The sequence below is a fragment of the Barbus barbus genome, assembly GCF_936440315.1.
Source record: "Barbus barbus genome assembly, chromosome: 4".
Classification (NCBI taxonomy): Eukaryota; Metazoa; Chordata; class Actinopteri; order Cypriniformes; family Cyprinidae; genus Barbus; species Barbus barbus.
This window is the reverse complement of record NC_136732.1, coordinates 35874088-35935035: the sequence shown is the minus strand read 5'-3', so window position 1 is coordinate 35935035 and position 60948 is coordinate 35874088. Positions and strand designations below refer to the sequence as shown.

Below are 60948 nucleotides of genomic sequence, written 5' to 3'. Positions count from 1 at the left end.
CTTCACATACAACTATTAGTTTCACACCAGAACACGTTTGACCCTGGAGGGCACAGAAAAAAAGAAGTAAAGTTAAAGGTGTAATCTCTGTGACATAAATTTCATACCTTTTTTTCTTTTATGCTTATCAATGTGTTTGTTAGTAATTTTGTGGTCACTTTTATTTTTAAGAGTTTCTCTCTCTCTCAAAAAAAAAAAAAATACAAAGCTGTGACTGTACAAAAGCTAAAAAAGTACATATTTGTACATTATTTACCCCTAAAGATACATATTAAAACTTTAAAAGTACATATTAGTACCTAAAGTGTACATATAAGTAGTTTTGAAAGGGTACCACCCCAGTGTCAATTTTGTAGTTAATTTTTTTTAATGGTAGGCTATGTTATTTACATAACTATTCTATACGGTTTACACACAGAAACTGCCTCATTAAGCACATCTAGCAATTTAAAAATCATCAACAGTTCAGAACTTTGGTAATTCCAGTCTTTCACGCTGATTAACAGTTTTATTTTCATTATGATACAGTTGGCTCAAGGTCTGTGGTGACAAAAGCTACACACTACCGCCCTCTAATGACAGCTCCACAATGTTTTAGCAGTGTTCCTACCGCAAGCGTTATACACACACAGGGTTGGATTCCATTATTAATTCCACCATTTCAGATGTTTGATTGTGTCAGATTAATGAGAGTTTAAAATAACACAAGGAACATTTTTTGTACCCAAAATGTGTTTAAAAAAAAATATATAAATTGATCTAATTTGCACAAAACAGTGGCACTCAAGATATTTAAATTAAATTCCAAAGTGTCCAAATCAGTCACAAAATGTTTTAGAAATATATGAACTCTATTATAAAAAACATTTTTAGTAATTTATTGGTTTTGACAAACCCTGTATAAAACTCTATAGAAGTGAGCAACTTATAATTTATTTATACAAATACATTTGTAGATTAAGATGATCCCACATAGAGCCAAATCTGTTCGACAACAGAATGCATATACTTTCTAAATGTAATCATTAACATCGAATCAAAAAAGTCTGGAAATAATATACACATGCAAAAATAGCTATTTTGATTGTTATCTGATACCACCCAACCCCCTCCCAAAAAATAAAAATCTTACACACTTACATATATATATATATATACACACACACACACACACGTCTATATAAACTAGGGCTTATAGAAATTCATAAAATTAACATGTGAACTTCAAAAATACACTCCCACTGCAATTTTGAATGATTAAAATAGTAAATTGAGGAAAGAAATGAAATCAAAGAGAGGCACATGTAATCAGAATCAGATTTATATATATTTTCTCATTACAGTTGCAACTGATCGATACATTAATTATTTACATAATTCATTCTCATTTTGCTAACCAGGGAAAAGCATTAGTACATCACAAACTCATAGTCAGGGAGCCGTTTCCTGTTGCAGGGCGCTCTAGAAGAGAAACAGACTCAAGAGTCAAATTTTTCATTCAAAACAAACAATCAAGCAACCAAACAGTGTTGTCTTATCAAAATATGATGTTCTAGACCAGAATACATTCTCTTGCACTTGAGAGAAATCAACTGCTTCAAAATGCTAGCACATGCAAAACCTCACGACTGTGCTAGGGCCCATCGGAGAATGCAAAACTTTGTTAAAAGAGTTGTTTTGTGGTTCACTTAATATAAGACTATATGTAATCTGCTTGGTCATGAATAAAATGCATTAGAATTATACATGTATACAAAATACTAAAGGCTGTCAGTTTGTGTTTAGCATGCTGTGGAAAACTATATGCCTGCTATTTAAAGGGATGGATTGCAATAGATTTTTGTAAAATATTTAGGAGCATAGATAGTCATGAACCACGGTGTCAGGTAACGGTTGAGTATTATCCCATTCCTCTTCCCCCAATCTGTACTAGGCAGCTTCATCCTGTTGCATATGAGGACACCAGTGGCCACAGTATCCCCGGTAAACAGAAGGACATTTGTAGCAGTATCGAGGGACACTTTAAAAGCGGAGGCTGGAGTGGAATTGCTGTCTAAGCATTACGAGTAAAATAACCATGAAAAGTGAGCAAAAGTAAGTTTCGAGCTTGTTGAAAATTCGAGGTTATTCCCAGAACAATAACAGAACAGATGTCTCATTTGACACTCGACACCTTCACGATTAGAGACACCAAACGAAACTGTATTTCCAACAAGTCGACGACACTCAAAAGGCAACCGTTCCCATAAGCGCTCGACAGTTCAATAGCATTTTAAGAACATTAAAATAAAACTTCTCTATGAACAATTATATATACATTTTTTTTAAGTTGCAAAGTGTGGTACTCGATTCATTATGAATTTGTATCTCAATTTATGATTTCGTGAGTGAAATAAAATGTTTTAGAAAGAGGAACAAAAACTAAGTGCGAAATGTGTGGACTTGCAAGTAAACCGGTTTGTTTTAAGAGTCGTTTTATTATCATCATTAATTATTTGATTTAGTACGATGACTTGGTTTCTGTTAGCTTTACACTGGATGCAGGAAGGGACAGAGAAACTTGGGACTCAAAAAGCTGAGGCTGTGATGAACTGCTGAGAAGCCGGCGTATACATCTTTGTCACTTACAAATGTACACACGCACACATACATCTATACACCTCATTCCCCCTCCAGACTGAACCTCTTCTCCATTAGGGGGAAGAAAACAAAACAGAAAAACAAGAGGCAGCCACTGGCCAGCACACAAGTAGCAAGAGGAAAAATATTAACTAATCGGATGAGACTGAAACTCTGTCCTCGGTCAGTAGAATCGCCTGGATTTTCAGCACTCCTTACATCTGTGCTCGCTTGAGAGGAGTCCGGCGCTGCAGGTAAAGGGGAACGGTCTAACCTTGCTTGCTTTGCACCCCTATAGAGGGCACTCTAAGGCTGTGAGCTGCCCTGACTGTCCGGATCGGTGCCGGATGAGCTGGTGTCTGAGTCAGAGTCACCATCGTTGTCCTCTGGCGGGCACTTTTCCCGCAATCGCCTCTGGATGGCTCTGAGACGGGTCAACAGACCCTGGTAGTCAAAACGACCTCTCTTCTCCCCAAAAGGATCCTGCAAGAAATAGAACAAAATATATACATTCGACGGAGAACAAAAAGGGAGGAACAGGGCATTTAGGATATTTAACCAAACTAAGATGCCAAGTACCAAAACAGATAAAACAAAAAAATTAACAGAAAACTAACATAGAAAAAGAAAACTAAAATCACTAATTTGTTAATTATATATACACCCCCATTTAAAGATTGGGGTCCTTGGAAAGTAACAAATACTTTAATTCAGCAAGAATGCTGGAAATAAACGGATCAAAAGTGACAGTAAGGACATTTACAATGTTATGATAGATTTCTAGTTCCTTTTGAACTTTTTTATTCAAAGAATCCTGAAAAAAAGAATCTGTTTTCACAAAAATCAAGAGCACAACTGTTTTCGACATTAATAAAAAGAAATGCTTTTTGAGCAGCAAATCGTCATATTAGAATGATTTCCGAAGAATCATGTGACACTGAAGACTGGAGTAATGATGTGACCCTGGATCACAATTTCGAAATTGAGATTAACAAACTGAAAGCTGAATAATTAAGCTTTCCATTGGTGTATGGTTTGTTATGATCGGACAATATTTGGCCGAGATACAACTATTTGAAAACCTGGAATCTGAGGGTGCAGAAAAAATTTATTAAATATTGAGAAAATCACCTTTAAAGCTGTCCAAATGAAGTTCTTAGCAATGCATATTACTGTGATTTTTGGCATAAAAGAAAAATCAATAATTTTGACCCATACAATGTATTTTTGGCTATTGCTACAAATATACCCCAGCGACTTAAGACTGGTTTTGTGCTCCAGGGTCACATATACACACACACACACACACACACATATATATATATATATATATATATATATATATATATATATTTAATAGAAAACAGTTTAATTTGTAATAATAATAATATTACTGTATTTTTGTGCAGTCAGGATGAGCATAAGAAACTTCTTTTAGTTTCTTATGCTCATTTTAGCATAGGAGAATTCGTTAAACCCTTTCAGTAAAATGTAAACATGTTACAATCACTGATCAATGATAGATCATTTATACAGATCAGTGGTTACTAATAATAATCTCATAACACTATAGAAAAGTTAAGAACAAATCACACAAAGACAAGAAAATTCAATCACTATCTGAGCTCCACTTAACTATGTGCGACACGACTACAAAATGCCTGAAAAGTGATTTATAGCGTGACTTGAAGACAATAAGAACTCTGGAAATCCCACAGAAATGGCTGCTGGTGAATAGAAGCTGTGCGGAGTGATTCAGCCCAGCTCTTCACTCAGAGGTGCGGTTCTTTGTCCCCGCTGGTCTTCTGTAAATGCTGACGTGAATGACTCACCGCAGCGAACAGGAATGTTTGTCATGTCACAATGCTCGACGTTTGCATAAGGTTATACTTCTAATGTTATGACGACAACCAAAATGACAAATAATAATGCGCAATGTGAAATGTAGCAAAGAACATTTGCAAACACACCTGCATGTTCTGTCCTTGGAGATGCAGACGTTCTTTGCAGACCCCCTCATAGAAATCATAGTACTCCAGGAAGGATTTCTCCATCACGCTACTAGTATAGAAAAACAATGCTCTTATAAGGGTGTTCAATAAAGAAGAATAAGCAATTAACTTTTTTACAGAAACACTGACACCCAAAATTGAAGTTTTCATTCAGCCGAAAAACAAAATAGAAAATAAACGTCATTTAAAAAAAATCAAACTGATCAAATTAGTTTAATGATAAACACTCAAACTTGTTTTCATGACAGATTTATTCAAACATACATGAAGGTTAAATAAAACTCTAGTCAGTTTGGACATTGAATGTCTTTCTTGAGCTAAATGTAACATTGTAAGCAGTTTTACTGACACATTATTTGCCGTTGAAACACTCATCGAATGATTACTTGAGACAATTTACATTTCAGTTTCCTTCAACATATCATCTAATGTTCATTAAAGTTTATTTCGTGCTAGTGAAGCAGAAGAGAGGATCCGTTCATGTGCCGCTTAAACGGAGGTGTCTATACAGAGATCGGTTACATTACATTAAAAAGCGGCAAAATCAGTTCTCTTTTTGCATTTCATGATAACATTAAAAGCTATTAATTCAAAATGAGAAATCAATATTCTTAATCCAGCACCAGAATCCACACATTTGTGAGCACACTGACACCGTCAAAAGAGTGAAAACAATGATTGGTTGCTAAATTTGTGCACCACTAATAGTAATACTTAGAGAGGTTTGGTATGGACTACAAGCGCTTTAAAAATAACCCTGATTATGCAAAATTTTCGAGGGATAATCACTCACCACAAGGCATCGGGACACGGCACTTTGCCCTCTAGCATATCACACACTGCAACTCGCATGGTCTCATGGCGGATACACTCGTTATAGTTTTTGCTGTCACCTGGATGTCTTTCCTAGCAAACAGACGACAGTGCAAAATAAACGACAGCAAATCACAGATTACAGGAGGACCACATCAAGGCTTTAGAGACTAAGAATGCATTGTGGGAGCTGGAGTACCTGCTCAAAGCCTGGCTCATTGTGGTAAGGGTTCTCTGTCATTAGGGACTGTATGGAAATGAGAACAGAGGAGATGCTCTGGGCGGGACTCCACGCTGGACCAGTCCAAGTGCTGTGGAAAGAAACAGCGATCAAAATCAGGATCACAACAAGGATGATAAAGCTAGCTACAACTGTGTTAACTATATTATTATCATTCATTAACAGAAAACAAAAAAAAACTACATTATTGATCATGTCTCGTTATCATTATGGATGTGGTGCAGACTTACCTATTCTCAATTAGACTTAATATTAAAATATATTGTCCTTGGTATAAACAAGCCTCAATTTTGGAACTAAACGTGGCCAAGTAAAATATATGTGGGAATCCAATCACAAAAAGAAATCATTCTTACCCAAGGATGCTGAGGCAAACTTTGCCGTTGCGGTAGAAGTTGGGGTTGAAACGAACAGTGTTGTGTCCGGTGGTGATTAGTTTAACACGTGGAGGGTGGATGGGGTAGTCAGGAGGACAGCGGAACAGGAAGAGGAAGAAGCCACCTTCATATGGTGTGTCGAAGGGGCCAGTGATGAGGGCGTGAATCTGTGGAGACACGAGAAGGGAGACGGTTTATTCCAAACCACTACAGGGAGAATAACCAGAGACATACAGGTGCTGGTCATAAAATTAGAATATCATGAAAAAGTTGATTTCAGTAATACCATTCAAAAAGTGAAACTTGTATATTAGATTCATTCATTACACACAGACTGATATATTTCAAAATGTTTATTTCCTTTAATTTTGATGATTATAACTGACAACAAATGAAAGTCCCAAATTCAGTATCTCAGAAAATTAGAATATCAATTAAGACCAATGCAAAAAAAAAAAAAAAAGATTTTTAGAAATGTTGGCCAACTGAAAAGTATGAACATGAAAAGTATGAGCATGTACAGCACTCAATATTTAGTTGGGGCTCCTTTGGCCTGGATTACTGCAGCAATGCGGCGTGGCATGGAGTCGATCAGTCTGTGGCACTGCTCAGGTGTTATGAGAGCCCATGTTGCTCTGATAGTGGCCTTCAGCTCTTCTGAATTGTTGGGTCTGGCATATTGCATCTTCCTCTTCACAATACCCCATAGGTTTTCTATGGGGTTAAGGTCAGGCGAGTTTGCTGGCCAATCAAGAACAGGGATACCATGGTCCTTAAACCAGGTACTGGTAGCTTTGGCAGTGTGTGCAGGTGCCAAGTCCTGTTGGAAAATGAAATCTGCGTCTCCATAAAGTTGGTCAGCAGCAGGAAGCATGAAGTGCTCTAAAAGTTCCTGGTTGACCTTGGACCTCAGAAAACACAATGGACCAACACCAGCAGATGACATGGCACCCCAAACCATCAATGACTGTGGAAACTTTACACTGGACCTCAAGCAACGTGGATTACGTGCCTCTCCTCTCTTCCTCCAGACTCTGGGACCTTGATTTCCAAAGGAAATGCAAAATTTACTTTCATCAGAGAACATAACTTTGGACCACTCAGCAGCAGTCCAGTCAAGACGCTTCTGACGCTGTCTCTTGTTCAAGAGTGGCTTGACACAAGGAATGCGACAGCTGAAACCCATGTCTTGCATACGTCTGTGCGTGGTGTTTCTTGAAGCACTGACTCCAGCTGCAGTCCACTCTTTGTGAATCTCCCCCACATTTTTGAATGGGTTTTGTTTCATAATCCTCTCCAGGGTGCGGTTATCCCTATTGCTTGTACACTTTTTTTCCACCACATCTTGTCCTTCCCTTCGCCTCTCTATTAATGTGCTTGGACACAGAGCTCTGTGAACAGCCAGCCTCTTTAGCAATGACCTTTTGTGTCTTGCCCTCCTTGTGCAAGGTGTCAATGGTCGTCTTTTGGACAACTGTCAAGTCAGCAGTCTTCCCCATGATTGTGTAGCCTACAGAACTAGACTGAGAGACCATTTAAAGGCTTTTGCAGGTGTTTTGAGTTAATTAGCTGATTAGAGTGTGTCACCAGGTGTCTTCAATATTGAACATTTTCACAATATTCTAATTTTCTGAGATACTGATATTGCTTCTCAATATTATTAACTCATTGTTATCTTTAGGTCACGTCCCAAAACCATTCAAGCTGGCGGTTATTAAGCCTCTTATTAAGAAACCACAACTAGATTCTAATGACCTGGCAAATTACAGACCCATTTCAAATCTTCCGTTTATGTCTAAAATTTTAGAAAAAGTTGTGTCTGCTCAATTGTGCTCCTTCTTGCAAAAAAATGATCTCTATGAAGAATTTCAGTCAGGTTTCAGGCCTCACCATAGTACAGAAACTGCACTTGTTAAAATTACAAATGACTGACTTCTTGCTTCAGACCAAGGCTGCATCTCATTGCTATTATTACTTGATCTTAGTGCTGCGTTCGACACTATAGACCATGATATACTCATAGATCGATTACAAAACTATACTGGTATTCAAGGGCAGGCTTTAAGATGGTTTAGATCCTACCTGTCCGATCGCTACCACTTTGTTCATTTAAAAGGAGAGTCATCACAATTATCACCAGTAAAGTATGGAGTACCACAAGGATCTGTCCTAGGTCCTCTGCTATTTTCAATATACATGTTGCCTCTTGGTACTATTATTAGAAAATACGGGATTAGTTTTCATTGTTATGCTGATGATACTCAACTATATATCTCAACAAGACCAGATGAAACTTCTAAACTAAGCTAATAGATTGTGTAAAAAATTTAAAAGATTGGATGACCAATAATTTCCTCCTATTAAATTCAGATAAGACAGAGATATTACTTATTGGACCAAAAAACAGTACACAGAATCTCTTGGATTACAATTTGCAACTAGATGGATGCACTGTCACATCCTCTAAAGTCAAAAATCTGAGTGTTATATTAGACAGCACCTTGTCCTTTGAAAATCATATTTCCCATGTTACAAAAACAGCATTCTTCCATCTTAGAAACATTGCCAAGCTTCGAAACATGCTACCTGTTTCTGATGCAGAAAAGCTAGTTCATGCATTCATGACCTCTAGACTGGACTATTGTAATGCACTGCTAGGTGGTTGTCCTGCATCTTCAATAAACAAGCTACAGATAGTCCAAAATGCAGCGGCTAGAGTTCTTACCAGGTCAAGAAAATATTCAAATTCAAATTTTATTTGTCACATACATATACATACGTAGTACGACATGTAGTGAAATGTATTGTACGACTGTCCAACAAATTGTCCAACAAAATTAAGAAAAACCAAGTTTACAAAAATACAAATAGAAAAAGTACAGTAAACATATATACAGAAATAAACTAGCAATAAAATAAAATAACAAATAGATATGAGAATAAAAATAGATATGAGGAATAAAAATAGAATATGATTCTATAAAAAGTAAAGTGTATGTCAGTGATAAAGTGTCCGTGTGCTGTGCAGTGCAGTAAAGTGTATAAGTGAGTAAAAGGAATACTAAAGACAAAGACAAATGGTATGTAAGTCCCATTCATTTATAAGTCCCACTCATTAATATAATATGATCATATTACCCCAATTTTACAGTCTCTGCACTGGCTACCCATTCAGTTCCGTATCATTTACAAAGTATTATTACTTGCCTATAAGGCCCTAAATGGTTTAGCTCCCGCGTACCTAACTTGTCTTCTACCACGCTATAATCCAACCCGCTCCCTAAGGTTGCAAAACTCTGGACTTTTGGTAGTACCTAGGATAGCAAAGTCCACTAAAGGAGGTAGAGATTTTTCACATTTGGCTCCCAAACTCTGGAATAGCCTTCCTGATAACGTTCGGGGTTCAGACACACTCTATTTAAATCTAGATTAAAGACACATCTCTGTAGCCAAGCATTCACATAATGCATCTTATAATCTTGTACTGCAGTTATATCTGATCAAATGTACGTTTATTATTATTCTTTAGCTTGGGTTGAACAAATCATTTTTGCTTAGATGGAACAGCAGCTACGCTAATTATGTCTCTATTTGTTTCTCTGTTTCTGATTAACATCCCGTGGTAACTAGGAATTACAGAAGCTTCAGTCTGGATCCAACCCTTAAATGATCTGAGATGGCCGAACACCTGAGAAAGGACTTCGGAGGATGCCAATGCTCAGACAACATACAGAATTACCAAATTTTGCCATAAGTCAAATATATTAAGGTTCTGCAATATATAAATATATTGTGGAAACTTAAATTCCTGTAGAGCTGCTTTGCAACGATTTGTATCGTAAAAAGCGCTATACAAATAAACTTGAATTGAATTGAAAAGTTGGGACTTTCATTAGTTGTCAGTTATAATCATCAAAATTAAAGGAAATAAACATTTGAAATATATCAGTCTGTGTGTAATGAATGAATCTAATATACAAGTTTCACTTTTTGAATGGTATTACTGAAATATATTCATGATATTCTAATTTTATGACCAGCACCTGTACATTCACTACAGCAATTTCCACGACATTTTCCCAATACTTTCAGCATTTGTTCATTTAGGTTAAAGTGCCCCTATTATGGGTAATGAAAGGTTCATATTTTGGTTTTGGGAGTCCCCAGCAACAGGTTGACATGCATGCAAGGTCAAAAAACACTTTCATTTTCTTATAATATGCATTTATTTTTACCTTATTTGCTCAACGACTCCCAAACGATTCATTTTTCCAAACCTCTCCTTTGCGTGACGCTAATCTGCGGTGATTGGTCGATTTCATTTAAAGCAGTGTTTGTGAGCTTCTAACGCTCCAAATGAGGCATCAAGTGGCAAAGAGTGAATTTGCATTTTCATTCAGACCAACGCAAAAATCACGTTTTCCCAGGCCTGCGCGTGCAACAAGTGGGTGGGCAGTATGCTAATGTTTCATGTTGACGTTGACATGAAACGGCTTGGGATTAGTTTTAAAAACAACTCGTTTCAATGATTCAGACTCAACTCTTTCTTTTGAGAGACAATAACTTTGTACACGGTGCACTTTCAGATTTAAAACTTTGCAGGATGTTTTCATTCACTTAGAGCTGTGTTACACACTGCATGAAAGGTACTTTTCAAAAATCCATAATAGGGGCTCTTTAATGCAAATTTTTATACCATTATTTACCATAGTTCATTGTTAATTTATGCTTGTACATAAATTGTTAAAACATTTAAAAAACAAAAAAAACATTACACTGCAGTGGTTCCCAAACCTGTCCTGGAGGACCCACTGCCCTGCACATTTTGTATGTCTCCCTAATCAGACACACCCAATTTAGATCTTGCAGTCTCTACTAACGAGCTGATGAGTGGAATCAGGTGTGTTAGATAAGGGTGCAGGACAGGGGGGCCTCCGGGACAGGTCTGCAGAGTTTAGCTCCAACCCTAAGTAAACCCAGCTGACATTAGCTAATCATGCCCTTTAGGCTTATTTGAAAATTACAGGTACATCTCAAAAAATTTGAATATCGTGAAAAAGGTCAATATTTTTTGTCACTCATTTCAGAAAGTGAAACCCATATATTATATAGATTCATTACACAGAGTGAAATATTTCAAGCATTTATTTCTTGAAATTTTGATGATTATGGGTTACAGGTAATGAAAACCCAAAATTCAGTGTCTCAGAAAAATTTAACATTACATAAGATCAATAAAAAAAAGGATATTTTAAACCGAAATGTCAGGCTTCTGAAAAGTATGTTCATTTCCATACACTCAATACTTGGTTGGGGCTCCTTTTGCATGAATTACTGCATCAATGCGGCGTGGCATGGAGACAATCAGCCTGTGGCACTGCTCAGGTATAATGGAAGCTCAGGTTGCTTTGATAGCGGTCTTCAGGTCATCTGCATTGTTGGGTCTGGTGTCTCTCATCTTCCTCTTGACAATACCCCTATGGGGTTCAGGTCAGGTGAGTTTGCTGGCCAATCAAGCACAGTAACACCATGGTCATTGAACCAGCTTTTGGTACCTTTGGCAGTGTGGGCAGCTGCCAAGTCCTGCTGGAAAATGAAATCAGCATCTCCATAAAGCTTGTCAGCAGAAGGAAGCACGAAGTGCTCTAAATTTCCTGATAGATGGCTGCGTTGACTGTGGACTTCAGAAAACACAGTGGACCAACACCAGCAGATGACATGGCAGCCCAAATCATCTCTGACTGTGGAAACTTCTCACTGGACTTCAAGCAACATGGATTCTGTGCCTCTCCACTCTTCCTCCAGACTCTGGGACCTTGATTTCCAAATGAAACGCAACATTTACTTTCATCTGAAAAGAGGACTTTGGACCACTGAACAACAGTCCAGTTCTTTTTCTCCACAACCCAGGTAAGACACTTCTGACGTTGTTTCTGTTTCAGAAGTGGCTTGGTAGCCCTTTTCCTGAAGACGTCTGAGCGTGGTGACTCTTGATGCACTGACTCCAGCTTCAGTCCACTCCTTGTGAAGCTCTCCCAAGTGTATTCTCAAGCTTGCGGTCATCCCTGTTGCTTGTGCACCTTTTCCAACCCAAATTCTTCCTTCCAGTCAATTTTGCATTTAATATGCTTTGATACAGCACTCTGTGAACAGCCACACCTTTCAGTAATGACCCTCTGTGACTTACCCTCTTTGTGGAGGGCGTCAATGTTCGTCTTCTGGACCATTGCCAAGTCAGCAGTCTTCCCCATTATTGTGGTTTCAAAGAACGAGAGATATAATTTATACTGTAGGGATGGTCATTAATTGAAACTCAAATGTAAATATTCTAATATTTTGAGATACTGGATTTTTTACTTTCATGAACTGTAAGCTCTAATCATCAAAATAAAAAAATTTAAAAAACTTGAAATGTTTTACTTTACATGCAATGAATCTAAAATATATGAAAGTTTCACTTTTTGAAATAAGTTACATGGAAAAAAAAAAAAGAACTTTTTCACGATATTCAAATTTTTTTAGATGCACCTGTACCAGGGCTGGGCGATATGGCAAAAATGTAATCTCGATAATTTATTTCCATATTGAACGATAACGATATATATTTCGATATAAGTTGTTAATGCTCCCAGCTTTAAAAGAGTATCCCAGCAATGACTAAAGCCACAAAAATTTGAGGATTCATTACATTACATTTTAAAGTATAGTTTATTAACAAAAACAGATTACACATTTGGCCTTAAAAATTAAAACAATTTACTAAAATAAATTAAAAATAAAAGTTGTCACAAAAGATGGTAAATGAGAGTAAATGTCCAAAATGTAAACATAAAACTATTGTAAACATCATTTGAAACACAATTACAGTTTGTTTGTTGTTCCCAGAAAGATTAATCTGTCCACAGTGCAGCTTTAAGAGGTAGATTAAATGTGCAAAACGTAAAATAAAAATATTCAACTTCTAGCAAGTACACACAATTTGTAAAACTTTTACAGGTTTTTTGCCAAAAAGACTAGTCTGTCCACTGTGTCTGGCTTTAAAGCTGCCCTGTTGCAGGACACAATATTACCACCTGTGCTAAAAGCACGCTCTGAGGGTGAGCTAGTGGCAGGAATACACGGGTAACGTTTTGCCAGGATGCTCACTCTGGGGTATGTTGCTGAATTGATCTTCCACCATGCCAGGGGGTTGGTCTCGCTGTCTGCATCAGGAGCTTGCAGGTAGCCGTTTAGTTCAGCTTCAATAGCCTGCTGTTCTGTGAGATCAGACGTTGCAGCAGACTTAGTGTAGGACTTCTTGAAAAAGCTGCCCAATGTCGTCTTCTGCAATTTGGCTGGTGTAGCATCAGCACCATCACCTTTGCCTCCTCCCAGTGCAGTGGATGGGAATGCAGGAGTAGCTTGCGATGTGCTCTGACATTCATCCAGCATCTGAGCCACGGCTCTGGATTTTACAGCCTCAGCCTTGTCATCTTTGATGTATTGTGTCTTAAAACGAGGATCAACAAGGCATGCTATGCTCAGAAGGTCATCAGTGGCAGCATTGTCATATTTCTCATTCAGATAGCTGATGACAGAAGCCTTGATAGTCTTGGTGAGCTCTGAGTCATCAGCTACAGGTTTCAAGAGCTCCTCACTGAAAAGATGCAGTACAGGTTTCAGGTACGACACACTCACATATTCTTCACCAGAAAGGGCATCAGTGAAATCAGCAAGTGGGTTTAGAGCCTTGCAAACAGACTCCAGAACGTCAATGTCCTGCCATAAAGGAGCCAAGTGCCTTGTTTTTTTTTTATCAGCTGATAAAACTTTTGCAATGGCCTTCTCCTGCTCTAGCACTCGTGCTATCATTGCATGGCGTGACCCCCACCTAGTGGGTGATTCCGTGATCAATTTGTGCTTTGGCAGCTTGAGCTCCTCTTGAGTGGCCGCTAGTTCTCGTTTCTTTTTCCATGAGAAAGAAAAAGCACTGACCACTTTTTTGCACACACCCATGGCTCTCTGGATTCTCTGATCTCTCATACTCCCCTCTGATGATGAAGAAAACAGTGTAGGCATATGTTTAGAATCTTTACAAGGCAAAGATGATTATAAAAATTACTTGTTTGTGATGATAAAAAGTATTTTGTGATGATAAATTACAATGTTATCAATAATGAGAAACTACATTTAGACTACTTACACTAGGGCTGTCTTTTTATCCCACGATTCTGAGTTAAAGGCTAGTTCACACTGTCCCAATAAACTGACATAATGGCTTAAGCATGTCATCACAACTTCAATGCCGACAGAAACGTATCTGAATCAAAATTGAATGAATTATGAGAAATTATCACGTTATTATTGTGGAATAGATGCATTACTCACATTTTAAAACATTAATGACATTTAACATGCTTAATATGCATTTTTATCAAATAGGGCTAGACGATCATTTATTTATCCCTGCCTATACAGCGCACAACCACACGCGAGTTGGTGTTTGTTAGGGCAGTGTGAATACGACAGCATTTTCTAAATTATGCAGTCAAACGTGATAGCCTTAAATGCTGTGAAATCTATTAGGATGTGTTATAAATCCTCATATGCTGTTTTTAGCACTGAAAACTTGACCTTTTCTTAGATGCTTAACTTACCAATGGATGCAGCCGGTGACCAAAACACTGTAGGCGAGTCCAGTTTTTAAGTGAGACAGCCTTGACAATGTTTGCGCCGTTGTGATGCACACATGACGATCCTCGCTAAGGCCCCAAGATGCGAGTGCATCCTCCAGACCCGCAGAAAGTATTTCCGCAGTATGGTCGTCCGGAAAATATGCAGTCTGCAAGTATCTTGATTGCAGACCCCACTCCTTGTCGATGTAATGAATGGTGAGGCTCATATATGGCTCGGATGTGCGGCTGGACCATAGGTCGGTGGTAGTGGCAAAGTATTTTCCAGCTTTCCGCGGCACTCTTCATATAGCTGAGGCAGTGCAGTTTTGGAAAAGTATTTTCTGCCAGGGAGTTCGTACCTGGAGTCAAGCACTTTAACTAATTTCCTAAACCCGTCTCTTTCCACTGTGCTTAGGGGCATCATATCTTTCGCTATAAAGTAAGAAACAGCCCTGGTTATATCCTTGCTCCTAATGGCCACGAAGGACGACATGATCGATTTCTGCTTTGGTACAGCCCCGATGCTAGCCCTGCTTGTTGACGGAGTAGCATCAGCCCGCATTCTCATGCTTTCAGTGTGATCGTTTGGGTGATACTTTTTTAGGTGATGGAATAGGTTGGTTGTGTTGCCAGTCTTGGTTTTCACAAACCAACGACATATTTTACAGATCGTTTTAGTCTGCTCCTCGTCACTTTTCAGATAGCCAAACCACTTCCAAATGACGGAATTCGTGCTACCTTTTTTGTCAACAATTTCATCATCTTTGGATAATAACTCGAGGTTAGTTTCACTTTCGTCGCTGGTTCCACTAATTTTTAAATGTCCAGACCTCATCATCGTTATCGACATAAATTTTATCGCGATTCGATATGATATCGTTTATCGGCCCAGCCCTAACCTGTACAGGGTTTGTGTTGGAGCTAAAATCTGCAGGGCTGTGGCCCTCCAGGAACTGAGTTTGACACCCCTGGTTTATAAGTTTGGGGTCAGTTCAATATTTGAATGTTTTTAAAAGAAGTCTCTTATGCTTACTAAGGTTGCATTTATTTGATCAAACATTCAGTAAAAACAGTAATATTATACGATTTTACAGTGCAAAAATAACTTTTCTAATTAAAAATACTGTGAAATTATTCATGTGATGGCAAAACTGAATTTTCATCAGCCATTACCCCAGTTTTCAGTGTCACATGATCCTTCAGAAATCATTGTAAATGCCAACTTAGTGTTCAAGAACTGCAGCTTTTTTCAGAATCTCTTTGATGAACTGAAAATTCAAAAGAACCGCATGCAAATTTTTTTTTTGTAACAATTGAAGTCTTCACTGTCACTTTTGGTCAATTTAACGCATCCAAGCTGAATAAAAGTATTAATTTCTTTCAAAAAATAAAAATCATACTGACCCTGAACTTAAGTAGTGCATATATTGTAATTAACATTAATCAAGAATGATACTGTAAAAGTATTGTCCATGAAACCTAATAATTCATCTGTGCACATGCAATTAATGCCTTCATTGTTTAGTAAGAATATAACAATAGAAGGAAGGATCGAAGGAACAGAGAACAGAAATATCACCATAATTGTGAGGGAGAAGTATGCTGATGCTTACCTTGGTCATGTCATGAGGATCAGGAACCACAAACATACCTGGAGGAGGTTCTTTATAAATGGACATAATGTCTCTAAATGAAGAGAAGAAGAGAAGAGAATGATTACAAACACAGAGACTTCACTAATATGAAGAAACATTGGTCGGATAATGCACCATTTTTGTCAAAACACAAGGAGGAAGCAGAAGTCACAAAAATTCCCAACCAGATCATTGAATGCCTGGATTAAGAGAGAAAATACACAAACATAACTGACTCATTGTCACCGAGTGCTTTCGTCTTGTGTCCACATCTCCATTATTAGTCCTCCAGGGACATCTCTCTCTTTATGCCCAGGCCAAAGTCACTGCCAAGTGATAATTCCCCAGAGTGGCAACATTGTGTCTTGTAAATACAGTCGCCTATGATAGATTAATCTGCTTGCAACATTTGGCTGGAAAATGTTTCGGCATGCCAGGATAGTAGCGAATGACTGTTTGTTGGTTTGAGCAATATTTTACAGATATTCAATAATCTTTTTTTTTTCTACTTAAAAAGTTCCCTGTTCTACTGATAAATGCCATTATTTGGTGGTTTTCTAAAGAAAGGTACCAACCAAACTACAAAATTACATTATAAAAAAATAATATATAAATATTCATTAGATTTACATTACGTTTAGTTATTTAGCAGACACTTTTATCCAAAGGGACTTACAGTCGCTGGGATATATTTGTAGCAATAGCCAAAAATACTTTGTATGGTTCAAAATTATCTATTTGTTTTTATGCCAAAAATCATTAGGATATTAAGTAAAGATCATGTTCCATTGAGATATTTTGTAAATGTCCTACCGTAAATATATCAAAACTTATTTTTTGATAAGTAATATGCATTGATAAGAACTGGACAACTTTAAAGGCGATTTTTTTTTGCACCTCACCTCATTCCAGACTTTCAAATAGCTGCAGCCAAATATCAAATATACACATCGTTGTTTTTTTTATTAATGTTTTATGTAAATGGTGAATTATTTATTCAGCTTTCAGATGATGTATAAATCTCAATTACAAAAAAAGACCCTTATAACTGGTTTTGTGGTCCAGTGTCACATATATAATGTGCCGAGAATCAAAATCGAGCAGTTTGAGCAGTGAAATATTAAATCGGATAGTTTGTGTTTACTCAGCTTTCTGACACACACGCCTTACGTTTGGACCGGAAAGTAAACAAACAATGCAAATATTATCATTAACGTTACCCAAAACAAACACAGCGCTATATGTGAGCCCGACATTAACCTTTTTATCCGGAGAATGCACTGCTGAGACGCCTTCTCGTTGTCCCAGTCGGTGCTCAGAGTGGGATCCCAGGAGGTGGCGTGAATTTGGGACAGGAGGCCCGCTCCGGCCTGGACCCCTGACACGATACCGGTCGGCAGGGACGGAGGAACGGCCACCACGGGGACCGAGGGCTCGACCAGGCCGGTGTCTGCGGGAGACGGCGAGGCTGATGAGTGGCCCGGTACCGAATTACCCAAACTCGCGGACAGCTGCGCCGTCCCCACAGAGCCGTTGGCCTCCTCCCCAACGCTATCCGCCATCGTCGAGGAACTGACCGAGGGAGCCGCTGTCAGATCAATCCGTTTCCAATGCAGTTTCTGTTTCTCCTCGCTCGGAGGTAAGTGGAGGAGGGCAGGAAGAGAGAAATGACTCCTACATATTCTCCTCTTTCCCCGCTTGCGACCTCAACTATAACAACCTAACGGCGAAAACAGCGCTGATTTTAACCTAGTATCCGAAGCTGAGCTCGGAGACGCGTTTATAAGTTAATTTCTCCTCGTGTGGCCTGGCCTGTTTATCAGCGTTGTTTCGTTTCTCCTCACTTCCTCCTCGTTTAGAAGGAAACAGTGCCATCTAGCGGTGCACTCCTGGAGGAGATTCAAACGATTCTTTCGGCATTTATCTGCTTAACAAACCTCTAAATAATGTGTTTTTAAACTACACGTCAAATTGCCACATGAAAACATTCAAGTACAGTAACCATTATTGGTTTATTTGGAGTCAAACGGTAAAGTGAGGTTCAGTGGGGCGTATTAATTCGTGTTTTGATTCATTAAAAGGAATCGGATCATATTGGTCGCTGTATTTACTCACCAAAATGAATCGGTTCATAAGAGTCATTTGTTAGAGAATCGGACTACATTAGTCGCGCTCGATTTGATTTGTTTAGCCATTTAGCAGACGCTTTTATGCATATAAGGGCAACAAAAGCAATCAAAACCAACAGAAGAGCAATAAAATGCAAGTCTCGGTTACGCAGCAAGGTTTATTTATATATACGTATGATTGACTAAAATGAATCAGTTCATAAGAGTCATTACATTTGGGATGCTTTTTTGGTTTTACTTAAGAGGACCGGTGTCGGACTACACTGGTCGCTGATGCACATTTAAGAACCGTCAATGCAAATGAATCTTTAAGCCTGGGTATTTTTAATCAAGTCCGTCCTAACACGAACAAAAGAGAGTTTGCCCATGATAGTTTGGAAAGCTCCTCTTATGACAGACAGGATAACCTCAATACTGAGTGCCCACAAAATATTTAACAGGTAACCATGGCTTCCGGCCACATTTCTACATTTGCTCCTCTAGAAACAAAATATGGGATTTCCTAACAAAGAAGCTTTGACAATGAGTTACTACTGTTTTACAGTAGTACAATAAATTATAGCATAGCAGTGACTATGGACACTACTTAAAATGAGCTTATTACACAACAAGTGATTCTCAGTAAATCAGAAAACTAACAACCTAAGACTGGTTTAAGCTGTTTGGTGGAACTGGGATGAGAGGGAAAAAGTGTAACCTGTGTTATATAGCAGGAAGCATCATTGTGTAAACTTTAGTTTTGTTTTTAATTGAGTTGCAACCTTTAAGCATTGCTATATATTTTAAATTAATCTGGAGGTATTAAGGGGATACTTTACCGAAAAAAGAAAATTGACATTGTCACAAGTTACGTTCAATTACTTTTTTGGATAAACATTCCCCAAATCCCAATATTAGTTTTAAAAACAGCAGGCTAGACTACCTTTCCTCAAAAAGCATGCATCCTGAAAGCGGAAAAACAAGAGCAACAGCAGACAGATTTCAACCATTTATTCAGATGGTCTTATGTGAAGTGAGTTCTTACATAAAACTTTCAGCGAGAAAAACGGTACAGGGGAACATAAAAAGGGAGAGTTTCTTGTTTTGTTGGAATGGCGGTGCCACGGCCTAAGGTGCATGTCCGTTCCAATCTCCAGATCAGAAGAGAAGACATCCAAATTACATGGCAAACAGGATGAGGAACGCCACCATCAGACAGAACAGACCCATGGCCTCAGACAAAGCGAAGCCCAAAATGGCATAGGAAAAGAGCTGCTGTTTCAGGGAGGGATTCCTGTAAACGAAAAAAAAAAAAAAAAAAAGCACCTTAAGCACAAGCTACATGTATAACAGATAAACCAAGTTTAAGAGGCTAATTACCTGGCATAGCCAATAATGAGGCTGCCGAAGACTGTCCCGATTCCTGCTCCTGATCCGGCCACACCCACCGTGGCAGCACCAGCACCAATGAACTTGGCCGCTGTGTCGATATCTCTGGATACAGCGCTGGTCTGGAACCCCCGGGTTACATTAAGAAGGCTCGCTTCACTGACTGGCAACAGAGCAGCCTGAGACGGAGGGCAACAAATTTAAGTATGTGCAAGAGAAGCTGCAAGTCACATGGAAGGCACTTTATTGTTTTTACCCGTTCAGTTCTTGCTTCAGGTCTGTTGAACACCACTGAAACAGGCCGGGCCAAAACCCTGGATCCTCCACGGACCTGAGGGTAGAAAAAAATAAATTAAGAATGAGAACTACATGAATGTCAATATGATATGCATTGATTTTCAATGAACAAACCTGAACAGAAAGCATGTTTCAGATTCAAATATTTTGTGTGTGTGAGTGCAAGGATCACATTGATATTAATGTTATCAACTTTAACAACCTTAAACCAATGCACTTGCAGAGAAGAAGAAAAGAATGTGTGGGCATTTCTTTACTGCTCTAGCTCCTTTCCTAATCTAGCTTCTAAAACTTAACAAGCCTTTAAATGCATGATTATAAATGTGGTTATAACTAATATTAATGCAGACAATCACTTCCATGGAAGTAGCTCATAACTCAATGTTCCTCTAAAAAGACATGGCATTAAGGTCATTTTCTGAGACGGTCAATGGAGTGTGACTGTATTTGAGACTGAATACATACCACAGCAGGTGAGGTGACAAACTTAGCACATGCGTACATGTTTGAAGCCTGTGGAGAAGAAAGATGTTAGACGGGAGAAAGAAAAGCACTAGTGTCATACGCAGCATGGCATGAAATTTAGTGTTCATTTACCCCTGGTTTCACAGACCAGGCTTAAGCCTAGTCCTAGACTAAAATGTAAGTCTGAGCTGTTTCAACTGAAATAAACTTGCACTGACTGATTTTAAAACACGTCAGTGCCTTTGTTTTGTCTCAAGATGCACAACAGTAATGTTTTTTTTCTAAGGCACGTTTATAAAAATTGCTTAAATGTCTTAATTGAACTATGATCTAATCCTGGCTTAGTCCAAGACCTGTCTGTGAAACCAGGCCTTAATGTTCTATACACAGTGATATTTATTTATGGAAAGTAACAGACAGGAGAGGTTTGTGCCCTAAAGACTTCGTTACAACTCAGCAACTGAAGAGACCTCCAATTTAAGACTAAGCCATTCAGAGAAAGCAGATGAGATTAAATAGGAGCTCCTTAATTTCGTCCGCATCCAAACCAAAAGACCCTTTATATGCATACAGACCATCTGTTTAGATCTGCATGGATGTGCGAACATCCATCCAAAGGATGCAAGACAGCTTCAGCCCAAGAGCACGTCTCCTGTAGGTGAGTGGTCAAACATGGCAGCATAGAGGTCATGGGCTGGGTGTTTGACGACGGTAATACAAGTTCTTACCCACAATAAAATGCACAGATTGGAGGGACAGTTTAAGCCATCAAATCTGAGGTTATTAGACCGAGCCTGTTAAATAGTCCACATTGTGACACCAGCAGCAAATAAACTCTGTATTCAATATATAGATTACTTAATTTCGCCTCTCATGCAACTTCTCTTAATTACATGTTGGCTATTCATAGTTACCTAGATTACCTATTTTGACTTCTTTCAGGTCACTGTATGGTTAACCTTTTGAACACCTAAGAATAAGCCCCATGGTAGTTTCAAAATATATTAAGTACGAAAGGACATTAATAATCCTTCCTAAAATGACTAATTTTAAACTTCAGGTGTGGGACTTGCCTGGAAACTGCTCAGGAGGACAGGCTGGAGAGTGAAGGTCACCAATAGCTTTGACTGGCACTTTATTGAAACTTAAACGCATATAGACGGTTTTACAACATGAAACAGACATTTAGAGCTGCGCTTCATTGTAGTATAAAAATGCATGCAATTGCATGGTTTGGGCGCAGCGCTAGGTTACAGGATCTTGAGGCCCAGCGCGAGACAAGTGTCACGAGCAATGGGTGAATAAATCCTCCGTGCATTTAAAAAGCAAAATAAATCTAGAAGCTAAGGAGCATTTGTGTTATTCACCGGATGCTCGACGTGTCAGGGTCCTAAAATGTAATCTCAAACGGATTAATTCATTCATTCCCATGAAATGACTTTGACAAGCGGCTAGCGGAGCTTTAGCAACGCGCTTCTCTGATTGGCGCTGTAGTTATCTGAACCGGATCAACATCTTCCGCACGCTTTCACAGCTTTAAAAAAGCAAAGGTGCCCGTTATGTATCTTTAGACGAATGCAGAGAAAACCTCACTCACCTATTAGATACTGCACACAAGGCTCGGGGTAACAGGGACAAGCTTGCAGCTAGAGGCAACGAGTACGCCGTGAAAACTATCACCTTGTCCTTTATAAGCTTCGGAACTACGTCCTCGTTTGTGATTGGGCAGAGGGTCACGTTCGCCTCCGCTGATTGGCTACAAGGTATGTCAATACACACAACATACCCAATCATGTGCGTTGTCAAGAAGGCGTCCTCTCGTTGATTGGTTTAAATGATTTAAGGAAGAACGCCGGGAAAGTCATGAATCGCATCCCGTGTCGCCTGTTTCTATTGGCTGCTCTGGGTGGAAATCCCGCCTTGTAGATTTATTTTATAAATTGCAGTTTTTAGAAGAAAGAGCATACAAGGGTAATAAATTACATCAAAACAAATACAATAATAAACGAAAACAAAAAACAAACAAACAAAAAAACAACAACAAGCACATCACATGTCCATAAACAAGTACAAATTATTCAAAGAGTATATTTAAGGCTTTAAAATAATTAAAAATAAGCTTTATTTCTTATTTATTTCAACGTGTACAGTCAGGCAGTGACCAATTATTATTTTAAAATGAGTAAAAAAAAAAATTTCACTTTCCATTTACATTTGTGAATAATATTTTTTCCATAGCCTATATAACGAGGAAATTCAACAGTATACTCATAAAAATATAAAACATCATTTTCTTTGAGTTGCAATTCAATATTCGTACTTTGTTTAACAAAAAATAAAATAAAAATAAAAATCACAAAATACAATCATAAAATAAATGGAGAATACTCTCATTTTCCTCTACAGAAAACGCACTTCAAGTCAATGTCTTTTCAAAATGTTGCAATTACCTGTTTTAAAGGATAAATACGATGAGCAATCTTAAAAGATGCCTCTCTAATTTTATTTGTTGTACAAAAACGTATGGAGATCTAAAAGGTCTCTTTAAATGACGCAGTATGGATGTGCGCATGCTCAGTAGCGCCAGGCCTATCCCTGCTAGCCTTAACCGAGGACGGGGTGACGCAAAACTCTGTTCCACACTCCGGAGCAGAAGCAGGTGGTAATGCACCCAGCCGCCGATAAAAACCAAATAGTCGAAGAAGAAGAACTGAATTGCAATAGCTGCTGGAAATCTCTAGAGGGCGAGCTGTGCATTCTTCTCAGGGAAACTGAGAGTATATCAGGGGAGAGCGGGGATAACTTGGGGGGATTTTTACTTATGTAAAAGTACAGAAGTGCTTGCTTTAAAAGTACTTAAGTACCAAAAGTAAATTTCCTTTTTTTAAGTCAATGCACTGTTTTTTTTATTGTTGTACCTAATACTTGCAATACCTCTGAAGCAACTTACAATACATTACACCTACTGAATAGACTAACTAGCTTGTAGTATCTTTGGAATAAAGAGCTTTTAGAATGTAAAAACACCTATGGGGGGGAAAAAAACAAAACAAACAAATATATATATAGTAATTAACACCCCGACCCACCCCCACAAAAGCAGTGTGTGCACACATCTATGTGTAGCCATTCATCCACATTTGAACAGAGTGGACAGTGAAATCCTGTAAATAAAGGCCCGGTTTCACAGACAGGGTTTAGCCTAAACCAGGATTAGACCATTGTTCAATTAAGACATTTATGCACTTTTATAAGTGTGCCTTAGAAAAAACATTACTGGTGTGCATCTTGAGACAAAACAAAGGCACTGATATATTTTAAGATCAGTCAGAGCAAGTTTCTTTCATTTGAAAGAGCTCAGATTTAGATTTTAGTCTGGGATTAGGTTTAAGACTTATCTGTGAAACCTGGGGAAAGAGTGATAAGGAAGAAAAAAAATCATACCTGCTTTAAAACGGAGCAACACAACTGTAGCTCTATAACTTTACAACAGCAACACTGCTTTAACAAAAAAGCAAAACAGCAAGACTTTTGACATCAAAACAAACATTTCAAAAATGCTGTATAACTGCTGTGGTACTTTAATGTCACACACAGAACAGTCTGTGCAGTGCTGCTTCAAGTCCGACAACTATTCCCCCGGTTTCACAGACTAGGCTTAAGTTAGTCCCAGACTGTTTGAGCTGTCTCAACTGAAAATATCTCTTAAAATAGGTCAGTGTCATTGTTCTGTGTCAAGATGCACACCTGAAATGTTTTCTTCCAAGGCATTTTTGTAAAAGTTGCTTAAATATCTTAATTTAACTAAGGCCTAGTCCTGGCTTAAGCTAAACCCCGTTTGTGAAACCGGGCCATTGTGTGGCTTATAGGTAACATTTTCACGTGCACAATTTAGCAAAATCAGACAATATTCTGTTTTATATACCACATTATTAACTTTTTATTATTTAATTGTTGTTAATAAATATCGCATTTGCAACTGGTCAGTGTTCACAAAAATCCTGGGAAATCACTCTACGTAACCCTACAAGAGTGATTACTGATAAACTGTCGGAAAAAAAAGAAAGTTACGTTTTGGACAAGGAAAAAAAATCACCCACTGACTTTCAAAGCTGCTAACGACTTTCTACTTCGAGGACCTTGATAGAAATGTAGTGAGAAGTACAATATTTGTCTTTCAAATGTAGTGAAAGTCATAAGCTTCCAGAGAAAATAATACTCAAGTAAAGTCCAGATACTCAAAAAGTGTATTTAAGTACAATACTCAAGTAAATGTACTTAGTTACTGTCCGCCTCTGGAACTAATGTAATCTAGGCAATATAAAAAAACATCTGCAAACTCTATGCACAATCCTTTAGGAAAGATTTAAGATTACACAAACAAAGCAAGAAAGACAAACAAGTATATATGGAAAATGCTTATTTTACAACAAAATAATAATATGTCATATAATAATTTAATATGAATTGTTAGTTAATTAGAGTGGCTAATATTTATTTAGTCATTTAGCAGACGCTTTTATCCAAAGCGACTTACAAATGAGGACATAAGAAGCAATCAAAACCAACAAAAGAGCAACAACGTGCAAGTGCTATTACAAGTCTTGGCTAGCCTAACGCAGTACAGATAATTATTATTATTTATTTATTTATTTTTTTTAATAAAAAGACATAGATAAAATAAAATTAGAATAGAGGGTGCTAGAGTTAGAGGGTCAAGTAAAGATGGAACAGATGAGTTTTTAGCCGTTTCTTGAAGATGGGTAAGGATTCGGCTGCTCGGATTGAGTTGGGCAGGTCATTCCACCAGATGGGAACAGTTCATGAAAAAGTCTGTGAAAGTGTTTTTGTGCGTCTTTGGGATGGTATAATAATGCGTCGTTCACTTGAAGAACGCAAGCTTCTAGAGGGCACATAAGTCTGAAGTAATGAATTTAGGTAAAGGGGTGCAGAGCAAGTGGTGGTTCTGCAGGCAAACATTAATGCCTTGAATTTAATGCGAGCAGCTATTGGTAGCCAGTGCAAATTGATGAACAGAGGCGTGACGTGATAATATATGCTCTGTGTTTTCATCATTTTCAGCAGAGCACGCACTGGCCTACAGGAGAAGGTTTTATATTCATACAGGTAGGAACAATGCAGATTCGTTTGTAATATTGCTATCAGCTGCTTAAATATGTTCCAATAACGTTTTGCTAACGTTCACATCAAGTTATGAAAACGTTATTATTTCAGAATGTTCTCTGTCTGAACATTCAAAAAAGCGTCCAGTTTAAAAAAAAATGTTTTTAGGTTTTCTTGGTTATGCAGACATTAAGAACACATTTCATTTGATAGTTTTGCAAACATTATGGAAATGTTATTTTTGATTGTTCTCTGAACAATCTGAAACGAGTAGCCTAGTTACATGAAAAAAATATTAACGAGCATCCAACTGAAACATTTCAGGGAATTTTTTTTTTTTCCAAAAATGATGTCTAAATAAAGCTGTTGTTTTTTTTGCTAATGTTTTGAGAACATGATTAAAGATCAGATAACACCGAATGAACTTACTTCAAAGGTCACAACTTTGAGGGAACCTTGCCAGAACATTAGCCGAAGTTTTGAGAACTTGTTAGCTGGGGATGGATGTATTGTAAATAACATTAACTTCTAACAACTGTGAAACATTTAAAAATAAAATAAATATTTGCATTTTAGCGATATTCACTCAAAATCTACTTAATAACTTGGAGAGGCTCCAATTAATTAAACAATAGGCTACATTTTATGTGTAATTTTATATATGTTCTGTTACATGAATGTATTCTATAACAGTTCGCTGAGAAAGATTCAAATATAAGCTGGTTATGCCCTCTAAATGTGCCGTTTGTGTCTTATTCCATTCATGTGATGTGCAGTATATCTGACAGCTTCTTTTAGTGGTTGAGACTTGCATACCTTTGTCTGCTGTGAACTTCACCTTTCTCTATATAAGTTTCCTTTATACTCACCTGTGTGTCTATATCATTTTAACTGCCTGTCTGAACAAGACCTTTTATGGATTATGGGCATGATAAATCTAATCGAAATCTTCCCTCTTTATACCCCTAAACCCCAAGTTGGAAAAGAAAATAAAAAATATTCTCCTAACTCTTTTCATCTGGTGCCTGTATCTATGTATGAAATCACAGTACGAAGCTCCAAAGACTGAATTGTGAATTTTTGGAAACCTGCTTTCAGAAACATGTTTATGCATTTGAGCTGATTTATGTTGATGGATGAATGACTGACTGATGAGAATGAATATGTGTTTTATTAGCCTATTTAATATATAAATCATTAATGCATAGGCTGTTCATGCATATTTTGTGCATATAAAAAGCAAATTTTTGTTTTACTGCTGTCATTCATTTCAGTTGGCAGGTTATACCAATTTTTTCCAGATTCTCTTTATATACGCCTGTTTGTTCTTTAAAATATTAATAACTGGAATAGCCCTGGATAATACTATCTCACAATGTAGCCCTTGTGTCACTGATTAAACAGAAAATGAAGCAGAACACATCCTTCAAGTAAATGTGTTTCACTGCACAATAATTCATCTAAAGCTTCCACAGATTTTTAGCATACTTTGAAGAAATTAGATACAGTCTGCAATTCATCAAAGGTGTACAGCATGAGATAAAATGAAAGATTGAAAGAATTGAAACCCCTTTAATGTTGTAAATGAGTAATTCATTTTTCCTGTTGAAATAAACTGGAAATTGAATTTGAAGCAATAAATATATTTTGTATTTTCTGTATATTCCAGAATCAGACCCTTTCTAAGAGTTTAGACGCTCTCTCTCAGCAGGAGGTAGATTTGATAAGTTTTACAGATGACAGGGGCAATAAATTACGGGTCTTTACAAGCTAAAACTGGCGAGGTTTTCCACAAAGAGCCGCAACTGAAGCACAGACGTGGAGTTACGTTCAAGATCTGCCACTGGGCACATTCAGAGTGATATCCGTAGTAATCGTAATTACACACTTCACATATGTCAAGTGCTTTATCAACAAACATAGCAATGACTTCACCTATAGACACATTTCAGAAATGGAAAAAAAGTCCTATAATATTATATTATATTATATTTGATTATATTTAAGTTTATATATTGCATTAAGCTTTTTCCTAAATAAAAAGAATTGGCTAAAAATAATTGTTATTGCACAAAAATAATTTATTGAAGTATTGTCTGAAATAAAATAATCATGAAGAATCTCTAATCTCTGACCAGTTTTTAAAAATCATAATGAAACATTAAATACAAAATATAACATTGTGCAAGCATTTTTAAAAATAAAAAACTTAATTTTACTTTTCATCTCTAATTTGAAAAACAACAACAACAACAACTTTTACATACTTTTGCATCCTCTTGCAGATCACTATGTCTGGAAGTTTGAAAATATTTGTAATGCTTTTATTTTTTGATATAATTATGATTTTTTTCCTTATTTCTGCCAGTAAGGGGCGCCACTGTAATACCCTATTATTTCTGAGTAAATTTGCAATAGGCTTAAAAAAGGAAAGCACCATGGAGGCCTAAACATCTCCAAGTGATATTTCTATTTTTTAGTACCGGAAGGTACTAAATCCCTGTTTTTTATCACTCTGGATAAAAACATTAATCAAGGTTTCGGTGCTTATTTGATAAGATTAATGATAGCAGTAATGCAAAAAATTAATGATCGTGTACACCGCATGTCAATGAGTTTGCATATGACTACATTTTTGTGCATCTGTTTATAAATGACTGACAGCTGACACTAACAGGACATTCCGGTGAACCAAAAGGTGTGCCAGCTTGGGGTGTCAGATTCCCTTCAGCCCACCCTGACAGTAATTCATATGGAGCTGCGGAGTTTAAGAGGCTCTTGCGGACCACTTTTGTTGAAAAGGAACTGGAGCAGCATGAAATACTTATCATACGAAGAGTATTCCTATTTTATGGCATACTTATTTTTTATCATAATTATAAAAATGTTCGTATGCATCATCTTGAACAAGATGGATATCAAGACTGAATCACATATGATAAATGACTTATTTGAATATAAAACATAAACAGGACCATTCAAATGCAGAATGGCTAATATAAGAAGAAGAACCTTTTTGGTTTCCCAAACAATCTTTCAGTAAACAAATGGGCTGCGCATACACACACACACACACTTTTACACAGAAATTGAGGGTGAAAATAGGTTTATAGGCTGACTGTAGATATGTATTCATACACAATCTTAAGTTTTTTTAAAAATACAAGCATACACACATACATGCACACAAAAGACACCAATGCAAAGAAACACACACCTACAGTTCATTTTAATTGCATTGTTTAATTAAATATTCATTCAACTGTCTATTTAATGAAATACATTTACGGTGTTGCTATGGCACACTAAAGACAATAGTGTCACTTTACTGTTAAAAATAAAATGATTCAAGCTGAAATTACCTGTTGTTCTCTTTTTATATTAACACATTTTAACATTTTGAATGTTGTGCCGTGGCTCAAGAAGTTACCTGCTGATACTCTAACTCTCATAATTTCAAAACTTTTATACTTTTTCACATTTAAAAAAATGTAAATATATTTAAGAGACCCATGATAATTTCTAAGAATATCATTAGATCTCATGCATAGCTTATGGCATTGTAAGTCATTTACCAAAACGTGGCCCATTTTAGCTGACTTCACCCTACTATGTATATAACTTTAAGTATATAGATTTAATTTTATGTGATACAATTTTTTTTTTTTTTTTACCTATTTCACCATATGTTAGTTTTCCTTTTAGAGAAACTTTCTTAAAATTTAGGCTATATAACTACATGAGAAGTGAAACTGAATGAATTTTTGTTCGATTAATTATTGTTTTAATTTATCTTTAAAATAACTGTATGTTGTTTTACCTGTCAGACTTTTTTTTAAAGTCAAGCGAAAAAAATGGCCAAAACAGGTTTTACACTTACAGTCAAGATTTAAACTATGAAAACAAGTCTTAAGGCTTTTTGAAAACTTAGGTTTTTAATTTTCTAAAATCCTTAAAATAAGATAAATATACTAAATGCAAAAATGCTTGGGATAAAGACCCACTCTGTGAATATGAACATGTGCATTTGCTATAACTCACATCTCAGTTAAGAAATTTATTACATGAGGGGGCATCAGTAGTTACAGTTGAACACTTGGGCAGTGAGAAATTTGCACTCTAAGGTCAAAGGTCAAATTTTTCATGATATCACACTTGGTAAGCACAAGGCACAGATGAATTGTGGTCGTCATAGAAACAAGATGTTGTTGGCACAATGGAGTGGGTGGTGCTACAGGTGTGTGGTTAATGTACACAGTATGTCACACCCATGAAAAACAGTTTTGTTTTGTTTTTACTGAAAAGTAAAAGCAGTGTTATACCTGCCTGAGACACCTCGTATATTGAAATCATTATTTTTGTGAATTATAATTAACTGTGACAGTTATTGGACTTTTCACACGTTTCAATTTTGTGCTAATCTATGACCAGCACTAGTTAGTACTTTTACACTCAATCGTTTGTCACATAAATTGCAAAACTGGTCACAAATCTGCTGCAAATGCTACTTCACACCACGCTCTACGTTCTGCCTCTTACACGATCCTCTCCGTATCCTCTGACTGATGGCAGTGTAAAATCAATAAGCTCTTAACAGGCCAGCTAGGCTTATTTCCAAGCCTCAACCTTGACAAACGAGGCAGTGTGCTAATTGATACGCACAGCCCTCACAATGTTCTCTGCGTACCACTATGTGTGAACCATCCTTTAACACGGATGGTGAGCATGTAGGGTTGATCACTACATCTGCTGCATTGAGCCAGCTCTTAACACATCAAATCATGTCCACGAATCATCTTCATGGGACAAACTGTCGATACTGAAGATAGTATATGGGAGGCAGATCATTATGACAGAGTAGATAGTCATGGAGAGATGCTTGGGGTAATTTTAGCACAAGTCTCAGCTAGTCACGTGAATCTTATACTGTAAAACGTGCATGTCACGTGACAAAGGAATTGTGACTGAGAGGATTGTGCTAAGGTTTTATAAAAAAAAATCACCATTCATTCAAACACCAGTCATTTTTGTTCCTTGACTTAATTTATATATATATATATCAATTCAATTCTTTTTTAAACTTCCATTTGCCAGTTTAACAGCTCTAATTTTTTTAGATTTTTTAAATTTTTTTCTATAATGCCTGATGAGGTTAAAGAACACCTGACAAGAGATCAGAGACCATTCCTTCATCCAGAATCTCTCCAGATCCTTTAGATTCCCAGCTCCATGTTGGTGCTTCTTCTCTTCAGTTCACCTCACTCATTTTCTACAGGGTTCAGGTCAGAGGACTGGAATGGCCAGCAGAAGCTTGGTTTTGTGCTCAGTGACCCATTTTTGTGTTGTTTTTGAAGTTTGTGTTTGGATTATTGTCCGGTTGGAAGATCCAAACATGGCCCATTATAAGATTTCTAACAGAGTCAGTCACTTGTTGATTTTTTATCTGTTGGTATTTGATAGAATCCATGATGCCATGTGTCTAAACAAGATGTCCAGGACCTCCAGCAGAAATATAGGCCCACAACATCAAAAATACAGCAGTATATTTCATTGTACACATGGGGTACTTTTTATCCCTGTGTTCACCAAACCCATCTTGAGTGTTTGCTGCTAAAAAGCTCATTTTTTAGTTTCATCTGACCATAGAAGCCAGTCCCATTTGAAGTTCCAGTCGTGTCTGACAACTGAATATGCTGGAGTTTGTTTTTGGATGAGTGAGGAGAATTTTTCTTGAAACCCTCCCAAACAACATGTGCTGATGTAGGTGCTGTTTGACAATTATTTTTTGAGGTTTTCTGACCCTGAAACTCTACTATTTTCTGCAATTCTCCAGCTGTGGTCCTTGGAGAGTCTTTATCCACTCAAACTCTCCTTCTCACCGTGCATTAGGACGATATAGACTCTTCCAGGCAGTTTTGTAACATTTTCTGTTGATTGGAAATTCTTAATTATTGCCCTGATGGTGGAAATGGGGATTTTCACTGCTCTAGCTCTTTTCTTAAAGCCATTTCACTAATCTGCACATCAGAAATATATTCTTTGGTTTTTCTCATTGTGATGGATGATTAAGGGAATTTGGGCTTTGTTTTCCCTCCTATTTATATTTCTGTGAAATAGGAAGCCATGGCCGTATAATTTCATGTTCATAATCACCCCTGGAGTGCTCAAAATTGTGAATATGAATGGGAATATACTTCAGAGATATTTTAAGAATTTCTAGGGGTGCCAATAATTGTGTCCAACGTGTATTTGAGAAAAACATTGATTTCATAATGATATTTCCCCCATAATTTTAAATTGTCATTATCCAATGAAAGGTTAGATTTTTGTGCATTTTTTAAATAAAAGATCAAAAGGATTAACAATGCAGATTAATTGTTACAGCCTTCTTTGATCATATTTACCAAGTGTGCCGATATTTTTGGCTATGACTGTATATGCATGTATGTGTGTGTGCGCGCGTGTGTGTATGTATATATATATATATATATATATATATATATATATATATATATATATATACACACACACACACACAGTGCCTTGCGAAAGTATTCATACCCCTTCATTTTTTTCACATTTTGTTATGTTGCAGCCTTATGTTAAACTGCTTTAAATAACTTTTTCCCCCACATCAATCTACACTCCATACATCATATTGACAAAGCAAAAACAGAATTGTCACAACTTCGTAAATTTATTAAAAATAAAAAACTGAAATAAGTATATTGCATAAGTATTCATACACTTAACTAAATATTTAGCTGAAGTATCTTTACAGCCTCAAGTCTTTTTTGTTTGATGGGACAAGCTTTTCTCATTTGGCAATTATCTGCTATTCTTCTCCTCACCTCTTCACGTCTCAAGCTATTTCAGTTTGGATGGGGGCAGATGCACATTTTCTGGTTTCTCCAGAAATATTTGTTTGGCTTCAAGCCCAGGCTGTGGCTGGGCCACTCAAGGACATTCACAGCGTTGTCTATAAGCCACTCTTGCTGTGTGCTCAGGGTCATTGTCCTGTTGTAAGGTGAAGCTTCTGCCCAGTCTGAGGTTCTGATTGCTCTGGACTGGGTTTTCATTAAGGCTGCACTTCTGCCTCACAACGGTGAGCTGGACAACCAAAGCAGCAACCGCTGCATGGCTGGATATCACCTCAATGGCCACAACACCATCTACCACCATGATAATAATGTCACTCATCATTGCAACAACATGGAGGTGTCACCAGAAAATGGCCTCCATTTTCAAGCATCTGGACAACATCAGCAGCACAATAACAACAGTCAGCAAACTCCAAACAGTAACCTCTTTGGCGTCCACCACAGTCAGGAGATGAACAGCAGCTCCCAGGGTCAGAACTGTCCGTGGAAAAAACGCAAGGAGATTCTGCTGGTATGATCTTTGATAATTAAACTACTCTATAGGTGATTACCCAGTAAAGAGAACTTGGAAGTGATGATGATTCCTTTTTTTTCCAGGCTTGTCCAATGAACATGCATCCTTACTCAGACCCCAACAAAACACCACAGGAAATCTGGGAAGACTTCTCTCTTAGCTTCACCCCAGCGGTCAGAGAGGTGGTGGAGTTTGCCAAAGGACATCTCTCAGGACATTCACAGCGTTGTCTATAAGCCACTCTTGCTGTGTGCTCAGGGTCATTGTCCTGTTGTAAGGTGAAGCTTCTGCCCAGTCTGAGGTTCTGATTGCTCTGGACTGGGTTTTCATTAAGGCTATCTCAATATTTTTTGTGCATTGAGCTTTTCTTCTATTCTGATGAATCCTTCAGTCCCTGCTGCTGAGAAACAGCCCCATAGCATGAGGCTGCTACCAGCGCACTTTACTTTTGGGATGGTACTCTGCAAGTGATGAGCAGAGCTGGTTTCCTTCAAACATGATGCTTAGAACTGAGGTTCAGACCAGATAATCTTGTTTCTCAGAGTCTGAGAGTCTTTTAGGTGCTTTTTTGTAAATTCCAAGTGTGTTTTCTTTTGTCTTCACTGAGGAGAGGATTGAGTTTGGCCACACCGCCATAAAGCCCAGATTGGTGGAGTGTCGCAGTGATGTTTGTCCTTCTGTAGATTTTTCCTATCTTCACATATGATCATGGAGCTCAACTAGAGTGACCATCAGTTTCTTCGTCACCACTCTAACCAAAGCCCTTCTCCATCAACTGCTCAGTTTTGCCAGGAGGCCAGCTCTAAGAAGAATCCTGGTTGTTTCAAACTTCTTCCATTAAGGGTAACAGAGACTTCATGCTTCTGTGACCCATCAATGAAGCAGAATTTTTTTCTGAACTCTTCCCCAGATGTGTGGCTTGACACAAACCAGTTTCTGAGCTCTACAGACTGTTCTTTTGACCCCAGGGCTTGGTTTTTGCTCTGATATGCATTATCAGCTGTTGGACCTTTTATTAAGACGTGTGTGCCTTTCCAAATCATACCCATTCAATTGAATTTGCAACAGGTTACCTTCACTAGTAACACTAATAACTAGTAACACCTACAAGCAATATGAATGTTTCTGAGCTAAATTCCAACTGTCCCAGATAAGGGTATGAGTACTTATGCAATGGAATCATTTAGTTTTTTTATTTTTAATAAATTTGCAAAGATGTTAAAAACCTTTTTTTTTTTTTTTTTTGCTTTAATTATAGTGTATGGAATGCAGATTAATGTGGAAAAGTGTATGGAATGTAGATTAATGTGGAAAAAAGTAATTTAAAGCAGTTTAACATAAGGCAGCAACACAAAACGGGGAAAAAATTAAGGGGTATGAATACTTTCGCAAGGCACTATATATATATATATATATATATAGCACACACATATATGTATGTGTGTGCTGTCTGTTTATATTTATTATGTATAAACACACACATGCATGTATATATTTCAGAAAAATATGTTATATAATACTGTATGTATTCAAAAATGTATGTAAAAAATGAGAGCAAATTTCACTTGAATCATTTTACATACTGGTTGTGCGAAATTCAGAGTTTGTCAACTTTTAGTTCATGGGTGTGACCACAGGAAGTTGAATTGGAATTCTTGAATTGGAATCTTCAATCGTTAACATCTATAATTCTGTCGTTAGTTAAAAATTACAATTACATGAATTTATTCATTTCTGCTACCTTACACAGTCAAATTTAAATAGCAATTCTGCATCTTGTTTGCTACCTTAATTCTAATTCACATTTTAAAAATCTGTTCAAACATTTTAATTGGAATTTAAAAGGCGTTCTCAGTTCAGAATGGCACACTGATAAAGAGTCAGCATCTCAGGTGTCTGCACTTTGTGATACCAAAAAGTGCTTAAATTTTCCCAGTTTGTGAATGAAGAGGGCTTTATATGCCTAGAAAAAGAATGAAAGTGTAGTACTTCCACACAGATGTGGGATACATTACCTCTTATTTGTTGAACTTGCTGCAAGAGAAGCGTACACACAGATTTGTTTTTCTATATTTATGATGACAGTTGTTCTGTTGTTATATCTCTCTTATAGATAACAGTACAGACATTGACTAGCTCTGAGTGTGTGTGTGTCTGTGTTTTTTTTTTGGCTTTAGAGAAAAAAACACCCTTTTGAGCCCACAGACCAGCTGCTCATTTCTGGCCAGAGAGGGAGAGAAAAAAAGAGACAGATGGGGGAGGGAAACACTTGGTTACAGCTTCTTGTAAATAAGACTCATCCCGTCCTTTTGATGTTACACATACACACACGGACATCTGAACATTAGATACACTCACTAGCATGAACGAATATCTAATGCAGGACTCATGTGACACAGGTTTGTTGGGCGTCCAGCAGCTTCAAACCACCCAACTGCTGCGTTCAGAAAATATTTAGCCACTCCATAACAGCACAATAACAATAATAAACAAAAACCACATAATCAATAGAACAAATGCCTTGATTCTCTCCACAACCATCCCCCACAAACCTTTTCTCACAGACATCAGCTTCATCCCTGTCAGCGCAGTGAGCAAGTGCTTTCCCGAGGAACTGCTGCTGTTTTTTTAATGGGTTGAGAGGGATGTGAAGAGCCCGAGCAGTCATTCAAAGTATTATTACACTCCTGGGCTGCGTGCTGCCTGCTTGGCCCCCTTGCAGAGGTCGTGGAAGATGGATGGCTCGCTGGAGCAGCAATTAATAATGTTTTTACAAGAGCAATGGAGGTGTGCGTGAGCCACGGACGGATTGGGCAGAGTATTGAAATCTGCAGGTGAATTGATTGGCCCTTCGGAGTTCCTGTAGAAATCATTTGGATTAATTGAAAGCACTGGGAAGGAGGAGGGAAGGTGCGGGCCGCGTATTGATTTATAGGTCTCACTCAGAAGAAGAAGAAGATGAGAAAATGGCCACCTTGCTCCTGGAGACAAGATGAGGTGGTTTCAAGCTGGCTGTCGTTCAACATTCATTGGTCTATTGTTAGCATGGGAACTCATTTATCGCCACTGGATGGAGATACAAGTATTTCATCAAGTATTGCTATCAGTGTATGGTCCACTTAAATAAGGTGGGGCCAGTGTTGACCAGATGTACCATCATCTGGTCAACACTGCAGCTCCGGGTGTGTGGTCACGGTGTGTGTGTGTGTTCACTGCTGTGTGTGTGCACGTTGGATGGGTTAAATGCAGAGCACGAATTCCGAGTATGGGTCACCATTCTTGGCAGTATGTCACTTCACTCATAACAGAGCTTTTTTTGAACAATTTTTAGTTAGTTACTCAATACTGCCCCCTGTGGTAGTCTCAAATGTTGGCCACCACACTGTTATCATTACTTTTATAATTTATTCATCTATTGCCCTAACTTGCATTAATATTGCATTTTATAAGACAGATTGAAAAAAGATATGAAATAGTTTAAAATATTCATAATAAATAAAGAGGCATGCTTTGTACACACACACACACACACACACACACACACACACACACACACACAGTATAGTGGCAACAAAATATTACATACAAATAGAATTAATTAAAAATAGAACTAACGATCTAGAACTAGTAAAACTGATTCATCAACATGATTCGAACAAGATTAAGCGTTGTGTAAAATTAGTTTTTGTTCTGTTTTGTTAATAAAAATACATTAATTTAAGTTTTTTTTTTTAAATCTGGAAATAACGGTTATAACAGACGAATAAAGGTTTTAAACTGCTGATAACATTTACTTTTACTCTGTACAGTAAACATGAGTGAATCTTTATTGCCATCTCTAGCAGACAATGCGATGAGGCACGTTAAAGAATAAACTACACTGGCACCAGCTTTGGTTAATAAATGCATCTAATGTTTGCTCACTAAGCTGAATGCAAGACAGGATCTGCCTATTCATCCTGTTCTTTTGGAGATAAGAAAGTTCAATTTGCCATATAGGTCCTGAAGATCAACAAACATCAAACAGATCAATTTTTATAGATGTAGATGTTTTATGTTTTTTAAGGCTTTGTATTTTCCATTCACCTCTTGATCCAGGGGGCAGCATTGCTTCCTAAATAAACCAACAACAAACCCTCTTTTTAGAACTAGTTTATCACAGTTTATAACAATATAAAATTATGTGTGACTGGTTTTTATAATAAGGATCATACAAGTGTGAAATTTTGTGTGTTTTATTATATTTATTGTTATTATTGTTATGAGTTTATTTGTATAGAGACAGTACAAACATAATCATAAAACTCTAAAAAAGACATGCAAATATGCATTCCATGTCCCCAGAAAGGCTAGAAAAGAAAAGAAAAATTATAACAAACGCTGACATTCAAATGTTTTTCTAAAAAATGTAATATTTATATTTAGGAAAGATGGAGTGAACTGATCAAAAACTACAATACAGACATCCATAATGTTACAAGATTTCAATTTCAAATAAATCCTGAAGACGAGTATTACGGTGTACACAAAAATATTAAACAGCACAACCGTTTTCAACTGCGATAATAAAGAGAAATCAGAATATTAGAATGATTTCTCAAGGATCATGTGACACTAAAGACTGGAGTAATGATGATGAAGATTCAGCTTTGTCATCACAGGAATAAATTATATTTGATATATATTTAAATAGAAAAGAGTTGTGTTAAAAGGTAATAAAATGTCGCAATATTATTGTTTTTAATGTATTTTTTAATGCATTCGTTTTCTACGCACTTATTATTATTTTTTTAACCAAAGGGTGCATCTAATAAATGGGCTGTGAGGATCTTAAACCCCATTACTTCACTAAAATCTCAGAAGATTAAGGGAAAAGATGTTAAATTAAGGAGCTTAAAAGGTCTGCTCGAAAGTGATCATGGTTTGTTCTGATGACTAAGCTTGTGTGCATAAACCTCACATTTCAAGAACTCAAAATATTTGTCTTTTCTGTGATAACTCACTAGAATGCATGCCTTGTGTTTTTCTAATTTTTGGAAAAACACACACACACAAGTTTGTTTTTTTGAAAAGTGGGGACATCCCATAGCCGTAATGGTTTTTATACTGTATAAACTGTATTGATTATTGCCCTACACCTAAACTTAGCCCTCACAGGAAACTGTGCATTTCTACTTCCCCCCAAAAAACTCACTCTGTATGATTTATAAGCGTTTTGAAAAGTGGGGACATGGGGTAATGTCCTCATAAATCACCTTCTTCTTGTAATACCTATGTCATACCTGTGTCATTATACAAATTTATGTCCTCATATGCCACAAAAATGCACACACACACATACACACTGTATATCGGTCTGTGGGCTTAAATCACTGTCTATCCCTGCTTTTCTCAAGCCAAGGGACAGTGAGTGAGTGAACGAAGGAGGTAGTGAGCAGAGGGTGGTGGGATGTAATGCCCAGAGGCAGGCACTGGTTATGGCCAGCTGCCTGTCTGTAAAGAAAGCGTGTGACGCTGAAGCAGGCCGGAGCAGTGCTCTCCGGTTACAGTACCTGTCTATAAAAACCACTCCCGTGTCCAGCATCCCTCTCCTTCCAGACCCCCCAGGGTTCCCTCCGAATAGTACTAGCGATGAAAGCCATGTCTTGGGTTGCAGCCTCTACAAACCTGGCCTGTTTATGAGCTCTTGTTTGATGTCTGCGCCTGGTTAAGGGGTGCTCGCACCCAAATACGGGTGAGTTGCGCCTGGGTGGTGCATGGAAATTTGCACAGAGGTGCTTTAACTCACGGGAGGGCCTTTAAACATATCACTCAGAATTACAATAGCACTGTTTTTCAAAATTTTGATGCTCAAGGTTTGGCCAGTGCACTGTAAAAAAAAAATTATGTTGAGCCAACTTAAAATTTTAAGGCAACCAGCTTCAGAAGATTTTTGAGTTTTATCAGCTTGTTGTTTTAAGTTTATACAACAAAAAGTTGAGAATCTCCTACAAAAATAAGTTGAGAGAACTCAAAAATCTGCTGAAGCTGGTTGCCTTAAAAATTGTCAGTTGGCTCAACTTTTTTTTTTTTTTTTTTTTTTTTTACAGTGTGGCTCAATTATTTGGATTAGAAACCAGTTCTGCGGAGATAATCTCCCTTTCAGAATGTCGTCATACCGCACAGCCTTCAATTACAACATGAACAGTTGTTAAACAGAAGCTCCGAGCTAATCTGTGCAATGCAATCTCAGATGCATGTTTGTCTCCTAAGGGTTAAGATCATTTCTTTGCACCCAGCGCACCAGCTCAAGCCCTGTTAAAATATCTCACATTCCCCATGACATTCAAGAGGCTGCTGAAGGACTCTGAGTCAGTGGAGTTAAAGATCGGGCTCTTGTGTAGTTCCAGTGAAGGCAGTTTATTGCAGATTTCTTTACTGCACGCTGGTGCACACCTTTTTTTACAACGCGGAGAGAAGGCTTAACGGTTGGGCAATGAGTAATAAGTGGCATGTGAATGATGCAGGTCGGTCTGAATGAGCTCCCTCTGATGCTGTTTACAAGAGCTGAGCCTTTTTTAAGACTCTTCCCCAACCGCAAAAAGTCTGATCGCCCTCTTGCTTAATTACTATCAGGGTGTATGATTTTACAATTCAATTCAATCCTGGCTCTTTTATTTTGACAGCTTCAGGAAAGCATAGCCGGGTTATTTATTTATTTACTTAGTTAGTTGGTCTTCTGAATTTTTTCATTTTGTATGTGAGGACAACTAGAAAAACAATATATGCATATTTATTGTCTTTGTATTATTTTTTAGTCTTTCAGTCTTTTTATTCAATGTTCAAATGAGGAAAATCACAAACAATTTTTTTATAGTTCAACAATGTTTCAATTTTCAAGCACAAGCAAAAGCAGAAGTGAAATACAGATCTTTTTATAGAGATGAAAACATTTAAAGGGATTTTTCACTCCAAAAGAGAAAATTGTGTTATCATATACTCAACCTGTTTGACGTCTTCTGCTGAACACAAAAGAAGATTTTTTTGAAGAACATTGTGAAGCAAACAGTTTGAGTCACAACTGACAACCATGGGACAAAAAAAAGTTCTTCTAAAAGTCTTTATCATCAAAATTACATCATTGTGGGACATCTTATCAGGCATTTGCTACCCATCAGGATGTTCTGCCACAGTGGATAATAGCTTGTGAGGCAGGACTAACCCATAACCTTGCCCCAAACTAAATTATTAAAATAATGTGTGCATAACGTGGGGAGGACATGAGGGGTCAGCACACCCTGGATCACCAAGAAAAGTCTTAATGGTCTTTTTGTAATTATATTTAAATTTTGTAATTATACTATAGTTTATGATGATGATTATATATGATTATGTAGCCTGTTAATGATCTCAGTCATACAAACATGCTTTCTAGGCAGTATCTGATTCCCTGTGTGCTGTTGACCAGTAGGTGGCATGAGAGACAGTGCACATACTGGACAGGCCTTCTGGGTTTGCTGTATTTTTAACCACCATTATAAACCAGAGAATTCAGCTATAACCATAATTAAGAGTTTCGGGCAGCAAGGTATATCTCTGAAAAATAATTACACTGATTATTTAATATTCAGCATGATTTTAAAGACATTCATGTCACAGTTGAGCTTAAATTTTTGTATAGAACTAAAATTAAATAGTATTATAGTACCTATTGCCAAAAGCTCGAAGAAGAACATCAAAATATGTCTGCAGGGATAAATACGCAAAAGCTTCTTCAGAGCAGCACTGCTAAATAAACCAAATCACAAAAAAAGCTAGAAAAAATTATATTTGGACCATTTGAAAAACTAAATCTAAAATGCACATACTTTTTTTTTTTTTATATTCTTAATCTAGAAAAATAGGACCATGAGATACAAACAAGACAAAACAATCCTTAGCACATACATGCCCATTGACCACAATCTAGCCATAGAAAAAGGCAGACACAGGCAAAATCGGCTTCAGAATCAGAATCAGAATGAGCTTTATTGGCCAAGTATGTTTACACATACGAGGAATTTGTTGTAGTGACAGAAGCTCCACAGTGCAACAGAAAGACAGCAACAGGACAGGACACAGGTAATAATACAAATATCCAAATAGGCAATGTACAAAGCAGCAAAAACACAATATATAATATAAACAACTATGTGTGTACAGGTCTGATATGTGCAAATTTGAAATTAAACAATTAGATAAATAAAAAAGTAAGCAAGTGTGGTGAATAAATAATAGAGTTGTGCGTTTTATTGTCAAGTGTTCATGAGATGGATTGCCTGAAGGAAGAAACTGTTCCTGTGTCTGGTCGTTCTGGTGCTCAGAGCTCTGTAGCGTCGACCAGACGGTTACAGTTCAAAGAGGGAGTGTGCTGGATGTGAGGGGTCCAGAGTGATTTTACCAGCCCTTTTGTTCACTCTGGATAAGTACAGTTCTTGGAGAGTTGGGGAGGGTTGTACCAATGATTCGCTCAGCAGTCCGGACTACCCTCCGTAGTCTTCTGAGGTCAGATTTGGTAGCTGAGCTGAACCAGACAGTTATTGAAGTGCAGAGGATGGATTCAATGATGGCAGAGTAGAAGTTTCAGCAGCTCCTGTGGCAGGTTGAACTTCCTCAGCTGGCGAAGGAAGTACAACCTCTGCTGGGCCTATTTGACAATAGAGTCAATGTGAATATCCCACTTCAGGTCCTGAGAGATGGTGTGACTGCAGTCACAGTGCTGTTCATGATGGTGAGTGGGGGGAGTGCTGGGGGGTTTCTCCTGAAGTCCACGATCATCTCCACAGTTTTGAGCGTGTTCAGCTCCAGGTTGTTGAGACTGCACCATACAGGCAGCTGCTTAACCTCCTGTCTGTAAGCAGACTCGTCACCGTCCTGGATGAGGCCAATCAGTGTGGTGTCGTCTGCGAACTTCAGGAGCTTGACAGAGGGGTCTTTAGATGTGCAGTCGTTGGTGTAGAGGGAGAAGAGCAGTGGGGAGAGAACACAGCCCTGAGGAGCTCTAGTGCTGATCGTACAGGTGCTGGATGTGTATTTTCCCAGCCTCACTAGCTGTTGCCTGTCTGTCAGGAAGCTGTTGATCCACTGACAGACAGAGGTGGGGACCGAGAGCTGAGACAGTTTATTCTGAAGGGTGTCCGTGATGATGGTGTTAAAAGAGTTCCCCTTCCAGAGGGGAACTGTGCTTAAATCATGGTGAAAGTGGGAAATCAAATACCGGTGTCACTGGTGGAGGACGGTCATTTGCCACAGCAATTTAATATTTCTTGTCTGTATAGGTCTTAACGTCTACCTTCTTAAAGTCTACTTCATTCGGCTCTAGTATTGTATTTTTATTATAAATTATGTTATTTTCATTAACAGTTCTGAGAACCGTTGTTAATATTTTCTGTACAACCTTTTTGTGTCATCATGCTTTGGCAATATTGTATGCATAACACTCACGCAAATTGTACTTAAATTAAAAAATATGCATGAGTTCTCATAATGAATCAATCAAAAAGTGTAGTTTATATGGAATTTTTAAATCTGCTTTAGAAATGTAATTCTAACCTGCACTCTCAAACGATAAGCTAACAAGCACAATAATCCATTTAAAATCTCCATATAGAGAACTGAATTTTACCAAACACAAACCTTTTAAGACAGAACAATTTGATAATATAGACTATGCCTCATAAATAAGAATACTTTCAACTTCATTATTAAAAATGTGTTTAGCTGCGAATCCTTGATGTTATTATAACCAAGAACCAGAAATGTACTTCAGTGGAAACAGCAGACGCTGCAACAGATTCATTGTCACCGCCCAACTATACCTGGTTCCTGGAAGTAGTTTATTTATTCCATTCATTTTCTCCAGAGATTTCAGCAAATTCTTCAGTAAAGAATTTGAGTCCAAGGTCTTCATCTAAATTAACTCTGAGATTAATTACAACATTTCTGAAAGAAATATATGTATATGAAGAGAGAGAGAGAGAGAAAATAATATTATGAATAATCTCTTGCCCCACGCATTGTGAATGAATAATAAATACGCATTTCAAAGCGGCATTTATTGCTCTTTCCCTACCAAACCAACAAACCAAGAAAGAAAAAGAAAGATTTGTACACTATATGTGAATTATTTTCTTATGACATCACAATGATAAAAACATGGCAAAATAATGTAACATTTGCTTGTTACTTATGCTGAAGATATTTTATGTTTCTTATACATTAGCCTATCATGACTCTGTATACCCTGAAAAAAAAGAAAAAAAGTTGACAACTTAAAAGTGTAAGGCAACCAGCTTCAGCAGATTTTTTTGCGTTTTCTCAACTTTTTGTTGTATAAACTGAATGCTCCAAAATCTGCTGAAGCTGGTTGCCTTACACTTTTAAGTTTTCTCAATTGTTTTTTTTTTTTTTTACAGTGTAGTTATATACCAAAATGTGAGTTTGACCTGAATGACAAAGGGGATGCTTTCATATTTATTTTCTTACTAGCACGCCATTGTTTTACTGATGAATTTTTATTGTTAAAATATGTTGTTCCTGTTCTTGCTGCAGATCTGACGTCAAAGTATATATAGAGCATTTGATTATGATCTAATTCTTCACTTCTTGTTGCTGTGGCATGGACCATAACACTTAGATTTAAGCATTCATTTGAAGGACTCCATGTCAGTAGAACTAGGAACAAATGTAAGAAAATGATCACTATAGTCAACAAAACAAGAATTTGCTGCATGATGTTCCTATTAGATCATGTCAACTCAAGAGTTTGCTCAGTAAAGGTCACTGAAACAATGTATCCAGAACAAGAGTCATTAAATCTCTTAGAAGAAGCTGGTCTTAACGGATGTGTGGTTTGGCCGAAAACACTCCTGAAGTTGAAGACAAACCTGAAATGGTTTATCCAAAAGTCTTATATTCATAGGATATATATATATATATATATATTTTTTTTTTTTTTTTTTTTTTTTTTTTCATATGTATTTTAAAATGAGATGTGAAAGAAGTTTTTGCCATTTATATCATAAGCACATCAAGAATGACTTTCCTCCATGCTGCTACAAACAGCAGAATGTGAATAACTCCAGACTCTAGGACCCTGGGGGATTCTCATGTTCTGTGAAGGCCCATAAACTTGTGGCATGTCTCATTGGCAAGCTCAGTGTATAAGCAGGCTGCTCTAGACTCAGTGTGCTTCCAGCTCACCAGTTCATAGCACACACTGATAACACAGAAACCATTGCTCTTTAACACACATCAACATCTGAAGGATACAACCACATCAGTTGACCTACAGCATTCCAGACTGTGAAAATACCCACTTACATGCATGTCTTACAATTTATATGCGACCATAGACATTTTATCAGACACAGATAAGGTTGTGGCTACACTTAACAGGTTGACAGAATTCAGACATATCCTGTCAACTACAGGACACAACCACAACTCATTAACCCACAGATTTATTGTAAAAGGATGCAAGCGACATTTGCAAAGACATGAATTTAATCTGTTTCCCAACCATTAATCAACTCAGCATGAAACTAGACACATATAAACAAACATTTGGGACTTATTGCTAATAACATACCTCCTACTGGACATTAACCCTATAAAGCCTACTGTATCATATTTATTACGCAGCTTTATAATTATAACAATTAATAATAAAAATAATATAATAATAAGAATTTATAATGCTCTCTATTCTAATTCTATTTGATCTATTTGTTGACTTGACCCTCTAACAGCCTTCTCTATTCTTTTTCTTTTATATATATATATATATATATATACAATCTGCTACTTTTTTAGCAAGTAAAAGGCCTTTTATTATCATTCAAACATTCCACACACGTTTCTTTTTGCTGTCAAATCTTTTCTGATTAAATGTAAGAATAACTTTTATATTGTTAGTAATATTTGAAGGTGGACACTGGATTAATGCAATTAAGGTTTTCTTGTTTATCTATATGTCATGTTTTAGAAAAAATCATGAATGAAAAATCATATATGACACACAGGAATGTTTATTACCTCTTTCAAAAATCCTTGTATCGCATTGTATATTTTGCCAAAAATGAATACTACAGATAATTAAAGTAAGCATTTAAATACCATTTTACGAGACATATTATTCAGAGATATGTGACACCTTATATTTATATGCATTTTATGCAAGTAGTCTACAATACTATTATGAAGATTTTGTTAACTTACATAAGCATTACATACTTTTTGTCCATATAAATATCAGCAACTGCACCAAATTATATATGATAATGCTTTTGATGATTTCCTAGACTGACTACTTTCTAAGCAACAACAAAACCTGTAAAAATCTTATTTCACATTATGTAGTGGAAGGCATAAAACAATAAACAAGCAAACAAATAAATAAATAAATAATATAAAAATACATACATAAAGTCTGATCTAGCAGAGACCATTCAGCTCATGCAACTATCATGCCCTGCTCAAAAAACAAAACAATGAGATGGTCCTAATTTGTATTCATGAATGTGACCATTCTGTTTTCTCTCACCAGTGCTGTGCTGGTATGGCCTGAAGGAGGCAGTAGATGGAAATATCTGGACCAATGAGAACGATTGAGGACCAATCTGTCCTCTCCCTGGAGTACCATATTAACAAATACAGCTATCAGGTTAGTCAACCTGTTAGGAATCCACTACTGTGTTGGTAAATTTCCCTAAAGCTATGCAATACAGCTGTGAAAATGACCAGCTCACTGATTTAAACAAGCTACAGGGGACTTGGTGACACAGATTTTAATTTGATTGTTTACATCTATGTTCCACGGTTTTACTATTGCCCTGAAAGCTGAACAAATCAAATCTTCCCCTTACTTCAGATTGTTACAACCTGTTCTGTTCCTCCCTCTAGCAGAATCGAATTAAACAGATGCTGTGTTGTTGTTGTGCCCGCACCTCTGCAGAAGATTATGCGTTTCCCTGTAATGGCTGAGATTTTTTTGTTGGTCAAAAACATTTAAATGATGGAATATTTCCCTAAAGAATATAAAACACATACTATGCAAGCTTATTGCTTTTTCTCCACACGTTTATATATTTTTTTCTGTCTGAAAGCGCAGATGTTTTACCATATACAATTATTTGTAGCATTGCCAAAGTTCACCATATTATGAGTTTTTAGGGGTTAATGATTAAAAGCAATGTATCTTTATAAGAATCTTACAGGGCTTGGCATTGTGCATTCCAGCAACATCCACCTCAAACCAGATACAGTATGCATATTTGAATTTTGATTCACCAGTTTTAGTGGTAATCTGCCTGCTGTGACCTTTGTGTTTTTCTAATAAATCTAGATAAGACATTCCTGAAGGTGATATCTTCAGATTGAGATGAAATGCAAAACCCCGTTGCTAATGGACTCCCAAACAAGTATAGTCTCTAGCACAGGAAGATTGAGTTTGTGCCTAAAATACAGTTCAAGCTCTTGTGTGAACTATAATAATGTATTTTTTTTTGTCTTTTAAGTGATATTGGATATTGAGTTCTATCACTGGGTTTCGCATTAAGGATATTGGCAATAGCGTGCAATTTTGTAGCTGTGCAAGTCTTCAGGCAGCATCGCAGATTTCAGTGAAAGTGATTGGTGCTTTGCGTAGTTGCAGTGATAAAATGTATTTATTAAATAGCTATTTGTGACCTATTGAAAAGTGACACAGTGGGGTTGTTATTATCAGTGCAACAGTTCAGTCTTTCTCCTCAGAGTAGATGTCCGAGCTTTGAGGAGCCTGATAGTCTGAGAGAATAAAAACCATTGCAGTCTTTTGGTGTTGATGTGTGCACTAGTTGCAGTAACTGCGGTTTTGTGCTGGTAGAAAGGAAGAGAGTTTCTCCAAGGGTGGGTGGAGTCTTCTGTGATGCCGTGGGATGTTTATGGTGATTGTCTGACATGGGACGGAATACGGCTTCAATAACTAATGATTTGGTGGATGATTTTTCTGATAATCCTAACAAATAGAAATTGTGGTCAAAATTATTATTTTTGGACTAAACTAGTTTTGAGAATTTAATTATTTTCTGTTCTTTCTATTTATTTATTTGCTCATGCTGCTCTTTTTGCATCTCAGATTATTTTTTTTAACTTTTGAATTCATTTTTAACATCCTCATTTTTAAATATGCTTGCATGACTATTACAGCAGATATACTGTATGTTATATGAATATTTTAAACATGCATACAGTGTTGTGATTTTATGTTTGTGCATGTCTTACTTAAAATGCAACGCATTTCAGTCAATTTAGTATATTATGGATTTGGTTTTGCCCTTAATGTCACAAGTCTTCAAAAGCATGTGAAGGGGCTTCTCTGAGAAGTCAGAAATGTTCTCTGACTGAATCATTATCACTATTTAACTTTTTACTCACGCTGAACAGACAGTTAAAGAAGACAGACAACTTTGACAGACAGATTTCATCACTCTGTCTCTATATCTGAGTTTTACAGTATTTAAATAGCTTCAGTTGACACAGGCCAAGCCTGTAGATTTTACTGCTGCAATAAAGCTCTGTCCTAGCAACAATATAGAAACATCATACGAACTCATAACTCTCTGGCTTGCTCTCCTTTGCTTTTTCTGTCTTAGAAGGATGTCTGCATGCACGTGACTAATTATGCTACTGTACGAGATCGCAGAAATAAGAACAATAGAGAGGATAGAGGCAAGAACAGATTTCCATAAGGACATTGAAGATGATTCAGTGATGATGCATACAAACTGATTGCTGGTATTTGTTTGGGGTTCATTTTAGGATTGGACAATTTGTGGTTTATGTAAACGAATATTGCATTTTATGGTCAGACAATTGTTGTAAACCATGGAAAAACTAAAATACAGGATATAGCTTAGTGGTTAGCGATTCTAGACACCAATAATGACTATTCCTGCAAGTTTACTTTGTTCTTGCAACTGTAAAGATACTTTGGATAAAAGCATCAGTTAAATAGTAATGAATAAATATTGAACAACAAATCTGTGAATTTAAGAGATTTTCATAAAAATACCAGTGACAAGTTTTTGAACACTTTTGGTTTTTAAAGTTTTTAAAGAATTATCTTCTGCTCACCAAACCTGCATGATCTAAAATACAGCAAAAGCAGTAATATTATGAAATATTTTTACTATTCAAAATAACTATTTAAATATATTTTAAAATGTAATTTATTTCTGTGATCAAAGCTAAATTTTCAGCGTCATTACTCCAGTTTTCATTGTCACATTATCCTTCAGAAATCATTAATATGCTGTTTGGCTGTTCAAGAAACATGTATTATTATTATTATCATTATTATAAATATTATTATTATTATTATTATTTGAAACGGCTGAGTACATTTTTTCAGGATTCTTTGATGAATAGAAAGAGCCAAAGATAAATATTCTCCTTCTGAACTTTCTATTCATCAAAGAAACCTGGAAAAATGACTGCGCTCTACACTTGCATATTCAATAGGTAATTGCTTCAGGCAGCATCAGGCAATCATTCAGCCATAAGATGATGCAGCTGTGGTTTTTGGCACACACAGCATCTTCTCAGTGTGGCTGCCTCGTGAACCAAACAAAGCTTTCTGGACCCATCTACCTACCGCTAAAGTGCTCAGCTTACTTTCAGCTGTAGCAAAACGTGAAGCTCAGTGCATATGCATGATTGTATGAGACCCATGGAAATGTTTCTCTTAGAAAAGATTTTGGCTATTGCAGTTGTTAACAATACAACCGTTTCCACGTACAAGGGAACTGGTTTCCATGAAGCGCTAATGCCTCTCTGAGAGTTCATTTTCCTTCATTTACTTCATAATTAACTTAATTTCCTTTTAAACATGTTTCTCTGTTTAGTGATTAAGTGTGTGCCCCACGAGGTCTAGAGAAGGATGTAAAGTTTTCTTCAAAGTCATACCTTTCACTCCCTGTCTTGTTGCTTTTGGCCTCTTGACGTTAATGTAGGCTGGACTGTGACTATATGTGGATATTTAAAGCTTAGCACATTTAGTTTTAGGTCTCGCATGTTCATCTCTCATATGAGCATGATTGGTGCTTTTTAATGAACCACAGCAGCATGTTTAGTTGCATATTTTTTGTGTGACAAACTTGTACAGTGCAAGTAAACTTCTACGAACACTGCAAACTCAGGGTGGGTGGTCGGTAACTGTGTGGGAAGTCCAGCACTGTTCTTATCTCGTTTTTCAAACTCAACTCGTTTTCAGGCATATATAGGTGAATCAGCGACTAAATACACTACTGTTCAAAAATGTAGGGTTGGTAAAATTTTTCAGAAAGGTATTTTGAAAGAGGTCTTTTATATTCACCAAGGGTGCATTTATTTGATCAAGAATACAGTAAAAGCAGTAATATTTTATTATAATTTATAATAATAATTTTAAATACTTTTTAATATTTTATTTATTATTGTATTGGCAAGCCTGCATTTTTAGCATTCATTGATCCAGTTTTGAGTGTCCTTCAGAAGTCAATCTAATATTCTGATTTGCTGCTCAAGAAATATTTTTATTATTATCAGTGTTGAAAATAGTTGTGCTGCTTAATATTTTTGTACATACTGTAATGCATTTTTTTATAGGATTCTATTAATGATTAGAAAGTTCAAATGACAGCATTTATTTGAAATAGAATTCACACATCAATTTAATGCATCCTTTAAAGAATGTCTTTAAAAAAAATCTTACTGACTGCAAACAATAAAATCCTGTAAAACTGCTGCAAATGCTTGTCTGAGAACGGCAGGAAACAGACTGATCTGAATTTTGAAGCAGCTTCCTAAAAATACAATTATTTGTAAGAAGTGTTCATTTGTGGCTGAATTTATTAAATGCATATATACAATTTAAATACATATAAATACTTTTAATATTTTTGATTTTTTTTTTTTTTTTTTAACTGAAGATGAAAGAGCAAGGTTTATGGAGAACTTGCAGTCATGTCAACCTGTCCACCTCTGATTCCCTCAGGGCCGAGGCAGTATTAAGAGCAGGAAGTTGTAAAAATCACACGGCAGTGCTCTCCAGACAAAAGAGGATCCGCTACTGTGTGCTCAATCGGTGTTCCCACAGTCACCATAGAGGAGAATCTCTTTACAGTCTGTCCCGATTTACCACATCACTTGCAATTCAGAGTCGTTTTTTACTGTCATTTCCCACCTATTGCCGGGGCTTTACTGCAGACGTCACCCATTGAGTTATTGTCAGAGTCAGACAAGGGTACTGCTGACTGTTGGTCTCTAATGATCTGAGCATCCAAAGTGTTGGAGTTTACACCTCTAAACATGAGGAGATGTGATAGCATATATACATGCATCCATATGAAGGATACATTTTACTGTGTAGGCTAATTTTTATTGTTTTACAAATACCTTGTTGTTAAAGCCATTCTACAGTAACATTCCTTACAACTACCAAAAACGATTTCATCCATATGAATCAGCACACTTTTCCTTGTGGTTTTTACAGCACAGAAATTTTTATAGTAGCCACAAATCAGATTGAATTTACAGCATTTAGCTCCTTTTCTTGTAAGGGTTATTGTGACAAGCCAGACGAGGTTAATTTACACTGAGACACAGATTCAGCACCCTTAAAACTAGAATTCACCTGTAGCAGGTGCAGGTAAAATAAGCCAACACACCTGGATATTCAGCAGGTGCCTTCATTCACAGCATGGCTATAATGCTGTTCACCTTCTCAACAGCTTAATTCCTAATTTCTAGTGCGGTGTGTTGGAAACAGGGCTGTCTGTCCGCTTTTGGCTGTGTGTATGTGGTTTTAAGTAGGATATTCTTAAAAATCACAACTGTGTCATGATTTTATAGACAACGGTAGCTAGAACTCATTAGCCTTACAGTACATTTAACTACTACCATTTAACAGTTTGAGCTTGATTTATACTCATAAATGCTGCATTTATTCAGTCAAACCCGACTGTAATATTATGAAATATTATTGCAATTAAAAATAAATGTTTTCTGTTTGAATATATTTTAAAATGTAATTTATTCCTATGATGGCATGGTTGAATTGCCAGCAGCCATTACTATATAATCATTCTAACTGATTTGCTGCTCAAGAAACATTTCTTAAAATAAAAATAGAAATCTTTTGTATCATTATAAATGTCTTTACTGCCATTTCGATCAATTTAATGCATGCTTTCTGAGCCAAATGATTTTATTTCAAAACATTTTTGAACTGTATTTGTATGCATGTATTCATACATTTTTAAGTGTGGCTTAAGTCTGTTTTGCTGCCACTGCCATATTTTATGCATTAATTCAGGCATTTCACATGCACACTTGCAGACATTATTTATTAGAGCAAGGTCTGTGAGGCTCAGACACTCCTGTCCACCTGTTGATGTTTTGTCTGGTTACAGGCTGTTTGATTTTAGATTTTCAAGATCATAATTCAGCAGGTTGTGTCTAGGATGGAGTATAATGACAGGAGCTTTGTGTCTGTAAGTTGATAAGTAGTCTTTAAGATTACAGTGCTGTTTGGTCAACAGGTTGGTGTTAAACAATGACAAAAGTGTCGGTGTGAATTACTAGAGTCGTGTTGGCTGTAAAGTCTTGAGTATGTTAATGAGTAGAGCATTAATTGTCCTACAACCTTATTATTATTATTATCATGATTATTTATCTGGCAAAGAAAAGGCAGAAATACATCAAGTAAAATGTTTCCATAAATATTTTTAATAGTCAGATTTGTCATATATATTTTTTGGAAAGCATATATGTACACAAGTTCATCTACCACAGTGTTCAGGTGCAAAAATGTCAATAGATGAAAAATGTTTTTGAACAAACTTCAAAAGATCACATATTTTATGAAAGAAAGCAAAACTGTTTTCTATATTATGGGAAGATAAACAACAAAACAGCTCTTCATGAGTGATGATATAGATTCTGAATAACTGTACATACACTGTAAAAAGTGATAAGTTGACTTAACTTAAAAAATTTGAGGAAACCCCTTGCCTTAAAATTATCAAGTAAATAATAATTAAAAAAATTAAGTTAAGTGAATTGTCAGGTTCACTTAACTTATTTTTTTAAAAAAATATACTTAGTAATTTTAAGGCAAGGGGTTTCCTCAATTTTTTTTAAGTTAAGTCAACTTATCACTTTTTACAGTGTATGCATAAATACAACAGCCTTAAACTTTCATAGTATGGAAAAAAAAAAAAAAATCTTCAAAATATATTGTTTTGTGTCCCACAGAAGAAATGAAGTCATACAGGTTTAGAACGACATGAGGGTGTGTAAATGATCAATGAATTTTCTTTTTGGGTAAACTATCTTTTTAACATGCCAAAGACGCCACTATTCTTTTATCCTGAAGCACTGCCAAAGGTTTTGGGCTGCGTGGCTGTCCTAGCTCCCCCTCTAGGTTTAAGCAGGTGGTCTGGTCTCCAGTGCAGGCAGTGGGGACAGTGGCATCCTGCGGGATGGTGCATTGTCTGGACGGGGGAATAGAGAGCAGGCTGTGGAAGTCCACTGAGCCAGGGGTAGGTGGAGGGAGGGAGGCGCAAAGTGTCCACTGGCCTTGTGGTGGCACTGTAGGGATTTGTATAACCTGAGAGGCTACCCATGCCCAGATGAGTGTATAGATGAAGGGGCAAGCGTGGTAGCAGTGGGTAGGGGAGTCCAGCAGCCGCTTGACTCACCATGTAGGCACACAGGTTTGGGTCCAGTGGATTAGGCCAGTTCAGACTGTGACGCTGCCTCTTGTCCTTCATCCTCCTGTTCTGGAACCAGACCTATAATGAAACAGAGGGATAAATGGTGTTAGTAAAGGACACAGTATGTTGCTGGGATTAGGTAATGGTAGATGTATAATAAAATTTTCAGTTTCAGCAGGGATGGAGATCAGGTGTCTGATTTTATGGCTTCTTGGGTTGACTGTAACCCATAGCCTCACAAGACACACAAACAATCCTCTCTTACACTCTTAAAAAAGGGGGTTTTCACATGCCATAGGATAACCAGTTATGATTCCCCAAATAACTCTCAGTGAACAGTTCTTAAAAGAACCATTTTTTTCATAGTGTGAAGAACATTTTAATAATCTAAATAACCTTTTCCCAGTGTAAATGAAACCTTTTTTTATGGAATGAAAAGGTTCCATGCATAGTAATGCACTTAAATGCTGCCTGTTGGTCCTGAGAAGCTTTTGGTGGGCCAGAGGTTGAGTGTGGCATGAAAAGGTCTGCATAGTGAATTACCTTTATTGTGGTCTCGGGCAAGTTTAGTGCTGCCGCCAGCTCGCATCGTCTGGGTCGAGACACGTAACTTTCTTTACAGTATTCTTGCTCAAGACGGGTCAGCTGCTCCCTCGTGAAAGCAGTCCGATGCCGCCGACTCTGGTCTATCCCATTCAGCAGTGAAATACGAGGGCACTCTTCCTCTCCTTGATCACTGTCAGCATGAGCAACAGTAGACACTGGCGACTCCCTGCCCTCTGCTACTGAAAAGTTTACTTCACATTAGGCATTCGTTTGATTTGCGTGTAGCACATTTACAATCAGAAAGACAAGGTTTTCAATAAACTCCCAATTTCCTTAATGAACTCGCTACACAGATGTTGATTTTGCACAGTAGGCCTATATACTTGACTTTAAATGTGACAATATATCAAGTACCTGGCGCATTTTCTAAGAAAAACGTGTTAATTCCTCCCCCAGGCCTACTGTTAAAATATTAATATTGCAGGCTACTTACGCATTTTATCGTTGATATCCACGTCCGCAATCCAAATACTCCCCAAATGGATTTTCACAAGCTTCTCATAGTCCTCAAAACAGTCCCAGACCAGGCCCTCCCCAAAAAAGGAATTCTCTCTCCTCGTCACTGCTTGTCTTCCGAGCCAAGTTCGTTTATGAAGGGAAAGATGAGTTGTTTTTGTAGTCGCTGTCCACCCCCCCTCCTCCCTCACCTCTGCATCTTTCAGGTCGTCCCATCTTGTTACTAATGAGAGACGCGCTCTATCCGCTGAGGCGCCGCCTGGGCGCGCGGACAGAGGGAGGTGTTAAATTGTCTTTGGTCTCCGACCGGCCTTTGTACTTTTTTGTTATGGAGAATTAAGATCGACCTCCCTTTGCATACTGTCACAGTGGCTTCCCCGTCGAGATAGGCCAACCCTGATTGTTCCTTGGCGTTTGATGTTTGTATTTTTGGAAGTCAATCATTAGAATCCTAATGTTTCTAAATTGCAGAGGTTTACAGTTTATCATAGAGAGATGAAAGCGTTTCTAGAGCCGTATAAATATAGGTAAATATTTATTTATAAAAAATAATAATAACTGGAAAACTGTCAGAATATTCGAGCATCAACTAATTTTAAACAAAAAACGTTACCAGACAGAAATGATGGCATTGGTTAATGTACTAAATGCCGGACGATATTTCATTAAGTAGCTATAAAGCCTTTTCCCCAGGATATGTTACTGAAAGCTCAAAGAGACAGCCCCCCCACCATTTTTTATTTTTTTTATGTAATGTAATACTTAAATGTATATCCTCCTTTTGTGTGGAAAAAAAAGTGTAGGCTATTGTTCACTGTCAATGAAGTCCAGTGTTGTTTCTCGGACCATATGTAGAGGAAAGAAATTCATACAGGTTTTACAACTACATGAGAGGATTAATAATTGATGAATTTTCATTTTTGTGTGAACAGTCTCTTTAAATGCATCGTTACAGGAGCTGTCAGGCCCAAAAGGTGCTGAACTAAGATTGAAACTTTCTTATAGCCTATCTATCAGTAGCCTATATAAGTTTATCTCAACAACACGAACAAGTGCGAGTGAACGTTAGCGAGCCTGTTGAATATTTTCAATGTACTTTATTGATATATTATCATGGCGTTGCTAATACCCTCTGCTAATCAGAAACGTCAATGATACCTACGTGCTTCAGTGCAGGTACAGCCAGGATAAAAATGTCATGTGACTGCACGCGATGTGGATCATTAAGGGCTTTTGTATTTACTAATGTGGTTTGATTGGGCACCTAGGCTTAAATTAAGGATAGTCAGACCCTTTTTCTTTTTTCTTTTTACATTTATTGATTTAGGATTATGGTTGTGGGATAGACGCGTATCATATATACGCCAACAAATTTCGTATCATATGCACGCAAAAAGTGCGTATATGCACGCTAAACACGTGCGTATCACATGCACGCCAAAGTCAATTTTTGCATATCAATACCACAAGTTTTTATTTGGCGTAGGCCTACTATTTATACACATTTTCGTGAGACCGGGCTCCCCAGTGACGCAGACTGTGGCATACCCCGTATTCAGACAGTCTCTCAAATATATGCTTCATCCGTGGTGCTTCAGCTTGGCCTGATATCAAACTAACTGTTGTATTGTTATACCCCAGTGCTTTGATCCCTTGTCAGTTAAGGGAAAGGCTCCACCAGGGCTGTAGCCTGTACCTGGCTGGAGACTGGCGCAGATATCGCCTAGAAATTGCCTTTCCATGAACGGACAAACCTATGTTTGTGTGCCACTTTAAACACTTTAGAATACTATGTTTGGCTGACTTAACTTCATATTATCTGTATTGATAACTGTTGAAAAAGCAGTCTCTGTTACTGATCAGTATAATGACCAAGAAATGCACTGTTTGTGGGCGTGCTTCACATAAAACTGCTGTCATCTATATAATCTCGCTGCATTATTTCAAACTCTGTTTATTTGTTGCCCTATTTATTTGTAATTTTGTTCATAATAGCTATACATACAAAAAACAGACCTACGTTTTTTAGTTGTTTTTAGTTTGCTTTTGGTATTGTTTTGAAAATACTTTATTTTTAGTTTATACAGAAAATTTCGACTGTATAGTTGTCTATTAGTGCTATTTTTGCTGACCTTCACTGTAGAAAATATATTTAATTATGAAAGCGCATCTAATGTTTAGATGTCAACTTTAATACGTTTCTTTTAAATATTATAAACGATCGGTTATTCGAAATAATGACAGTAAATGTCTTGTCTTGATCTAATTGGCTGCACAATGAAGGGCGAAAAGTAATTAAATTAAGACGTGTTCTTCTTCTTCGTCTTATATGCATAAGAAAAACTAAAGATATTCGAGGATATATTACATTGGTGGCTTTGCTCTGCCTTTGCTCTGCAGTTCTTTTGCTTTCCCTCCTCTTCCTCTTCATCTTCTTCCTTTAGAGGTTTACATCAAGGCTATTCACTTTGCGCAGCAATGCAGGCACACTTTATTATACTATCTGTACTGTAGTACACCTGAACAAACTATTAACGGACTGTTAGCGCTGGAATCAAGGACACATTTTTAAAATATGTACAGCAATTTGCTCTGATGCTGAATTATTCGTCCAAAATGCAGGATTTAGGGCGTACTTTGATTATGACGGTTCTTGAAAATGGTTTATTGTTCCAAAGTTTCACATAGTATGGATGTTTGGTACAGAGTGGCAGTTCATATTCCTAAATCGGGACTCATAGCATCACCTGCCTCTTTAACAGAGAGGTGAACTCTCATTAGGCTGCATGCATAATGCAGATATGCAGTGATCCACAAGGCTTTGGTGATCTGCACATTAGAGTTTTTCCGCTCCAGCACACCTGGCTGTTCAAGTAAAGGTCGTGATGCGCTGGTTCAGGTGTGTCTGATTTTAACTGAAATATACAAGGAGCAGGATAAAGTTGTCAATAATAATAATAGCCTAATCATAATACGTGTTATGTACATATTTGAATGCAATTTTTTTTATTAAAAGCCTATTTATGTTTAAATAATTCCACAATGACCCAAACGGTCTTTTTGAGCTTTTTGGTTGGCTATTGCACGAATAGGTTTCATATGGCAATGCTCATTATGCTTCCAGCTCAAAGTAGCCTAGTGTTACAGTTTAGTGTTCTCAAAAATATGTTGTCCCTTAAACGCTAGAAAATCAGTAAGAAGACATTTACAAGGTTATCAGAATTATGTTAGTTATGTATAATTTAATAATTATTTTTGCAAAACTTATGCACACAATTCACATCCCTAACTTCACAACTCTATGTCCTGCGTTTCAATTAATTGTTTGAAATAAAAACATTTCAGGATTAGAAATAGAAAAAAATCTTAAAATATCAGAAAATACCCTCAAAAGGACATCTTTGTACCTTATTTAACCCCTAAAAGATTAATAGCAGTGCCTTAAAGGGACAGTTCACCCAAAAATGAAAACTGTGTCATCATTTACTCAAGTTCTTGGTAACACTTTTCTCACTATTAGCTAGTTGCTTATTAGCATTATTAGCATATTGGCTGTTTATTAGTACTTATGAAGCATAATAATGATTTATAAGTAGTAATATTTTAGATCCCTTAATCCACCCAATACCTGAAATTAACAACTACCTTACTAACAGCAAATTAGGACTTTGAGGCAAAAGTCATATAGTTAACTAAAGTGTGACCAAGTTTTTTCTTTTGTTGAGCACAACAGAAGATATGTTGAATGCTGGTAACCACTCAGTTGACGGTATAACCATTGACTTCCATAGTATTTTTTTCCACACTATGGAAGGCTACTGTCAACTGTTTGGTTACCAGCATTCTTCAAAATGCCTTATTTTGTGCTCAATAGAAGAAAGATACTTATATAGGTTGAAACAACATGAGGGTGGGTAAATGATGACAGAATTTTCATTTTGGGGTGAACTGTCCCTTTAAGTGTACATTGTTTGACTGTAGAATTAAAAGGTGTTTTTTAAAAGCACTTCAAGTTCTTCATAGACACTGTATATTTGCAAGTGTGCTGCAGTAATTGCAAGCTATTAATGTTTGTTTTTTTGTATTGTAGCATTTTTTCTGCAATGAAAGAATAATGATAAAGATGACAAAGCTTATATTCCTATTTTACATGTATTCATCCTAATGAAGTCACGGTAATGTGCTGTTTTAAGGTATCATGTAAATACATAATGAACATATAGCACTCTTAGCAAGCATGTATTGCTTGCATGTGAAGAGCATTTTTGGAAAATGTGCATAAAATTGGAATGTTCCCACACGCTCACCAAAAGATTGCCATTATGATCAGTCATTATCAGAAAGCTGTGAGAGTTTTATTGTCTAGGAAGCTGTTTGGATGAATGTGATTTTATAAGTTGTCTAATGAATTCAGGCATTTTGGAAGAAAATTAAAAGTAGTAGTCATATATTTATGTATTTACATATATATTATTCATATATTTACTTTTTTTTTTTTTGGGGAAACAAAGAAATCTGCACAGAAGTCCATGGTTGTGGTGCTTTCCAGAGGGACTGTGAGTTCACATTGCATAGTTGCATTTAAGGCTTAACATTCAGATAATTTGAACAAAAAAAATGTAATATTTTCCTATCCTCTCTTTTCCACAGAATCAGTGTTTTTCTTGCCACAGTAATTTGAGGCCCATATCCCACCAACCCTGCAGAAATTGGCTTCCATTAATTATTACTGAATGCAAATACTTTCTGGTCATAACAGCAGAGGTAACTTCTCCCATCTTTCTGTCTACTATACTGAAACTTATAGGTCTCTACAGAGATTGTGTTTCAGTGCGACTTTATGAATACAGAAAGTCAATCTTTTTTATTTATTCGTAAGGTGAATATTTCATCATTTTCACTGTACTTAGATCAGTTGCATAAGGACATGTTTTTACAGGCAGCCCGGTGTTCTGTAATTCACATATACAGATTTATTATCAAAAACTCAGGGACTATTCTGATTTAATTAGGATGAAGCATATGTTGTCCTCACATTATCATCACTGTTCTTTCAATATTTCCTTTATATTTGCCATGTCTCCTAGATAATAATGCTGTAACAAACTTTTAGTCTAGGCATTTAACCTTAAGATTTTTATTATTTTGATTTCATCCCTTCTGGATTCTGACTTTAGGTGAATATATTAACTTAAATTCTGAATATCTATCTACCTCAAACCAGTTGGCCTTTAGGATAGAGATGCATACAGTATCTTGCAATTTTTAACTGTGAAAGATGAATAGCTTGACATTTGTTTTTGTAACTCAGTGTTTAAAACTATAATTTGTTTGGGTTTTAAAACTTCTCTGTCGATTTTTCCAATTCCTTGCGCATTCTCAAGCAGAACAAAGGTCCAATTAAAGGCGCCTCTGAACAGATTGAGTGACGCGGCGATCATAGGAATGTATGATTTAACTGGATCTCAGTTTTAAACTGTGGGTCTATAGTAGCCATGCATCAATGGTGTTGCTTGGACACAAAATACCAGTATTAATTGGCGATATAACTCTTTCTTTTCACTACAGCATTTCCAGTTTTGTCGTCATCATTGAATTTGATTTGTAGGTGGATGTACATTCAGGCTTTTTAAAGTTACAATGATATTTCGGAAACTGTGACAATGCGATGTGAATTCATATTATTATTAGTATTATTGAAAGAGGCTTAATAATTTAGAGTTGTGCAGAACAGTAGAATATATTTATGGACACCATCCGCATCCTCACTGCAGCGAATTGCTCCATATCTTACAAGTGTAAAGAGAAACTTTTCTTAGATCTGGTTTGAGTGGTCAAAGCATTGATGTAACTGTCACAATTATTAATATGTGAATGCCATGCCACAGACTAGGTTAATAGAGCAGATTTTAACCTGACATTGAGGAAGATGCGTGAGGAATATGATGAGTGGGAGCTGCTCACTCACTATTTATTTATAATAGCCTATATTGCAGGGTGTATCATATTTCATGTGAATAATAATACGTCACAATTTAATATCGAAAATAGTCTCTGATACACTCTTTATCAACTGTCCATGATAAAGTTACTTTTGATTTGCATGCTATATGTGCTATCGAGCGGTCGAGCTATAGGGCGCTCCATAATTGGCGCATTGCTTGAAGGCTTATTAGATAAAGCATGCTGTAAAACATGCATTGTCGGCAGTCTGCGTGCTATACTAACGTTTTATTAAAGTGTTTTGGTACCCCCAACCAATTTAATTTATGTTAAAATCCTATGAGAGATATTACATCTTTCAGTTTTAAATATTCACAATTCTATATTACAATATACTGTTCAAAATGACCCTTTCCAGAAATAAGCATTTTGCAATAAACAGATTTCTTTGTCGTGTGTTTCCTTAAACGTTTTAGACAGTTGAACCAGCAAAGGTTAGTTCACACAAAAACGAAAAATTGTGTCGCAAAAAGTATTTTTTTTTTTTGTCCATACAGTTTAAGTCAATTGTCCATTGTCGTTTGGACCCCAGTGATATTCAAAATATCTTCTTTTGGTTTGCAACGACATGAAGGGTGAGTAGCCTACATGGTGACTAAATGTGTGCTCAGAGTAATATATAAATGACAATAACAACAATGTCTATTTTTTTTCTAAGATATGTAGGCCTAGTTTTACTGTAGCCACGGCCGCCTGACTCACGGCTACAATGCACTCTATCGTTTTCATGAAGAGATCACGTTGTCGCCTATAACTATTGTCGCTTTATGGAAACATACTTGCACTGGGTCTATGAAAAACGTTAAAAATGTGAAAATAAATGTATGCAGAAAAACGTTACAAAAATAAGCAGTATTGCAATAGGATGCCAAGAATCGTGTCGCTGTATTTTTCAATGTGAAACGGCTGTTTTTATTGTTATAAACGTTACCAGCTCACTAAACGGGTGTAAAACATTAGCTATTTATTATATCTCCTGCATAATTGAACTTAAATTTATA

The 60948-nt window shown here is 36.9% G+C and overlaps 3 protein-coding genes across 7 annotated transcripts; all 3 read right to left on the bottom strand.

The window, feature by feature from the left end:
- Positions 1–862: 862 nt before the first annotated feature.
- On the bottom strand, positions 863–18207 carry LOC306868904 (ubiquitin-conjugating enzyme E2 Z). Of its 4 annotated transcripts, none has more exons than XM_079415366.1 (7): positions 17611–18207; positions 16330–16402; positions 6042–6229; positions 5644–5755; positions 5425–5537; positions 4590–4680; positions 863–3102 (listed from the first exon to the last, which is right to left on the bottom strand). In XM_079415366.1, the coding sequence occupies exons 1-7, from the start codon at positions 17910–17912 to the stop codon at positions 2926–2928; spliced, it is 1056 nt and encodes a 351-aa protein (XP_079271492.1). In that variant the 5' UTR covers positions 17913–18207; the 3' UTR covers positions 863–2925. The 4 variants fall into 4 exon arrangements, with proteins under 4 accessions (XP_079271492.1, XP_079271493.1, XP_079271494.1 ...); XM_079415367.1 differs by having other exon boundaries at positions 869–3102; positions 4590–4677; positions 17611–18203; XM_079415368.1 differs by lacking the exons at positions 863–3102; positions 4590–4680; positions 5425–5537; positions 5644–5755; positions 6042–6229 and adding an exon at positions 12754–14092 and having other exon boundaries at positions 14245–16402; positions 17611–18154.
- A 1247-nt stretch (positions 18208–19454) lies between these two features.
- LOC306868905 (ATP synthase F(0) complex subunit C2, mitochondrial-like) lies at positions 19455–22320 on the bottom strand. 2 transcript variants are annotated; one of them, XM_079415370.1, is made up of 5 exons: positions 22207–22320; positions 20610–20657; positions 20104–20178; positions 19839–20026; positions 19455–19752 (listed from the first exon to the last, which is right to left on the bottom strand). In XM_079415370.1, exons 2-5 carry the CDS (start codon positions 20646–20648, stop codon positions 19638–19640), a joined length of 417 nt encoding a protein of 138 aa, XP_079271496.1. In that variant the 5' UTR covers positions 20649–20657; positions 22207–22320; the 3' UTR covers positions 19455–19637. The 2 variants fall into 2 exon arrangements, with proteins under 2 accessions (XP_079271496.1, XP_079271497.1); XM_079415371.1 differs by lacking the exon at positions 22207–22320 and adding an exon at positions 21683–22109.
- Positions 22321–52531: 30211 nt separating this feature from the next.
- On the bottom strand, positions 52532–54160 carry LOC306868577 (homeobox even-skipped homolog protein 1-like; the record flags this gene model as incomplete). Its single annotated transcript, XM_079414829.1, has 3 exons — positions 52532–52960; positions 53426–53667; positions 54136–54160. The coding sequence occupies 3 exons, from the start codon at positions 54158–54160 to the stop codon at positions 52532–52534; spliced, it is 696 nt and encodes a 231-aa protein (XP_079270955.1).
- Positions 54161–60948: the final 6788 nt, after the last annotated feature.

Excerpts from the sequence above, each read along its gene's own strand:
- LOC306868904 (XM_079415366.1), bottom strand. The coding sequence starts at position 17,912 with ATGGCGGATAGCGTTGGGGAGGAGGCCAACGGCTCTGTGGGGACGGCG. Across the intron at positions 16,403-17,610 it reads TGCATTCTCCGGATAAAAAG|AGACATTATGTCCATTTATA; the intron begins GTTAATGTCGGG and ends CTCTTCATTTAG. Across the intron at positions 4,681-5,424 it reads CCGTGTCCCGATGCCTTGTG|TAGCGTGATGGAGAAATCCT; the intron begins GTGAGTGATTAT and ends TTTCTATACTAG.
- LOC306868905 (XM_079415370.1), bottom strand. The coding sequence starts at position 20,648 with ATGTACGCATGTGCTAAGTTTGTCACCTCACCTGCTGTG. Across the intron at positions 20,027-20,103 it reads CTGAAGCAAGAACTGAACGG|GCTGCTCTGTTGCCAGTCAG; the intron begins GTAAAAACAATA and ends CCTCCGTCTCAG. Across the intron at positions 19,753-19,838 it reads CTCATTATTGGCTATGCCAG|GAATCCCTCCCTGAAACAGC; the intron begins GTAATTAGCCTC and ends TTTCGTTTACAG.